This window comes from Loxodonta africana, chromosome 5, assembly GCF_030014295.1.
Source record: "Loxodonta africana isolate mLoxAfr1 chromosome 5, mLoxAfr1.hap2, whole genome shotgun sequence".
Lineage (NCBI taxonomy): Eukaryota > Metazoa > Chordata > Mammalia > Proboscidea > Elephantidae > Loxodonta > Loxodonta africana.
The window spans coordinates 155,553,220-155,616,223 of NC_087346.1; the positions used below are offsets into that span (position 1 = coordinate 155,553,220).

Consider the following 63,004-nt stretch of genomic DNA (forward strand, 5'->3'; position numbering starts at 1 on the left):
TGAAACCTCTACCAGAAGGTCGAAATCATGATTACAGCAGAGATTCAGACTTGAACGGTGCTCTGCAGAAAATCTTCCATAATAAACACACTGTGTGAAGCCCTGAAAGACGGCAGTGGTGCTTGGTTCAGGGGTAGAGTCCTCGCCTTCCACGCGGAAGACCTGGCTTTGATTCCTGGCCAACGTACCTCAAGCGCAGCCACCACCCGTCTGTTAGTGGAGGCTTGGGTGTTGCTATGATGCTGAACAGGTTTCAGCGGAGTTTCCAGACTAAAAAAGATTAGGAAGAAAGGTCTGGCAATCTACTTCAGATCAGCCAATAGAAACCCTATGGATCACAACAGTCTGATCTTCAACCGATCATGGGGATAGCTTGGGACCGAGCAGCATTTCCTCCTGTTCTGTGTCGCGTTGCCGTAAGTTGGGGCTGACTCAACGGCAGCTAACCACAGAGCTCTGAAACCTTACTGGCAGGATAGGCCTTAATGGTACCAAAAACCAAACCCATTGCTGTCAAGTCGCTTCTGACTCATAACGACCCTACAGGCGTAGAGTAGAACTGCCCCACAGGGTTTCCAAGGAGCGGCTGGTGGATTCGAACTCCTGACCTTTTGGTTAGCAGCCGAGCTCTTAACCACTGTACAGCGAAACCTTGAAATCTGTCCCAAATTCTCTTATGGCTGAATTGTTCCTTACAGCTATAGCTATAAGCTTCCTAAGAGAGAGTGGTTGGGTCATAAAGCCAAAGAGAAACATCGCTCCAGTCACTTGGAAATGGGTCTTCAATTATCTGGTAGAAATTAGATTATTAACTCGTGATGTGAGCTCCAAAGCACGTCTGCCTCAAGACCTAAAACCAAAAGCCAAACCGGTTGCCACTGGGTTGATTCCGACTCGTGGCAACCCCACGTGTCAGAGAAGTGTGCGCCAAAGCGTTTTCAATTGCCGTGATCGTCTGGAAGTAGGTCACCAGGCCCTTCCTCCAAGGCACATCTAGGTGGGTTCAAATCTGCAAACCTGGCCAGAAGCCGAGTGCTTAACCATCTGCACCACCCAGGGGCTCACTCCCAGCGGCCACTCCTCTCAGCAGCACACTTGGGCCAGCTGTTTTAATGCCACTCAGTGACTACTCAGGAGGTGGCCACATGGGTCCTCCCCCCAGGCTCCCAGCAGGAAGGAGCATGCCCCGCACAGCTACTCACTCACAGAAGACCTGCAGGAGGAGCCAGGTTTCATTTTCATCGGACAGGCTGTGATCCCTCATGACAAGGGCCTGTGACAAGGGCTGGGAGCCCCCCCAGGTTTCCGGAGGGAGACAGGCACCAGCCAGCCACCCCCTCCAGACCTACCTCTGAGGGCCTGGATCAGCTGCATGGCTCAGGGTTTGGGGGTCTAGCGGCTAAGTCAAACACACTCTCCTAGAGTTTATAATCCTGAGGTGAATCTAACACGCAAGCGTCTAAGAGGCGAGGTGGTGATGGGTGCCTTAGGGAAGGAGGAAGCAGGGGAGACAGTTCAGGGAATTCCAAGTAGGGCGCTCAGGTGTCATCTGAGATGACATCTGAGCAGACGGGAGGGGTGGGAGTCATGGTGCAGATCCAGGCTAATAGTACGCAGTCTGAGGAGACAGCCAGCAGTTGTTCAGGTGGGGCTCCGTGACCTACTAGGGAGCAGTCACAAGTCCAGTGAGGCTGGAGCAGAGTCCCCAGGTGAGGTGGGGACTTCTGGGGGTCCGAGGGGAGAAGTGGCACCACCTAACCTGCCTCAGGATGGACTGAGGCCAGCCGGACACAGAGAGGGCGGTGGATGCCAGCTGGGAAGCTACTGAGGTGACCCTACTACACCATCTTGTTCACCTCGCCTCACCAACAGGGCGTTAAATGCTTTTACACTGCTTCCCATTTGCAAATGACCTCATTTTACAATGAAACCATGACCCAGACTAGGGAAAGTGCTCAAGGCACATGGCTACAAAGCAGCAGAGATTATTCCTCCACCAGTGGTGACGCACAGAAGCCAGGAAGCCCAGCTGGGGAGTGGTGTCTGCTCCAGCACAGTAGGTCCAATCTCCGAGCCCACTTGTGGGACAGTGGTCCAGGACAGGGCCCGCAACACCCCAGGCTGATGCCCGAGAGGCCACGTCTCCTGTGCCTAATCCTGGGACCAAATTCCAGGCCCTTCCCCCAGGATACATACACTTGCTCAGGCCCTCCTGCCCACCAGAGGGTCTCAGCTGGCTGCAGAGAAGCTGCTAGAACTCAGAGTAAAGAAAGAGCACCCAAGCCATCCAGCACCTGCCGTGTCTCAGCTGTAAATGCAACCACTGGGGAGCCCCACCTGGATGCCTCAGAGCAAAGGGGCGAGAGAAGTTTCTGTATTTCCCACCATGTTTGAGTTGCATTTCAGGACTGCAATGGTGGCGCTGATTAGTTCTAAACTCCCTTCCCACGCCTCTCCTCCAAAAGCTGGGAGAAGTGACATACTTGAAATGAGAGCCAGAGAGAATGGCATAACACAGAAAGCTTTATTTATCCACTACCGCTCGGGAAGAAAAGTCAGCTCATACGAATCTCATTTGAATATGCTGTCTTCTTGGGCTAAAATGGTAAAAGAAAAACACACCCATTACTATATACTCAAAGAACCACTCAGGTTTTCAGTAATGAACTCAGCTGTGCACTAGTTAAATTGTCGCCCTCGGTTCTCCTTATCCCCAGACATTCCAATTTAAATCAGAGCAAGCTCATCCGGAGGCATCTCTTGCAGGGTGGTAAAGCCATTTCACGCCTCTGTCTGATCCCTGAGGCCTTGGGGCTGGAGAGCCTCTCCAAAACCAAACCCTCACCATTTCCCCCACCACCAACACTCGGGGTGACTCTGCTCCCCATCTCCTACCCCCCATAAAGAGGGTGGGCCCTCTCCTGGCAGGTCAGTCAGAGCAGGAAGAGAGGAGGGGCGGACCGGCCCCCCACCCAGGCGCTCACAAGGAGGCTGCACCTCATTGCTCTTTCTGCAAATCTGGGAGAACAGAACCTCTAAGTAAGATGAGTGAGGTGAGTACCTTCTGCCAGCTCCTTGGCAATCCGTTTCAGTTCATCCTGCTTCTTCTTCTCCTCAGCTGCTATCCTCCTTTCCTCTTCTGCCCGAGGTTTTAGGTAACCTGGTTTGTTTAGGGGCAGGGGGAGAAGATGCTTCCCCTTAGTTTCTTCATGGAAAAGGGAATTGAGCCCCCTACACTCTGGACACCCGGGCACTCTCCATTATCAGGTCAAGGCCGATCTTCATTCCTCAACCAAGAACCCAGTTCTGATGGCAGCTGCTACACGGTCCCTGCTGACCTCCCCGCCTGGCCTGGCCCCTTACACACACCCCCTCGAACCTCAGCGCTTCTCCAACGCCCACCCACTCAGCACCACGGTTTTCAACAAGAACCAACCATTGCCCAGTTCCATCTGCACTTGGGGACCTGGCAGCCTGAATTAAACTCAAGTCGACTTACGTTCCCGTAATGTTTCCGCGCCGGTGACACCCGTTAGGGCACCTTGCTACAGGCGTCGGGTGGAAGGTGTGTGTCCTGCCCCAGCCCCCAGCACCGTGGTTTAGACGCTTGTGGGCCGGGAGAAGAGACGCCCCGTCCTGGCTCATTGCTGCTCACTTCGCTGGGTTTATTAGCGGCACCAAGAGCCCTGAGAGCCAAAGCTGAACACCCTGTGCTTCGACAGGCCCCCAGCGCGGCCCCTTGGTGGGTAACGGCGGCCCGGTCCCCCCGGCCCCCCCGGCCCCCGGCGCCCGCCCGCGGTCACTCACTGTAGCGCTTGGCTCCGTAGACCATGCCAAGGACCAGGGCTGAATAGCGGCCGAGCTGCGGGGAAAGAGCGGTCAGCGCGGTGCGGGCTCGCGGCCTGGGAGAGCCGGAGCGGGGCTGTGCGAGTCCGGGGACCGGGGCGCGCGAGGGCCGGGGTGGCAGCCCGTCGGGTTCGGGGCGCCCGGGGACCCGGGGGGACCGGAGGGGCAGGAGCGGGGTGCAGGACCGGGACGCGGGGCTGCGTGGGGCCGGCCACGCCAAGGCCCACGCAGAGCCGAGAACCGGGGAGCGGCCGCGGAGCCTGGTTCACCTTGATGAGCGGAGAGACCTTCACGGGAGGCACCATCTTGTCCCTGACCCTCGCACCGGAAGCACAAGCCGGAGGCGAAGGAAGACGCCGCAAGAGCCCGGAACGCCGCGGAGAGACAAAAGCGTGACGCCACTGCCCGTTCGCCAACGCATGCGCCGTCGGTGAAGAGCTGGCGTGAGGCGATACCCCCTAGTGGCCGAAGAGGGAACGGCGCGTGCCCCGCTCAATGGGTGGCGCCACCGAGCGTGCACGGACCCGCGCGATAACCACGAGGGTTGCGCGTCTGCGGTGGGCGCTCCTGGGTGCGAGGGTTCCTTTCCCAGAAGAGGGCTGGACCTGGGGGACCCGTCTCCACCCGCGCTTCTCCTTCTGGATCCCCCACGGCCTCGCCCCCGGCCTCGGCTGTAGCGCGCCCACCGCTCCCCACCCGGGCTGCAGAGCGCCCCCACCTCCTACCACGCTCCCGCTGCGGGCCCACCCCCCACCCACGCCGCAGGGTGTCCGCTAACATTTTCGAGGCCAGGTTGAATACAAACCGAGGCCACACGCAGCATGTCAAAATATTTGACCAGCGTAAATTAAGACTACAATCTGCAGAGCAAAATTTCCGCTGGCCTCTCACTTTGGAGATATCCCATAACTGCCTGGAAGACCCGCTTGAAAGATTCCCGGACCCCTCCCAGAACTTCCCCCACCTCCTTTCCCCCTCCCCCTCCCTCCCTCCTTCTCCCCTCCCTTCCTCCCTCCCCTCTCTCTCCTTCCCCCCTCACATAGGACTTGGTGCTCAGGGAGACAGGTCTTCCACCCTCCACTCTGTCAATCAAGTGCGGACGCCCAGGCTGCACACAAGCTCTTGGCCAACCCTCCAGTCCAGCGGTGTGCTCACTTGAGCAAGTCTGCCATCGGGGAAGGGTGGTGAAGGGGTTGTGGGGGCCTGGAACTGGGCTCAAGTGAGGCAAAGATTAGCAGTTCGAATCCACGAGGTGCTCCTTGGAAACCCTGCGGGGCAGTTCCACTCCGTTCTATAGGGTCAATGTGAATCGGAATCCACTCAATGGCAACGGGTTTGGTTTTCTGGGTTTTTTTTTTTTTTTGGTTTTGAGGCCTTTGGGCAGGGAATTCCGGGGTCCCGGGTACAAAGTATGATCTCAGTACAGATGGTCTCCTACTGGAGAGGCGGTGGCCCCAGGGCAGTGAGTGACCCTCTGGCCCAGCCCCTCAGGAGTCACAGACAGACCAGGCTGGTCAGAGCCCCTCCCCACTCCAGGGACTGCTCTGCTGGGTGCACCTTCAGGCTACCTGCCCGCCCCCACCTCCTGTCCTAAACTCTGGGGGCTCTCCTCACTAACTCCACAGAGGGCTGGGGTCTTCCTGGAAGGACCACCCCTGGCAGAGACTGCTCTCTGGGCCCCCCTGACTGCCCTGTCCTCAGGACATGGGGACTCAAGCTCCCAGCCCACCCCAACTAGGCAGCTGGGCCCCAGGAACTGTCCCCGGTCTCTCCTCTCTGCTGTTCTCTGTTTCAGCAGGTAGCTCCATCCTCTCTCCCAAGCCCGGGTCAGGCCCCAGCCTGTGGTCAGCTCTGGCTGGGCCTGGACTGAGGGAAGGCATGGCCTGGGAGAGCCCCAGGTTTGCCCAGGGGCTGTCCCAGAGATGGAGGCAGTGTGGTCAGACAGGAGTACCCTGTGTGGACACAGCACGTCCATGGAGAATCTGGGCAGGAGAGCCCTGAGCCCGGAGGAGCACCCCGCCCACCTCCTGCCACCCAAACCCCACCCCGCTCCGGGCTGGAGTGCCTTGCAAACCAAGACTCGGGCCCCCAGCAAGGTCCTCACTATGCTGGAATGAGAAAGCCCACTTCTTAACCCCTCATCAAACCCACATGTCTCAAAAGAGACCTTGACTGTGAATCTAAAGTGAATCAAAGGCAGCGAGCAACCAAAAACCCCAGGACTGCCCAGGTGCTCAGTAAATCCTTGTCAAGGGGGCAGACCCGCATGCTGGCCTCAGGCCATTCTTACCCAAGCTGAGCCCTTCAGTTTGCACAGCCTGGAAGCAGAGCCTGCTCCCTCTCTGACACATTGTCAACGTCCTGACCCTGGGCAGGGTGGCACAGAGGCCGTCCTGTGGTTCTGACCGCTGGGTAGGACACAGTCTTGTGAATGCATTCCTGGCTCTGGACCTCCCTGCTTGGGGAACTCTTAAAAGAAACAACAAACAAACCCATTGCCAAAGAGTCAATTCTGACTCATAGCAACCCTACAGGACAGAGTAGAACTGCTCCATAGGGTTTCCCAGGAGCGCCTGGTGGATTGAAACTGCCGACCTTTTGGTTAGCAGCCATAACTCCTAACCAGTACACCACCAGGGTTTCCTGGGGAACTCTGGGAAGTGTTAAATGACAGGTTCTGGAGCAGAGTTATAGAAAAAATTAACAAAGGTTTTATTTGTGAATAAACCAAACTGCTGCAGTAGAGGAGACACCAAAGACTTCTGTTTGAGAAAGACTGCAGCCTCCATTTTAAGAAGCTTTGAGGAAATGTATTGGGAAAAAAAGGGACAGCGTCTGGAAAGTCATCACTGAAGCAAGAACGGGTCCTTTCGAGGGGTGGGGGAGGAGAAGTCTGTGACGGGGCCGTGTGTCCAGTCTGTGATGGGGCCGTGTGTTCAGTCTTTCATTTGCAGGAAGTGCAAGGGTTCTTAGCTTTACCATGAAGTCTCCAGAGAACGTGGGTTTGGAAAACACCAGTTAAGGAAGGTTTTTAGGTGGATGCACCTGGAGCAGGTGCAGACTAATTATGGTCATTTCCAGCTGACAGAAGCCACCTGCCCTCTTTGTTTCCCGGGCTGGGGGGTGGGAACACCAAGGCCAATCTACAGGACCACTGAGCCCTCCTGCCCACCCTCTGCTGCACTGTGAGGCTGACTTGGGGCCCAAGCACTGCCCCACCTTGGGCCATCTGCCCTCTGAGAATTCCAGTGGCTGCTCCTTCCCTGGCCTCTGAGGTGGCTCCAGAGCCTTCATGGGGATGTCCCCCTCCCCATGCCTTTCTGCCTGAACCCAAGCCCTAAGGGGTCCAGGAGCAGACCACGCCTAGCCTATGTGGCTCCAAAGACCCTGGGACCTGCCCCGAGCCTCCATCTGTCTGGGGACAGCGTAAGAGTGGACGAGGACGTTGGCCTGGGCTCAGCCGGGTCTCATGAGAGGGCAGAACCGCTCCACAGTCCTCACTGCTATTGAAGCTTATAACGCCTTTCCCAGGCATGAGATAAACTGCAGAGGGATGCCTGGCCTCCAGCACCCTCTTCCCTGCCCCCACCCAGTGGAGCCCAGGGTTCTTGCCCTTGAGAAGCTGGGCTGATGACCTCAGGTGACAAATGTGCCTTTCCTTCACTGGATTTTAAAATAAACCAGGCTCCTCAGCAGCTCCTGCTTCCAGAATCAAAATAAGTAAGTGTTTCTGGGGCCGAACGTGGGGGTGGAGTGTGGGAGGAGAAGGGGATCACATAGCTACCATAGCTCCCACAGGTGGGCGGGGGCGAGCAGAAGACCCTCCAACACACACTCACACCCCTGCCTTGGCTCAGGGCCCTTCCTGGGGTCCCAGCACCCGCCTGGCACAGGGCTCCGGGCTGCCTGTGATGTGGCTGCACCTGTCAGCTGTGCCGGCCAGGCGAATCCCAACATCCTCCCGGGGCTCCAGGCTATCTTTAGTGCTGGCTCAGGCTCCGCTGCCCCAGGAACCCTCCCCAGGGGGCTCTCTTGGCCCTTCTTGGCTTTCCCAGCATCAGGCCCTTCTGATCCCAGCCAGGAACAAGCCCACAAACCTTCCCATCCCCTTTGCTCCAGCCTCGCCACCCTTCCCCCTTCAGATAACTGTGTGTCCCTTTGGACATCCTCCCAGGCTGCAGCCCCCAAGGTCAGGAGGCCATCAGTGCCTCCCAGAGCTCCCCAGCCCTGGCCCTGTCTGTCTCTCTCATGCACGTGTGTGCGCGCACACACACGGTGAACTGTTCTGTAGCGTCCCCTGTCCCCGACACTGTCAGTGGGCAGCAAACACTGAGCCTGGGAACCTAGCGTGGTAGCACCTACCTACCAGGAAGCCACTGGTGCCCTCAAGGCTGTGTGTCCCCTGGGGAGCAGGACCCTGATACAGGGGAAACCATGGGGGCTGCTTTTGTAAACACAGACGTGGTTTAGGAAGAGAGCCCTCCTGGGGACCCAGGTCCTTTATCCCTGTTCCTAGCTGCTCCTGGTCCTGTTTCCTGCCACCTCCTGCCCAGACACGGGCCCTGGGGGCTCCGAGGGTGTTCTCCAGGCAGGGAGCTGTAGTGCAGGGAACAATGTGGGGTCCCCGCCACCACCTCTCTTTACCCAAAGCCTTTTCCTCTCTCCTGCTGGGCCTCCAGACTCCCTAACAGCCTCGCCTGGGTCTTCCCCTGCCCTGCTCCCACCCCACAGGCAGAGGGCTCCTGACTTTGGGGTGCATCTCTTATTTCTGCAGGCCTGCAGGCTCCCCCAGACACTGGCCAAGAGGCTGTATTTATCCTCATTGGCGGGGGGGTGCAGTGGGAACCCCATAGCCCAACAGCCTGGAGTTTGAGTGCCAACCTCTTGGCTCTACCAGCTCCCTTCCACCCAGGACATGTCATCTGTTCCCATCTGGCCGTGGGGATGGAGGAAGGCCTTGGGAGGAGGCCGTGGGATCTGCTGACTGCTCCTGGGGGACAAAGGCTCTTGGGTGGGGGCAGGGAGGGCCAAGACTGGGACAGCAGGCATGGCAGGGAGGGGCACCTGAGTCACCCCCAGGCTGTCCAGAGCTTGCTCTGCAGTTGTCTGGTCCCCTGGGGTGGCCAGGAGCCTGTCCTTGTAGGGAGCGGTGGCTGACATTGGAGCCCTCCTGGGGGCCTGGGCAGCAGCTTAAGAAGGGCAAGTCCAGGCAGGGGCACAGGTGGTACATCGGCAGAGAGGCATGGTGAGCGTGCATGCAAGAGGGTGGGCAGCTGGGGCTGGGAAGAGTGAGCGTGAGCTTGAGAGTCAGCGTCAGTGTGAACATCAGTGCTGGGGTGGGAGGCACACGCCCGACAGCCATCCTGCTGACAGACCCCCAAGAACAAACCCACCCACCTTCTGGCTACCCATGCTGATTGCTTGCCCCTTGAGCACCCAGAGGCCCAGCTGGCTCCTGGCTAGACCCCAGCCAAGTTCAGAAGCCCCAAGTCTGGGGGGCTGTGCTTTTCATGGGACTCCTGGGGCCACTGCCCTCCCCCTCCCTACACTGATCCCAAGACACCAAAGCCTGAAGCTGCTAGCCCCCCTCGGGCCCAAGTGCACGGCCCACCCACCTTCTGAGTTAAGTCTCACAAAACATCGGAGTGTTCGCTCCACCCCAGCTGCCTGGAGGACCCTCAGCCTCCATTCTCATTCCAGGCCAGCAGGAAGACCAGGAAGAAGGAAGGGGGGGCCCTCTGGGCCCAGAGGGCATCCTCCAATGTCTTCTCCAACTTTGAGCAGACCCAGATCCAGGAGTTCAAGGAGGTAAGACCCCTCCTTCAGGAGCCCCTGTTTCCAAAGGCTCGGCCCGAGGCCCCCAGAAAGCCTAATGTAGGGGCATGAAAGACCCTGGGAGCTTCACTTGGAGCAAGTGGCAGCGGGTCTGAGACCAGGTGCAGCTCAGAAGGGCAGAGCCGGGTGCAGCTCAGAAGGGCAGAACTGGGTGGCGGTGGCAGCAGCACCCTGGCTTGGCTTTGCAGGCGTTCACACTGATGGATCAAAACTGAGACGGGTTCATCGACAAGGAGGACCTGGATGACACCTACGCCTCCCTGGGTAGGTGGTCCTGGGAGAATGCCGTCAGCCCATGGACCCTGAGCCCCCTCCCCACACCCTTATTCTTCCTCTCTGAGTAAAGGCCAGGCACCCCGACCTCAAGTGTGATTCTGGGTTGAAAGCCAACCCCACGTTCCTGCTGGCTGTGGGGAGGTGGGGTCAGGGGCCTCCCCCAGGAGGGGAAATCCCCCGTGATGTAACCTGAGCTGGAAGAGGATGTCCCCAGGGTGAAGCAGGATGGGAGGGGGTTGGCACAGCTCTGGGGGCACCAGGCTGCTGGGGGGTGGGCCAGGAAGGGGCCGATGCCAGGCTTCCAGCCTATACGTTACCAGGATCATGGGCATTGACGGTTTGGACAGGAGAGACTCACCCCCTGCCCCAGGAGCCCTAGGAAAGCCAGAAACTCCACATAGCCCCTGTGGAACTGGGGAGGGGACATGCCCCGCTCACCTTTCCTTGGTTCTTCCTGTCCCCATTCCCCACCATCCTGAGCACAGCACAGTCTGGCACGCCTCCACCTCCATCCCCCATCATGGGGGCGTGCTCAGCAGCAGGCAGGTACACATTGACCCGCCTCCTCTCCCCTCTCGGACCCCCTTCTGTCCCGGTCAGCAATATGAACTGGTAGCTGTGTCCTCCCAGGCTCTGGGCTCAGCCTGCTTCTCCCCTCCCTCATCAATGGATCCTGCTGGGGCTCAGGGTTTGAGGTTCTGCTGACTCACCCAACCTGTACCTCATAGCACCTGAATGCCTCCTCCCTCCAAGTCCCCCAATTTGCTCGCCTCCCTCCGTCTCCCCTCCTTGTCTCCTGTGCCGGCACTGTTGTGGGGTCACCCTGGTGAACGGATAGAGGTGGAGCGAACCCCCAGGGCTCCTCTGCCAGTGGGGACAGCATAGGCAGCAATGACAATCACAATCACAACAGGGGAAGGACAGAGAGCAGGGCCAGGGACAGGCACAGAGGGCAGGGGCTTCCCCAGGAGGTGACATGTCTGCCCCACCTCCACTCCCGCCTCTGCCACAGGCAAAACCAACGTCAAGGACGACGAGCTAGGTGCCCTTCTCAAGGAGGCCTCAGGGCCCGTCAACTTCACCATGTTCCTCAACCTGTTTGGAGAGAAGCTGAATGGTGAGTGCCTGCAGACACCAGGTGTGGAGGTGCCAGGTGTGGGGGTACCAGGTGAGAGTCTGCTGAGGCCAGGTGTGTGAGCACCAGGGGTGGAGACACCAGGTGAGTGCTTGTGGCTTCCAGGTGTGTGGGCACCAGGCGTGGGGACACCAGGTGAGTGTCCTCAGGTGCCAGGTGTGCAGGCCCCAGGTGGAGTCAGGGCCAGCCCCCTTCTCCTTTAGTCGGGGGAAGCCCTCAGGCAAATGTTTAGCTAGTTCCTCACACAAATCCAAATGGTTAACAAACTCAGCTCCTACCGAAAGGCTGGAGGTTCAAGTCCACCCAGAGAGACCTTGGAAAAAAGGCCTGGTGATCTACTTCCAAAAACTCGTCCATTGCAAACCTTCTGGAACACAGTTCTACTCACACACATGGGGTCGCCATGAGTAGGAATCGGCTCCACGGCAACTGGTTTAATACAAACCGAGATATTTTACATAAAAATCGATATTTCCAGTTTTCCCGAAAAATCCTAACACATAGTATTTGGGGGCTTACATCTCTGGGGGCCCCTGACAGCCATCCTTGAAGTAAGATAGGACTCTCAAACCGAACCTGGGCTGTTCCGCCTCCTGACTTCCTGTCTGTCCCTTGGTCCCTTGATGCTGACAACAGTATTCTTCATCTCTCAGTCATGGAGCACTCGCCCCAACTCCAAGCCTGGGATGGACCCTGGGGCCCCCAAGAAGAGCCCCAGCCAGGCCCAGCGAGGTGACTGCAGGGCAGAAAGACAGGGTATCCCAGGTGGACAGGCATGGACAGGGCTGCTCAGGCAGAGGGCTCCATGTAGCAAAGGCCTGGTGTCGCAGAGGCAGGGCTGTCTCCCTCCTCCCTGCCCCTCCCCACTTGCCTACTGGCACCCTAAATGCCCAGGGCTCAAGGTGGCTTTGGGGACAGGTACAGACGCCAAGGAGACCATCCTAAACACCTTCAAGATGCTTGACCCCGAAGGCAAAGGCAGCATCAACGAATAGTGAGTGCAGCTGGCTGCTGGGTGGGGTACCAGGGCGGGGTCCCCAGCTCAGCTCCCAGGGTCTGAGGACACCCTGCCCCAGGGAGGGGGCGTCCAGCTGCCTGTCACCAAGCCCACCTCCCCCACCTCTCACCGGCTTCAGTCCCCTCCTGGATAACTGAGAGCTAACCAGTCCTGCTCTCTCAGGACCTAGCCAGGCAACTGGGGCGTCACTGTCACTGTGACTGAGTATATTAATTATTAATAATAGTTATTACATGACTATTGTTGTTTTGTTATTATTGTCTTTAGCAGCTTTTGTTGAGGGCTACCTTATGCCAAGAGCCCTGGTTGTGCAATGGTTAAGCGCCCAGCTGCTAACCAAAAGATTGGCGCTTTGAACCCACCAGCGGCTCCACAGGAGAAAGATGCGGCAGTCTGCTTCCAGAAAGATACAGCCTACAAAACTCTGTGGGGCAGCTCTACTCTGTCCTATAGGGCTACTATGAGTCAGAATCTACTCGATAGCAAAGGGTTTGGTTTTTTTGGTTTGACCTTATGCCAGGAGCCCTGGTGGTGCAATGGTTATGAGCTTAGTTGCTAACTGGAAAGGTTGGGGGCTCGAACCCACCTAGTGGCTCCGCATGAGAAAGACCTGGCAACCTGCTCCCGTAAAGATTGCAGTCTAGGAAACCCTATGGGGCAGTACTACTCTGTCACATGGGGGCGCTATGAGTCGGAATTGACTGGATGGCACCCAACAACAGCCTTGTGCCAGGCCCTGGGGAAAGGAACATTCTGGCAAAGCACCTCTGTGTACCCAGCATTTGCCTCTCATCACCCTTAGTCTCTGGCCTGTCAGATGCCCCCAACCCCTGGGGCAGTCCCCAGGATGATGACACCGTGAGTGTGTGTATGGGGAAAGGACGCCCACCTCATGCTGCCCCCAAGGTGCCTGTGCTGTCGGCAGGGCTTGGGGGGAGACATCAGAGCCGACCGCACCCTTGGGGTCTCCCCGAGAGTGCTGCCCCCGGCCCCTCTCCGTGGAGAAGCCCCAGGGGGTGAACTGCCAACATGTTGGTCACAGGCGCACACAGGGCAGCCCCTCCAGTTAGCTCCGACCCTTCTCATAACACCTTCCCTTCCTTTTCCTTAGCATCAAACATCTGCTGATGTCCCAGGCCGACAAGATGACCAAGGAAGAGGTTCGGCCCCTACCGCCCCTGCCCACCTCCCCTTGGCCTGTCAGCCTTCCCCTCTACCTCCCCCACATCCAGCGCCCATCACATGGGCTGGGGGCTCTGGGGGTCAGCTGTGGGACATGACAGCCCCCCAGTACAGGGCGCTCCCTCTCCCTAGGCACCCTACGCTGTCACCCTCAGAAAAGGCCCCAGGGTGGGGGAACAGGGCTCAGCAGGGTCGGGCCGGCAGCTGGAGGCCACAAGGTAGCCACTGCCAGGTCTGTCCGGGGTGGCTGTGGGTGCTCAAAGCAGGGCTCCCCACATCCCCTGCACCCCTAACCCCCCAGGCCAGCTCTGCACAACCCAAGCCCAGTGGGTGAGACTGCCGCCCTCCCCAGCTCCCTGCCACCCACCGCTACGTGCCAAGAGGCCCAGCACTGGGCGCCTGTGGTGTTCACTAACCTGCTAGGTGATTGAGAAGGGCAGAGTATGGGCTGGGGCCAGGCGGAAGGTCTTGGCCACAGTGGAGGCTGTCTGCACTGCCCCTCCCACCCCGACCCTGCATCGCAGCCCCTCACTCCTGTCTGCTCCTGGCCAGTCTAACCTCCCAGCCCCCCAACACCTCCCTTGCAGCAAAAAAGAGCCTCAGAGCTGGCAGCAGTTCAGTGCCTGTAATTCACCCACCTCCAGCTGCATTGGAGCCCTCAGGGACCCCTTCCGGTTCCTCCTCTCCCTCCTGGGCCTGACCCATCCCCGTCCCTGATGCCTGTCCACCCCACCTGGCTCATAGGTCGATCAGATGTTCCAGTTCGCTGCCATCGATGCCACAGGCAACTTGGACTACAAGGCCCTGAGTTACGTGATCACCCATGGGGAGGAGAAGGAGTGAGGCCCACACCCAGGGTCTCCTCAGCTGTGGCTACTCAATAAATGTGGACCCCCAAACCTGCGCCTGCAGTGTCTGCCTGGGGTGGAGGGAGTCTCCTGGTGCATGCCCCCTCACCACCTCCTCTGCACTCAGCCTGGCCCTACCACCCGGCCTGGGGTCTGGGGCAGGATTCCTCCAACTAGGCCCTTGAGATCCCTGCCCACTTCAGGCTTGGCCATAAAGGCACCCTCGACCCCCCCACCCACCCAGCACCCCCTCGGCCCTGCCCCCAGTCTGGCTCCCTACACCAACCCTCCCAGGGACTGGCCGTCCTGTGTCTAGGCACCAAGGTGTCCTGTGGCCACGTCCACACTGCAGTAGCTCCTCTTGCCGCAGCCACAGCATCTGCCTTGGGCTGAGGCCACGGGGCATGCACTGGGCATGCCGAGTCCCTGTGCATCTCTGGGTGCCAGCATCCGTGTGCCAGGCTCTTGGCATGACTGTCACAGGGCATCTCCCTGGCACAGCTGATGAGAGCCAGCCTCCTGTTCAGGAAAGGCCCTGGCCCACTTCTTGTCCTGAGAGATTAACACCCGGCCTTGCTCCCTTCGCCTGTGGACGTGATCTTGACATCTCCGGGGTCCTGGGGCTCTTCGGAGTCAGGGCTCCCCAGGGGCTGCAGAGCCAGAACAGCGTCTGGAAACACACTCTCCAACACCTCCGTGCAGAGCCGGCTGCCGATGCGGTGCTGGGGGCTCAGGGTGTGGCTCCCGTGGCGGGGCAGGGTCAGCGCCCCCCTGGACATAATCCTCCTGGATGGAGGGGTAGGCGCTGGCCTCCAGCTGTACGCGTCGGTACGGGGTGTGGAAGAAGAGCACAAACACGCAGCTGCATGCGGCGCACAGGCTGGCCATCAGCAACATGGACACTGGAGGAGCAGCACACGTCACACCTGCCCCCAGGGCTGACCGAGCCCGGTGACCCTGACTCCCTCTGGCCCCACTAACCAGGACCACAGCCACCCAGAAACAGATCCCCTTCTCAGTCGCCACAGGGCTCCAGAGCCCGTCACAAACTGAGCCCTGGGCTCCGAGGTTCCAAGCATGGGGTCTCCAGGTCATGAACCTGCAAAGACCCTCTCTCTCTGGGGTCTGTCCCCACTCCTGTCTCTGTCTCTGATCTCTGTCTCCACCTCAGTCTCTGTCTGATCCCCACCCCTGTCTCTCTCTGATCTAAAAACATCTCAAACTGGAGTTTTTAGAGGCAGGGCTCTCAGTGGGTCCTCGGGTCTGCTCCAGGAGCCCACAGTTCCCACCATGCTTCCCACAAGGGCTCTGCCTGTCGCCCTCTGACTGTCGCCCTCTGACTGCTCCCCCCACCATCTCATGCTATGCCCAAGGGTTCTGCCTGTCTCCCTCTGACTGCTCCCCTGCCCCCCGTCCTTCCACACCACGCCTCCCCCCCCCCCGCCCCAGGAGAGCGTAAGGCAGCCAAGAGAACAAAGCCAGCGAGGGAAGGTGTCCAGGGCCTGAGCCAGAGGAGGGCTAAGGGCGGGAGGGGACTTCTGTCCCCAGGCCAGGACCTCCCTGGCTCTGCTCTCTGGGGCTGGGCCTGGGCTGAGGGTCTTGGGGGCAGTGCCAGCCCCTGAGAATGGGGCTCCTGGGGTCCAAGTGTGGACTTACCCATCCAGTCCAGCAGGGCCTCCTCATGCTGGCAGGTGGAGAAGGACGGCTCAGCACGGCGCACAGTCAGCATGGTCAGCAGCACCATGATGAGCGCGCCTTCAATCTGCCTGGACACACACGTGGCCCTCAGTCACGGGGGGGGGGGCTGGACTCCACCACAGCGTGGCGGGGGTGGGGAACAGCAATGCAGCCAGCAGGCAGGGGCAGGGATGAGTGGTTGTTCTCAGGGGAGGGGCTGGGTCACGCTGCCTGCAGGGGGGGAGGGTGGTGGGGAAGGGTCTCCAGGTGCTTAGTGCATATGGGGACCCAAGGGCGCCAAGCGCCACATGGGTCACTGGGGTGGGGGACACTTACCCCAGCACAAAGAGCAGGCCTGTGGCAGCGCCCTCACCCACAGGGAAGGAGCACTCTACAGCCAGCTCCATGGCAATGGGTGCGAGGGACAGGCCAAATAATCCGAACAGGGAGCAGATGATGGCCAGCCAGATGGTCTGTCCCGGTAGCTGGGACACCTGGAGCAAGCGCAGGCTCACAGAGGGCAAGGCTGCCGGACACACCCCAACACCCCAGACCTGGACTGGTCCTGGATGAAGCCCACCCCTACTGGCTGTGCAGGGTGTGGGGCTAGGAGGGCAGGGTGCTGGGCTCAGGGAAGCCCTCATCTGGGACCAGACAAGCAGTCAGAGGCCTGACTTAGCTGAGCTGCAGCTCCCCGTCTGGTTCTCACCCTCCCTCCTGGCCTTGGCCCACAGCACCCTGAGCCCACAGCCCTGCCCTCCTGCCCACCTGGTACCCACCCCAGCTCCCACCGCTGCAGGGATGGTCTCAGCACGCAGGGGCTCTCACCACAGCGAAGGCCACACAGGCCATGGAGGTCAGGCAAAAGCCAATCTTGGTGACCTCGGTGAAGTGCTTGGTCCGGTCCACGTACCGGCCAAGACACAGCGCCCCCAGGAACCCAAACGTGATGAAGAGGGCCCCACAGAGGCCTGCAAAATCCTGGAGGAGGAGGAGAAGCCAGGGGCATCCTGTCTTCAGAGGATCAGCTTAGCACTGATCCTTAGGACGTACACTGTCACCAGGGGCCCATGGCAGGGCAACTGTGCAGTTCCCAAGGGCCAGGGATGACACCAAGGCAGATCACGTCTGTACCATGCACCTCCACACGGGGCATCTCCCTCAAGGTGCTTCACTGTATCATCTCCCACCCAGAGACTCAACAACTGCTGAGGAGAGATGGTCCTCCAGCTAAGGGAAGGGCATGGTCACTGCAGACGCCCTCGTGCCCTCAGGCCTGTGCATCCGGGTAGGGGTGAGAGTGTGCATGTGGGGATCAGCGATGATGCCAGATAGCAGAAGGGTCGTGAGCCGAGCTAGTGCCTCCCTTCTGCAGGACCTCAATGTCCTTATCTCCAGCTATCAGAGGAGGGCCTCTCCCCAGAGACCCACCAGGGTGGACACTAACAGGGAAAGATGCTTAAACGCACCACATATAAAATCCCAATACCACCATCTCCTCCTCCAATCACACCATCAGCACCACCATCCTCACCACCACTAGCAGTCTATCCCCACAGCTACCACCACTACCGCCTCCACATCATTACCCCCGCCACCAGGACCATCGCCTGGACCATCTCCTCCATTCCATCTCCATGGCTACAACCACCACCACCACCACCATTACCCCTGCCACCAGGACCATCACCTCCTCCATTCCATCTCCATGGCTACAACCACCACCACCACCACCATTACCCCTGCCACCAGGACATCACCTTCACTGCCTCCGTCCCATCTCCATCACCACCAGGACCTCCACCTCATCCCCACAGCTACCACCGCCACCACCTCCACCACCATTACCCCTGCCATCAGGACCATCGTTTCCTCCACCTCCTCCATCCCATCTCCATGGCTACTAGGACCTCCACTTACCCCCATGGCCACCACTGCCACCATTTCCACCATTATAACCCCTGCCACCAGGACCATCACCTCCCCCACCTCTGCCATCCTATCCTGAGGCCCACCATCGCCACCACCTCCTCCACCACCTAGAGATGGTGCTTGGCATTTGACATCACTTTCATACTTAGTATCTCAATAACGCCCACAACAGCCAAAGGGCATCGACGTTGTCCCCGTTTGTGATATGGACAGTGAGCATTTCGGGAGGTTGTGGGTGACTCCACAGCCACAGCAGAGGTGGGTGGCAGAGCCTAGGAGCCTCTCTCCCTGCACAGGCAGCCCTGGAGGGCGGGAGGGGTGGGCAGACACTCACATTGGAGTAGCCTTTCACACAAAGGATCTGTTCCAGGAGGGCAGAGAAGCTGGAGAAGATCCCGATGCCGGCCCCAAAGCACAGCGCCAAGATGAGGTAAGCCTTGTTCCGCACCAGCTAGAGGGGAAGGGGCTACTCAGCCTGGGAGCCACCAATGGGGGCACCAGTCCAATGTGCTCAGGGAGTCAGGTTCCCGAGGGACAATTTGTGGGCTCTGACACTGGTGTGAGGACAAGCAATCATACAATCTGTAGGGGTTCTGACCAGCTTTCCAGACCTCCTTCTCCTCCTCAGCTCCTCCCCCCGCCAGGGCAAATCTACCTCGGCCCCCAGGAGCAGGCAGCACTGACCAGCTTCAGCCCGTCAAGGAACTTCTCTGAGGTGGAGCTGGCAGCGGCGGCCGAGGGAGGGGTGGGAGGCACGTTCTCCCAGAGGCACGCGGTGGCCAGCAGGCAGGCGATGCCAGCAGGTATCACATAGGCGCCGAGCTGGGGGAGGTATGCATACGTGAACACGTATGCATGCATGCACACACACGCACACATGTGCACAAAGGTACGGATGCACACGGGTACACAGGCTTATGCAAACACACACGCAGACTCACACGCACAGTCACCTTGAAGCCCCTGCCCTGGGTTTCCATGATGGCGCACTGCCCCATCCCCTCCTTCCTCCCCAGCTGCGCCTGCTCCAGACCTTCGATCTGTGGGTTTCCAACCAACTGGGAGCTCAGGGCTGGCTACAAACTCTACTCTGCTTTTTCCACCCCTGTTCCCCCGTAGATGCTTTCATTTGGAGCCATGGCTTTCAAAATATCTCACAAAGATGACTCCCACACTTATAACTTTAGCTTGACCTTCTCCAGAACTCCAACTCACCCATCCGACGGTCTGGTGCAATGAAATCCTTTATCAGCCTTTTGCCTCGGTTCTTTGGAAAAACAGCTTGGGAGATTTTCCCCCTAAGCCCTGAGGAGTTACCTTTGCCCTAGTTCTTGGGAGAAGCACCGGGGAAGGAGGAGGACCTCCTAGGCTGCTTTCTACCCCAGAGTTGTTATTTTTGCCTAGGGGAGGAGCTGGTCTCTACAGGCAGAAAATGTCACTTTTGTACTAGACCTGAATTGTTTTGACACCTTATGGGTAATTGAGGACTGGTTGAACTCTGGTCTGGTGAGGGAGGTACCACCTTGTAACTGATGAGGATCGGGATATATAAATGTCTGAATGCAAAGATTTGCTAGTCCTCCTGGTTGAGAGAGATAGTGTCTGACAGCTGAGCAGGCAGAGAAGCAGAGTGGTCCCGAAGCTGCTGCACTGGCTATGAGCTGTGACAGAGAGGCCAACAATGGAGAGGCCTGACAGCAGAGAGCCCTGATGGCAGAGAGCATAAGAGAGGTGAGCAAGCTGCTACACTGGCTGTGAGCTGGGCCAGTTAGCAGCAGAGAGGATGATGATGGAGAGCCAGTGTCAAAGAAGCCTGATGGCAGAGAGCAGCTAAGAGAGCTGAGCAAGTTGCTACACTCGCTGTAAGTTGGGCTGGTTAGCAACAGAGAGGCAGATGGCAGAGAGGCTGACAGCAGAGCACCCAACAGCAGAGAGGCCTGATGGCGGGCTCCTAACTAGGAGAGAAGCAGCTGAGAGAGATGAGTAAGCTGCTACCCTGGCTATGAGCTGGGCCAGTTAGCGGTAGAGAGGCCAATGGCAGAGAGGCCTGCATGGCAGAAAAGGCAGCTGCCCAGCAGAGAAGCCACACTCACTGATCACTGGAAGAGGGCAATGGTGCTGGCTGAGAACAGTCTTCGAGCTGCTCCAGTGGAAAGCTTATCTGCTCCATGAGCCTTTTCGGTCTGAGAGCTGTCCTGGTCAAAAGAGGCCTTGCTTGTGTGCTCCCTGATCCTGAATTGTTCCTATTACTTGCAAGTTGATCCTGATCCTGACTTGTAGCCTGTTACTTTCCTAATAAGCCACATAGCTGTATGTATGGTCTGTGAGTTCTGTGCGGCTATTGCAACAAATTATCAAACCCTACAGAGAAGTAGAGAGTGCTGTGGCAGGAGTGGCTGGTGTCAGAAATAATGGAGAAGTAGAAAGGCAGAGATACCTGACCTCTACCTTATAGTGGAGCCCTGGTGGTGCAGTGGTTAAGCAGTTGGCTGCTAACCAAAAGTCAGCAGTTCAAACCCACTAGCCGCTCTGTGGGAGAAAGATGTGGCAGTCTGCTCCCATAAAGATTACAGCCTTGGAAACCCTATGGAGTAGTTCTCCTCTGTCCTATAGGGTTGCTATGAGTCATACTCAACTGAAGGGCAATGGGTTTGTTTTTTGCTTTTTTCCGCCTCATAGGAACCAGCTTTGTGCTGATCTTGATTCTTATCCATCATGAATTTAGATGATACTTTACACTGTGTTACAAATGGCTAACTGGACATCCCATATAATGAGCAGGTCACACCTAACACACCCCAAAGAGGGCATCTGAGTCCCTCCCAAACTCCTCTCCAGCCTGCTCCTGTCCCTCCTCTTGTCTCTGTTCATGGCACTTCCTCCACTCACCTAGCTGCTCAGGCAGAAAGCCCAGTCCTCCAATTCCCTCACTGAACCTCCAAGCCATTGGCAGGTTCTGCCAGCTTTACTCCACAGTATATCCCTATCCGCCCACACAGTGTATCCCTATCCGCCCACACAGTGTATCCCTATCTGCCCACTGCACCCTGACCACTATCCCTGTATCTCTCCTTGGATCTATACCTCCCCGTCGGCTCACCCAGCCCATACCCCTGGCTCCAAGTCTGTGCTTGGATCAGACCCAATCACCTTTCTGCTTACACTCTCCCCCAGTGGAGTAAAATATCCACTCGTGACACCTGCTGCCTTTTCTGACCTGGCTTTCCTTGCCCTTACTTTGCTCAACGGTCTCCAGCCACACTGGGCTTTAGTTTGAACTTCTAGCTTCTCGAGCTCACTCCTGTCTCAGGGCCTTGGCTTCTGCTGGTCCCTCTTCTTAGACACCTCAGAGCCCCCCCACCCCCTCTCTGCATGAATGCCTCCTCCTCCCTGACCCTGGCCACCAGTGCCCTCCCTGACTGCCGCTCAGCTCTCCTGTGGCCTAGGGTTCCCAGTGGAATGTAACTACCCACCTGGCATCCCGCCCCTAGAACAGCACCCGACACAACACCAACACTTGCACAGACACAGAGGGTCCCGTGGACATCATGTCACCCACCCCAGTGTCTGGTGTCTGCACAGATGGGCAGGTGCCTGCTCACACGGATAGGTGTGGATGTGTGAGTGCACGCCCACTGACACACATACACACACTCAGGACCTCGCTCACCATCCAGGGGATGTCGCCCTCCTCCTTGACCAGAGCAGGTGACAGCACATTGGCCAGCAGGACACCCAGGGGGTTTGCTGGATGGACAGAGAAACATCAGGTCTGCCTGCTCCCAGCAGGACCCTCCCAGCTCTGGTGCCATCACCCCCTGCTGGAAAGCACTGGTAGTGTGGAGGGGAGAGGCACCCAGACCCTGGAAGCAAAGCCAGAGGGGGCAGAGGAGCCTCAGGGAGGGGCTGGGAGGTGGCCTCCACTCCCACCTGCACTCACACATGGTGGCGATCATGTTGGCTGTGGCTCGCTGGTGCTCAGGGAACCACAGGGCAGCCAGCTTGGCCGGAGAGAAGACAACCAAGGTCTGGGCCAGGGCACAGAGGCTCTGCCCCGCCAGGAGGAAGGAAAACGGAGTCTGGATCGAAAGGTCCATGCAGGGCAAAGCGCGGAGCACACTTCCGAGGAAGTTCAGCCACGCACCCAGGACAGTCTGCAGGGACGGGACAGAAGCACTGCTCAGACTGCTCCTGCCTCCCTCGGCTTCCTCCCTTCCTGGCATTTACTTCCAGGATAGACAGAGCGCTCTGACCAAGCGCGTGGCTGGGAAGACAGGCCTGGGCAGTGTCCACATCATCAGGGCACCCTTCCCCGGGACGCGTGATGGTCCCTCCTGGTCTCCATGGAGGATGGGCAGACAGGGGAGTGAAGGGAGGGTGGTGGGGAGCCAGGGTGGACAGTGTGCCGTTGACCCACCCAGGCACCGTTGACCCGCCCAGGCACCGGGGCGAGGTGTTCTGGAGGAGGGCAAAACCCAACCCTGAATCTGCCTTTCGCCTTTGTACTTTGTTGCTTCACAGCCGAGGGGGAGGGACCGTAGGCTGGGAACATTCACTCAGCTGAGGGTCAAGGGCAGCACCCCTTTCACCTTGGAGCCTCTGCCTCTCCCAACCAACCCCGATATCCAGCTTCTCCACCCCGTGCTATACTGAAAATCAGTCCCTTGCCTGCCAGCTCACAGGGTCTGTCCCCTTCTCAGCACAGCCCCCACCCACCTGCTCTGAGAATCCCCTTCATCTTCAGCCTCCCTCTCCCTACTGGCATGTCCCCTTCCCCCATCAGGCACACCCCCGAGTCTCATGCCTTTAGAACCTTCCCCAGTCACATTTCTCTGGGAACCACCCCTCAGGTCCCTTCCTTCCCCACAAGCTTCTGAGACATTTCTGCCACGTGCTGCCCTGCAGGCTGGTGTGGGTGACGGGGAATGCTCCTCCCAGCCCCCTTGCTTCTCTCCAGACACTGCCCTGACAGGGTGGGCTGAGGTCCTGAGGGTCTCTGCCCACACGGCCCCCCACACTCAGGCCCTGCAGCCCAGATCTCCCTGGGTCAGTTCCTAGGTCCCTCTTTCTCCTCCCTCTCGCAGCTCCCCTCCCTTGTTGACCCCAGTCCACCCTTAAGTCCTGGGGTCCTCGAGGCATCCCTGGTGTTCCTTTTTCCACGGTCCTGTGAGATTTCCCCCCAACGGCCAAGGCTGCAGCTGCAGCCCTCACCTCGCCCCACATCCAACCTCTGGGCAGAACCTCCCGCTGTGGATAATGAATGGGAGCTGTGGGCTCAAGGCCTTGCCCATGCTGTCCAAGGCATCACCCAGACGTTTTGTGCTACCCTTTAAAACTCCCTAAAGTAGGCTCCTCTTACCACGTGGTGCAGAGCAGAAATGGGGCCCAGAAAACCTCTCCAGGGGGCTGCAGACCCTGAAGGTCAGCCCTGCACCTTCTTGAAGAGCCCTCCACCCTAGATTCCCTGCAACTGCAGGCTTGCCTCCACTCCCCTCCAGACACCTCTCCTCCCCCCATGCTGTACCCACATCCTGACCGTCCTCACTCACCGCCAGTCTGAACCTACCCAGCACCCTGAGCCCCTGGGCCCTGCACCCCACTCACAGATGCCCTCACTTCCCACCACCCCGACTGTCCTGTGGCCCTGCTGGGGAGCGGCCCATCTTGAGGACGGGGTTGGGGAGATTGGGCCTTGCAGACACCCTGTCAGGGAAGGTGATGACAGCCGGAGCTCCAATGGGGCAGACCCCACCCATCCCAGGTCCGGCCTTGGTGTGGTGTTGGAGACTCACCGCACTGCGGAGCCCGACAGAGTCCAGAACCCAGATGGCTGCCATGCCGAATGGGATGGACACCACAAAGTAGACCAGTGAGAGCCAGTTGATCTGCTCTAAGGACAGGGAGAAGTGCTTGGCAACAGTGTCGGCTATGGGCGCAAAGCTGAGCCACAGCTGTGGGGACACAAGACAGTGGGGTTAGCCCGGGGCAGAGGGCTGCAGACGCTGTCAATGGGCTCTGTGGGGCACAGGGTGGCAGTCAGGTGGCATGCCCATGATGGAATCACAGCTGTCCCTGGAGTGGCCCTGGGGTCCTAGCGTGAACCTCGAGGTCCTGCGGACTGGACTTAATCCTCCAGTGAGGTGACATGTCCACCTTGTCTAATAGAAGACAGACAGGAAGGGACAGGCTGGGCAGTCAGGAGGCTCTGCCCAGGCGAAGGATGGTGAACTTGGGTGTTATGAATGAAACTGTGTCCCCCAAAATATATGCTGGAATCCTAACCCCTATTCCTGTGGCTGTGATCCCATTTGGGAATAGGTTTTCATTATTATGTTAATGAGGCCACGTTAGTGTAGGGTGGGTCCTAAACCCAATCACTTCTGAGGTATGAAAAGAGCAGACTAAACACAGAAGCAAGCACAGAAGGAAGACAGATGCCCCACCAAGACTGCCGGGGAACTGAGGAACCCCAGAGCTACAGAAGCTAAAAAGAGACGAGGAACCTGTGCCCTGAATTCTGACCTCTAGCCTCCTGAACTGTGAGAAAATACATGTCTGTTCTTTAAAGCCACCCACTTGTGGTATTTCTGCTACAGGAGCACTAGGGACCTAAGATGGCAGAGATGAAGGAGCTGACCCAGACCTAGCCGGGAGGGAGGTATCTGGAGCTGGGCTGGGACCTGGAGGGCAGAAGAGGGAACAGGCATGGCATTGGCCCTGGTTCCTGATCACATAGCCATGCTGAGCCGGGTGGGGCAGAGGAACACATTGGAGAGAGTGCCAGGCCTGGCTGGGCAGTGGATACTTAATGCCTGTGGACGAACGTCCAGAGGACTGGAGTGTGAGAAAGGGTGCTGGGCAGCACAGCCTGGGAGAGTCGTGGAGGTGCCAAGCAGAGGCCCAGAACGGAGTCAGAGGGGCTGCTGAGGGCAGGGGAGACATAGGCATCAAGGCAGGGGCAGAGGGGCTTTTCACCAGGGAACAGAGGTTGGGAGATACACAAGGCAGCACCACCTGTCTGCAAACTTGGTGACCGGATCTGACGTGTTGTTTTTGTTGTTAGGTGCCATCGAGTCAATTCCTACTTACGGTGACCCTATGCACAACAGAATGAAACACTGCCTGGTCCTGTATCATCTCACAGTCGTTGTTACGCTTGAGCCCGCTGTTGCAGCCATTAAGTCAATCCATCTCGTTGAGGGTCTTCCTCCTTTTCAATGACCCTCTACTTTACCAAGCATGACGTCCTTCTCCAGGGACTGACGTAGAAACATCTAACCGTGGGGAGCCCTGCCCAAGTGGCTCCATCCTCCCCTCCAGGAAACCCTGTGCTTTTGGGCAGGTGAGACTCACCTGGGGACAGGTGACATCCCCCTCCCCCACATGCATCATCAGGAGCTGAAACTCACAGGAGTTCAGCCAGTGGGCCAGTGTAGCTGGGTCAGAAGGGAAGGCTTCCTGGCAGAGATGCCATCACTCATCCCTGAAGTTTGGGTGGGGGAGGAGAGGAGTGGGGCTCTTTACAGGAGGCGGGGAGGGAAGCCACACAGGGACCACGGATAAGTGCGTGTCACAAATCAAAGCCTGTGAAGAACCCAGCTGTGCCTGGAGAAGAGGCCACCCAGGCCCGCAGGGACTCAGGATGCTTGCCAGAGACCGCAGACTGCCAGAGGCGCGAGGTCCAGCTTCCTGACCCACACAGAGCGCTGGCCACAGACCCCGGGCCCTCAAGTGACATGAGGTGGGGAAACAGCTGCCCCTTCTTCCTTCTTTTCTCCTGACAGAGCAGCAGCACATCTCCAGGCTGAGGGGCATCCTCTAGCAGGCCCTGCTGCTTCCTGCCCAGCCAGCCAGTGGACGGGGAACGTGGCTTCTTAAAGAGCCCTGTCTCCCGGCCGGACTGGGAGAGGGGTTGGGCGAGGTGGTGAGAGGGCCCTGATTTGCCTGGCTCATGCTTCGTGCAAGAACGTCCTTTATCTGCCCCCAGTCCTGCCAAGCGCCAGTGCAGAGGACCCCAAGCTCGCCCTCCGTGGCCCCTTGGGCGTGCCGGTGGCTCTCTTCTGGAATGTTGGGCTCCCCAGGGCTGCAGGCTGTCTGCTGGGACCCAGACCTCACTCCCAGCACTGCCCCATCCTGTCCCTCACACTGCCGCTCTCCGAATCTGGAAGCCCTAGGTACTTGGGGCTGCAGGGAGCTAGGGCTTGTGGTAGAGCTTATTGTTGTGAGCTGTTGCTGAGTTGGCCCTGAATCATGGTGACCCATGGCGACCCATGTACACTGCCCACCTGCCCTGCGCCATCCTCATGACTGGTTGTGGATCAGACCTTGTAATCCACTGGGTTTTCACTGACCGAGTTTTGGAAGAAGATCACCAGGCCTTTCTTCCCAGTGCATCTTAGTCTGGAAGCTCCGCTGAAGTCTGTTCAGCATCACAGCAACACAAAAGCCTCCACCAACAGACAGGTGGCGGCTGTGCCTGAGGTGTGTTGGCTGGGACTCAAACCCGGGTCTCCCACATAGGAGAGAATTCTACCCCTGGACCACTACTGTCTCATCAGGAAAAACAATTTTCACTGCTCACCAGGGTGACTAGGCCAGGGATTGTACAATTCTTGGTTGTCAGAGATAGGTTATTGTTTGTTCTATAATGATTTGTGGATTTAAAAAAAAAAAAAACTCGCACAGTGGATGCACTTCAGAGGCCAAGGAATTTCTTGAGGCCCCAGCTCCCCAGGACTGTGAGAACTGTCGAAGGAATCCAGGGGCCGAGGGCAGCCCCTGCTCCAGGGCAGTCCTATGACCTGAGACCACTCCACTCTGAGCCAGTTACGCTAGGCTGTTGGCACAGGTGGCCTGGGAGCCAGACCACAGTGAGGAAGTCATGACTGGTCCAAGCAGCCACAGGAGGTCTCTGGAGCTGCTGCACAGCAGACGTCAGGCTCTGCGGTGATCCACCTGAACCACCCAGGGCTGGCCCGCTAACTCAGGCCGCGCAGAGGGCCCCCAGGAACCAGCCCGCAGATTCTCTTGTTGAGTCAAGACTGGGCTTCCTGAGCCCAGAGACAGTCTCAGGCTCTGTCCCACACCTGTCCTGCATGATCCCTGGTCACAGGACTGCCTTCCCTGACTATCCAGCAGAGGCTCAACACCTCTGCAAGTTGTGGGTCCTGCTGCCAATTTCGGCTTTTCATGACACGGCTGTCCCATGCTGCCCTCCCGTCCTGAGGTCTCTGCAAGGTGAATTAATTGCACAGTCCCTTCTTTCCTGCATGGAGGTGGTCACAGTAGGGAGGGAGGGAGACTCAGGAGTGGCCTCAGGCAGGGAGGATGGCCAGTCCCCACCACAGCCAGTGAGCAGGAGGCCACCTTGGAGGTCAGCGGGCTCGGAGCAGCCACCCAGGTGCACATGGATGCTTGTCCAAGGTGCATGGGCCGCCTGGCTGCCAGAGGCTGGCACAAAGCTCTTCCAAGGAGGCCCCAGTGGAAGGGGGTGGGCAATTAGGACCCAGCTTGGACAGGTGGGCAGAGTAGAAGACCACAGGGATCATGGGATGCCAATCTCCAGGGGGGTCCAGGCATCCCTTTCAGTCACATGCTCATTCAGCAACAACACACGTTGAGTGTCTCCCAATTCAGGAGCCGTGTGAATGAGAAGCCCAAACACACAGATGCCCACTGTGTGAAAGGGGGCAGGGCTAAACCTCTCCCCTCCCCCTCCACAACACGCCCCCTCCTGGTTTCACAGACAGGCTCTACCCACCCTGCCCACCCACACGTGGAGCCCTGGTTAAGAGCTCCGCTGCTAACTAAAAAGTTGGCAGTTTCAATCCACCAGCTGCTTCTTGGAAACCCTACGGGGCAGTCCTACTCTGTCGTATAGGGTCGCTGTGAATCAGAATTGACTTGATGGCAACGGGCTCGTGCACACCTGGCTCCAGGGAAAGGAACTGCCATTGGCCTTGGCCCCTCTCCCACTCTGCCCTAAACAGCCCGTGGACAACGCTGTCCTCTCCTCCCGGAATATGTCCCCCGTGCGCCCCCCGCACTCTTACTGTGTCTCATCAGCTCACACAGCCCCTTCTCCAGCTTCCCTCCTCCCCTCCCCCAATCACTGTCCCCACTCGTGGCTGAGACCATCACACTCAGAATAAAATCCCTTCTCCCTCTGGGGTCCCCAAAGGCCCCTGGGCCACCTCTCAGCCCCTTTCTCCTCCCCCACTCTGCTCTGGCCTCCCCACCCAGCTTCTAGTTCCTTAAACAGCCTCTTTCAATTCTATTTCCCTTGTGAAAAAGATTAGTCCTGCAGCTGTGTAGGGGGAACACACCACAGAGCCAGTGAGGGTTGCCAGTCACCTGGTGGGCTCCAGGGCATGGCCAGGACCCCGACGGGGGACAGGGAGAGATGCTCACCTGCCAAGTCCACCTGCCTGTGGTGGGCTGGGTGACAGAGAGAGCCAGCCTGTGGCCAGAGGGGCGGAAGCGAGTCTGGGAATGGGGCACTAAGACCCTCTTAATCATCCAACCTGGTTCTCACGGGCTGACCCGCTTGGTCCAGGAAGCCCTGCTGTTCTGCCGTTAGGATGAAGGAGAGCCCCTGGCCCAGCTCAGGGCAGTCCCAGGAGTAGGTCTGCAGGACCCCAGCTGGGGGCTATGGAAACACTGGGGTGGGATGCGGGGGGCGGTGAGGAAGGCATCCCGTAAGAGCCCAGAGTCAGAATCCCAGGGAACGGTGTCCTGACACAGGTAAGTCAAGGCTGAGCGTGGACCTATACCCTACAGGGACCCATGGCCTTTGGGGTGGGGCCTGAGAAGGGGTGGGGGAGGGCTGGCCAGGGAGGGCAGCAACCAGGTCCTGAATCACCAGTCCAAAAGGCTAGGCGGCTGGAGGAACCCCTTCCCGCTCTCGGCAGTGCCTCCCACCCCCACCCCAGGGCCCTGCTGCAGGAGCGCGATCCCCGGGAACCACTCTAGGTTACCGGCCCGGAGGCCTGCCAGGCCGCCGCAGCTGCCAGCCACCGTCGGGGAGAGGGCGCTGTCTGCCCCGAAGCCTCCGCCTCGCTTGTCCCGGGCCACAGGCCGGCTTGGCGCCGCGCGGGCGCCCGGGAAGGAAGTTTGGTGCCGGGCGGGGCGGCGGGCACTTCGGCAGCAGGAAAATGAAACCCGGGCCGGTCCCGAGGCCAGGGCACAGAGCCAGGCTGGACCACCTGGCTGAGGTCGCGCCCGCCCCGGCGTCCTACGGTGCAGTCGCGGTCCCCGCGCCCCCGAGCCGGGACCAGACGACGCCCTGGGCTCGGGACGCACCGAGAGTGTGCGGGGCGGACAGAGTGGGGAGCTAGGTTGGCGGGGCCTGGGGCTCCCTCGGCTCGACCGCGGCACCGCGGCCGCACCCCGGCACCCGGACCCCCACGCGGGACCCTCGCCCCGGACCCCGCGCCCCTACCGTGGCGTTGGAGCAGCTGAGCAGGCTGAGCACCAGCAGGAAGACCCAGCGGCGAGCGTAGACGCGGTACCCCCCCAGCGCGCTCAGGACTTGGGCCAGCTCGGCCCCCGATCGGTCATCCCCAGTTCCCGGCCCGTCCGCCGTCGCCGCCGCCATCGGTTCCAGCCCCAGGCCAGCCACACGGGCTTAAAGATCGAGAGGCGAGGGCCGGAACAGCCCCAGGAGGTGGGGCGGGGCCCAGAGGAGCAGCCGGCAGGGCGGGGCGCTGGGGTGTCCGGTTCCACCCCCATAATACAGGGTGAGGTCACCACGACCAGCCACGGGGTGGTCAGGAGTGGGGAGATGGCCGCCGAGGCCACGTGGTCCCAGATGGGAAGAGGTCAAGTCGGTGAAGTGGGACCCTCCTCTCTCAGCTTCAGGGGTGTGTGTGGGGGAGGCAGGATAGAAGTTCCTGTCATAAACAGACCCCACACACAAGCATGTCCCCCCATCCCTGCCCGGAAGCGCGCTGTCCCACTGTGGGCATGCTCATGTGATAGAGCAGGAGAGGGGGCCAGCCTCTGTGGGGTCCCCACATTGGGCACCTCCACTCTATGGAGGCAGGAGAGGGGGCCAGCCTCTGTGGGGCCCCCACAGTGGGCACCTCCACTCTATGGAGGCAGGAGAGGGGGCCAGCCTCTGTGGGGTCCCCACAGTGGGCACCTCCACTCTATGGAGGCAGGAGAGGGGGCCAGCCTCTGTGGGGCCCCCACAGTGGGCACCTCCACTCTATGGAGGCAGGAGAGGGGGCCAGCCTCTGTGGGGCCCCCACAGTGGGCACCTCCACTCCATGGAGGCAGGAGAGGGGGCCAGCCTCTGTGGGGTCCCCACAGTGGGCACCTCCACTCCATGGAGGCAGGAGAAGGAGCCAGTGCTTTGCCTTCTAGAAATTCAGTGGTAAGATCACTCTGCTCTGGGCAGCATTTCCTGAAAGGGGCTGTGGAAATGCCCCCCACCCCACCTCCAGGCTGGACAGCAATTCCCAAACTCCAATCAGGTCACTGGGACTGGGCACAGGCCAGCCCGAAAGAGGAGGCTGGAATCAATTGGCCAAGATCATTGAATTCCAGACCAGCCCTGACCTGCCCTCCAACGGAGGTGAGGATTAGGGGGCAGGTAGTCCAGGAGCCAAGATGGTGCTGGCAGCAGAGGAAGAAGGCCAGCGAGGAGGAGGAGGCCAGAGGAGCTGGCCGAGGCCACAGAAGACAGGTTGTGGCAGCTCCCACCCTGGCCATTTGTAGGGTTGTGATCTGAGGAAAACAGCTGGGTGGAACAGAGGAGGAGTTTGTTTGGGATGGAGACACCTGATTTGTTTAGGATGGAGTTGTTAAGTGCTGTCAAGTTGGTTCCAACTCATAGTGACCGAACCGGATGTACGACAGAAGGAAACGTTGCCAGGTCCTGCATCATCCTCACAGTAGTAGGTTGTTTGAGCTCATTGCTGCAGCCACTGTGTCAATCCATCTCACTGAGGGGCTTCCTGTTCTTCGAAGACCCTCTACCAAGCATGATGTCCTTCTCCAGGGACTGGTCCCTCCTGATAACATGTCCAAAGTAAGCAAGATGGAGCCGTACCATCTTCACTTCTAAGGAGCATTCTGGTTGTACTTCTTCCGATACAGATTTTATCTTTCTTCTGGCAGTCCATGGTGTATTCAATATTCTTCTCCGACACCATAATTCAAATCCATCTATTGTTTTTTTGGTCTTCCTTTTTCATTGTCCAGCTTTGGCAACCATGTGAGACGACTGAAAATAAACACCATGGCTTGTGTAGGCAAAGTGACATATTGGGTTTTTGAGATTTTAAGGAAGTCTTGGTTTAGGAGGGTGAGACCTGTGGGCTGGAAAGCAGGGTGGACAGAGGTCTGGGTTTGCTCTCTCTTCCAAAGGGGCCACCAGGGTGTGAGCGGGGGAGGGGGATACCTGGCCAGAGGCCAGTGGTATTCCTCCCAAGCAAGCAAGCCTTCTCGTTCCTCAAATGCATGCTGTCTAAAGTGTCTCAAAGCTATTTATGCTTTTGTCCTGTCTGTCCACTTTGAGTGGCCCCATCCTTCATCCACACCTAAGTCTCAACAAGCTGATTGTGAGGGTCCAGCCTTTAGTGTGGGTTTTTACTGGGGTGGGGAGGGTGCCGAACAGAGTGGCAATAGGGCGTTTGATGGAGCTGCCCACTCTGGGATTGCTTTTGTGGAGGCCCATCCAGAAACAAAGAGGTTCCTGGCTGGTGCAAATGGTTTATACTCAACTACTAATCTAAAGGTTGGTGGTTCAAACCCACCCAGTGGTACTCTGCAAGAAAGACACGGCCAGCTGCTTCCATAAAGACTACAGCCAAGAAAACTACGGAGCAGTTCTGCTCGGCTACACCTGGGGTTGCCATGAGTTGGAATCGACTAGATGGCAAGAAAACAAACAAAAAATGTTGCCATCACATTGATTCCAACTCATAGCAACCCTGTAGGACAGAGTAGAACTGCTTGGTAGGGTTTCCAAGCAGCGGCTGACTTTTTGGTTTGCTGACCTCTTAAGCAATACACCACCAGGGTTTGGTTTTTGTTTGGTTTTGGGTTTTTGGTCCAGTAACAAAGAGAAAACGGGGCTCTCTGTGGACGCGCTCCTGCGGGTAGTACACCATTCAATGAAACCACAGGTGACCCTGCGGTCCTCCCCCTCCTCCTTTCTGTCCCCTGGCCCCACCCCACCCTGTTCAGAGCCACATCCCGTCTCAGTTACAAGGGCCTGGCCGGCTCCCAGACTCCTCCACTGCCTGCATAGCCTGGGGCTTCCGCTGCCTGCCAGGCCCTTAGCCCAGAGCTTCCACATCCCCTGGAGGGAACTTGGCTTGGACTGGATTTTATGATGACCAGCCTCAGGACCTGGGGCAGCGTCTGTGAACCCAGCTCCTCAACCAGGAGATATATAAGTGACCCCAGGGAGTACCTCCTCCATCTGCAAATTTCTGCTGAGTGTCTACAGTGTCCCAGGGGCTAGGTGGGGAGCCCTGAACCACACAGACAAGGCCCTTAGACTGCTGTGTGATGGCGCTGGAGCTGTACAGTTGAATGGGGAGAAATGACAAGGGAACATCAGCAAACAGACAAGAACACAGAGAGTCTTAGGGTAACAGATGGGCACAGGTTGTTCTTGGCAGCTGTTATTAGGCCCCTCCCCTGGGCCTTGCACTCTCCTCAGCATCCCTGAAGCACACCCACTTCCCACATCACCAGTTCTGATGCCCACTGGCCCAGGTCACCTCCTCTTCCTCCTCACAGGATCGGCTTCCCTCTCCGTCCATCAGCGCCCATCCTCCCAGAGGGTCTTTCCCTCCAGCCAGTCTGCTCACTGCCTTGGCCACTGGGCTCCCGCTCAATCAACAAACACGCATCAAGTCCTACTATGTGCCAGGTTGGGGCCCAGTAGGCAAAGGTCACTGCCCCAGAGTGAACACCCCTGGGGATCATAGTATAAGCTTGTGAGACAGGCCAGTCCCTGGCCCGACATGTGCAGCCCATCCAGTCAGCCCTCACAGCCTCCCTGGGGAGAGGCTGATCATTACCCCCATTTTATAAACCAGGAAACTGAGACTGATCAACCTGCCCAAAGCTCACCCTGGGGCTGGGATCTGGCAGATTACAACCAAGGGAGCTGCTGCCTGGCCACCGCCCATCTGCCTGGCCTCTGCATACATGTGTGGCCTCTGCATACCTGCCCAGCCTGTGCACACCTGCATAGCCTCTGCACACTTGTGTGGCCTCTGCACACCTGCCCAGCTTCTGCGCACCTGCATAGCTTCTGCACACTTGCATCGCCTCTGCACACCTGTATGGCCTCTCCCAATCTGCCTGGCCTCTGTACACCTGCATGTCTTCTGCCCACCTGTCTGGCCTCTGCATACTTGTATAGCCTCTGCACACTTGCATGGCCACTACACACCTGCCTGGCTTCTGTACACCTACCCAGCCTCTGCAAACCTACCTGGCTTCTGTACGACTACCCAGCCTCTGCACACCTGCATGCCTTCTGCATACTTGCCCAGCCTCTGCACATCTGCATAGCCTCTCTCAATCTGCCTGGCCTCCGCACACCTGCACATTTGGCCTGTCAGTGTCACTCCACAGAGCCTGGGCATCCTGCCATGTTCCTACTTGACCAACTCCCTCTCTCACCTCCCCTGCTTGACTGTTTTCCCTCTCTTCAACCCTCTGATCATTCTCCTGCCATCTCCAATGGGAAACAGCCCTGCCCACCACAGCACATGCACCTGCCCAATTCTCCTGAACTCCTGCCCACCTTTCAGTCCTGTCTCATTGCTCCCCCTGTTCCCACATCCTGTCCTTTTCCTGTTCCTGGAATCTTCTTAGGGCTATAGTGCAGCCACAGTGACATTAGCCAGGTTCTTTGGGCCCATCCTGGAGGCAGTGATTCCGGGGCACTGGATGGGGCCCAAGAATCTGTATTGGTAGACAGCTTGTGAATTGGATGCAGAACCAGACTTGACCATACTCCTTTGCCCAGTACAGTCTGACTTGTCTACTCCAAGTCTCCACCAATAGTCCCCTTCCCAAGGCCACCTGTGATCTGCATGGTTAATGTAAATGTAAGCAAGGCTAGGCTCTTGACCTTGTTCCTCCTCCTGCATGGGGCTCCTCCCCATTCCTCAGGACTCTTTGTTGAGTAGGTGTGTTCAGTAAGGTTGCAGGATGCAACATCAACAAACAACAATCAATCGCATTTCCACATACTAACAATGAATATATGGCAACCTAAATAAAAACCATAATCCCGTTTACAATCATGCCAAAGAAAAGGAAATACATACAAACGTAACAAGATCTGTTTAGAACAGTATGCTAACAGTTACACAACACCAATGAAAGAAATCAACCAAAAAACCCATTGTCCCTGAGTCGATTCCGACTCATAGTGACCCTCTGGGATAAATTAGAACTGCCCCATGGGGTTTCCAAAGCTGTAAATCTTTACAGGAGTAGACAGTCACATCTTTCTCCCATGGAGCAGCTAGCGAGTTTGAACCACTGACCTTTCAGTTAGCAGCCAAGCACTTTAAGCACTGTGCCATTGGAGCTCCAAGAAATCAAAGAGGACCTAAATAAATGGAGATACTACATAGTTAAAGAAGCAAATTCTCCCCAAATTGATCTACATGTTTAACACAATTCCTACCAAAAGGTTTTTGTAGACATAGACTGGGACAAAATATTTGCAAACCACATATGCAACAAAAGAATATCTAAAGAACCCTCAAAACTCCATGGTCAAAAAACAAACAATTCAATTAGAAAATGGGCAAAAGATCTGGAGGGACATTTCACTGAAGAGGATATGCAGATGGCAAATAATAATGAATTTTAATGAAATTCAACATAATTAGCTATTAAGAAAATGCATATTAAAGCCATCACCAGTCTGACACAAAGGGTCTTCTTTTCCCGAGTAAGACGCAAAAGACAAACTTTATCTTCAGTAAGCTTTATTTTTCTTGAGCCAAGTAAAAGGAGTCAGTGGAAGACTAAGCCTCTCCAAAAGACCAACTTAAAAGGGAAGCAAGATTAGGGCCTATATGGGTTCGGTGGAGACAATAGAGTAATGAATATTTAGTGAGCTTCTTTCAAGGGGTGGGTACTTCTCAGAATGGCTTGTTGTTGTTAGGTGCCGTCAAGTCAGTTCCGACTCATAGCGACCCTATGCACAACAGAACGAAACAGTGCCTGGTCCTGAGCCATCCTTACAATTGTTGTTATGCTTGAGCTCATTGTTGCAGCCACTGTGTCAATCCACCTCTTTGAGGGTCTTCCTCTTTCCTGCTGACCCTGTGCTCTGCCAAGCCTCAGAATGGCACTGCATGTTAATTAGGTTGCACTCACATCTGGAATCCAAGTTGGAACCTGCTGATATTCAAGATGGAGTCCTCTTGGCAGCCCTTGGCATCACTTATTATGGGATATAGCACAACCACATTGATCTTTGGGGCTAAATTACCATCTTCAGAGGGCTAAGGAAGGTTAAACAGGTTATTGTTCTGTGCATGCGGAGCCTGTAAAGGCAGAAGGGACTAGAAAAACACTAGAAGGAGATAATAATTCATGGTTGTTTCAACCTTATCTCATGTTGATGGGGTGTGGTTCTTGTTTACCCAACTCCTAGATGGTAATCTTTTAGCAGTTCTTTTGTTCTGCCAGCACAGTTAACCGTATCTGTCTCAAAACCACGATGAGACCTCTACATAGCTGAGACCTCTACATAGCTAATAGAATAGCTAAAAAAAAAAAAAAGGTGACAACATGAAATAGTGGCAAGGTTGTGGGGAAACTGACCTCTACCTCATAGAAATCAGCTCTGGGCTGATGCGGATGCTGATGTTGATTCTCTCTCCTCCCCCTGGGTCCCGACATCGACATTTTACAGAGTTCTAACTCTTATACCAGGGGGTGTACCTGTCTGCAAATAAGGTGTTCTTCATCATGTTAATGAGGCCATATCAGTGCGGGATGGATCCTAAACCTAATCACCTCTGAGTTATAAAAAGAGAAGATCAAACACAGGAGCAAGCATGAATAGGGAGTAGGAGAGGGGAGCTAGATGCCACTCGAAGATTACCAAGAAAACAAGGAACACTGGGGCTACGGAAGCTGAGACAAGGGTGGAAGCCAAGGGAGAGAGAGCTTCCCCTAGAGCCAGTGCCCTGAATTCAGACTTCTAGCCTCCGGAACTGTGAAGAAATAAATTCCCGCTCGTGGTATTTCTGTTACAGCAGCACTAGGTAACTAAGACAGTGTCTAAGTTGCTTGTGTTTTAGATTCTGGTATGACACCACCACAGGAGTTTCATCTGCACACCTTTAGGACAGTTATATTTTTTGGATGTCTTTGGTGTACACTGGGGATCTATACACAAAACCATACATGGTTTTGCTTTTCAAAATGATCCTTAAAACCAAAGACACAACCTCAACAAGACTGAACCCAGAACAACTAAATGGTCCCCAGTTATCTACCACCAACTGCTCTGGTAGGGATCAGAATACAGGCTCTTTGACAGAGTGGGAGAAAAATGTAGAACGAAATTCAAATTCACACACACACACACACACACACACACAGAAAGACCAGGCTTGCTGGTCTGACAAAGATAGGAGAAACGCCGAGAGTATGGCCCCTGGACACCCTTTAACTCAGTACTGCAATTATTCCTGAGGTTCACCCTTCAGCCAAAGATTAGGCAGGTCTATAGGGCCAATAGCCCTGGTGACACAGTGGTTTAGAGCTAGGGTGCTAGCCAAAAGGTTGGCAGTTCAAACTCACCAGCCACTCCTTGGAAAACCTATGGGACTGTCCTCTAGGGTCGTTATGCATAGGAATCGACTCTACGGCAACAGGTTTGGTTTTCGATTTACACGTGATTTACACGTGAAGGAAGTGATTCATAGTTCAGTCGTGCATAGGAGACTAATAGGCACACCAGCCAAAAAGCAAAGATGAGAAGGTAGGAAGGGACAGGAAACTGGACAAATGGAAACAGGAAGCCTGGGGTGGAGACGGGGAGATCGTTGACGTATCATGGTTAGCAACCAATGTCACAAAACAATTTGTGTATTAAGTGTTTAATGAGAAACTAATTTGCTTTTTAAACTTTCACCTAAATTGCAATAAAAAAAGAAAGAAAATGATCCTTAAAGGTTGTTTAAAGCAACGTTCAACATACACGATTATGACTAATGACTAAATCTCTGTTCAATTTTTTTTTTTTTGACCACATAAAGACCTCTCTAAGCATCCCAAAGGAGCCCTGATGGTGCAGTGGTTAAGTGCTCTGCTGCTAACAGAAAGGTCATAGGTTCAAACCTACCAGCCCACTCCACAGGAGAAAGCTGTGGCAGTCTGCTTCCATAAAGATTACTGGTCGATTACACCTAGGAAACCCTATGAGGCAGTTCTACTCTTGTCCTATAGGGTCACTGTGAGTCGGAATCAACTCAACACCAACGAGTTTAAGCATGCCAAACTAACATTAATTCAGGTTTTTTCAGGCTACCGTGTCTTCCTTTTTTTTCCCCAGTCGCAGTCCAAAAGACTCCGGCTCATGGTGACCCCATGTGTGTCAGAGTAGTACTGTGCTCCATAGGGTTTTCAAATGGCTGATTTTTCGGGAGCAGATTGCTAGGACTTTCTTCTGAGTCCTTCAATTGAAAGCAGTCCATGTAAATCGGAGACTTTGTCAAAGCTGGAGTGTAAGGCAACTCCCTCTGTGCCGAAGCAGAAGTCTCACTTGTGGCTAGTCACTGGCCCATCTTGTTTATTTACCGTGTTGTTATCTGCTCCTCCCAAGAGGAGGGTAAGATAATATATGAGGGCAAGAGCCATGTCTGTCCACACCTACATCCCTGGCGTTAGGATGGAACCCAGGCTGAGTTTAGGGATAAAAATAGAAATATGTTGGGTTAGTGTCCTTCCATTCTTTGGCTACTCCACGGAAGCCCTTGTGTCTCCACTACCCCTGGTCTGTCTGGCAGGTTCTTCCTTGCGTAGCCCACGTCTTACCCGTGCATATTCTATGTAGTAGTCTTCCAGACATTCTTTGACTCCAGAGACAGCCCCCTCCCAATAGGTGCCTAGGCTCATGCCCATCCCTTTGTTATCCTTCCAGTTCACATCCACTGAAAGTCCACCCACATGGCCATTGCCCAATGGTAGGGAACTGAGTAAGCAAATCAAGAGGGACAATCATGTTGCCCTGAAAAATGATGATATGACTTCATTCTTACTCATCTGGAGGGTCAATCAGGAATCCTATAAACTGAAAACAGTTTGCAAATCAGCACTGGAATGTGAGCCTGCTTAATTTCAACAAAGAAAGGCTCTGGTCACTGTTGCCTATGCTCCTATTGACACACACCACCAGATGGAAGAGTCTGCCTCCTCCCTGTCTTCTCTAGCTCATTCCACATGTAGGCTGGCAGAAGGCTGGCATGGTGGGCTCGCATATTCCCCAAAGGCAAGGTAACAAGTGTCTGGGAACACAGCTTGCTGGCTTCCTTCCATTGGGCACTCTCTTTGGCCCTATGCTCCCCTTGCAATGCTTCCCAGACTTAGTCTGTAAAGAGGTTAAAGGAATTGTTCTTAAGCCACTGTCGAGTCATCCCTTGATTCACGGCAACCCCATGCACAATAAAACAGTTTCATATATATGTGTGTGAGCTGACTTGATGGCAGCTGATTTGGTTTTTGGTTCTATATGATGTGAAGTAGTATTTAATTTGTGTGTGTGTGAGAGAGAAACAGTGAATATATGTATATATGTAATATATGGTTCCATCTTGCGAGGTCCATGTGTATAACCGCCATTTATGTAGGTGAAAGAAGGTATTTACCTGTGTTTTATTGACCATGCAAAGGCATTCAACTGTGTGGATCATGACAAATTATGGATAACATTGTGAAGAATGGGAATTCCAGAACACTTGATTGTTCTCGTGAGGAACCTTTACGTAGATCAAAAGGCAGTTGTTCAGACAGAACAAGGGGACACTGATTGGTTTAAAGTCAAGAAAGGTGTGCATGAGGGTTGTATTCTTTCACCATACCTATTCAATCTGTATGCTGAGCAAATAATACGAGAAGCTGGACTATATGAAGAAGAACGGGACATCAGGATTGGAGGAAGACTCATTAACAACCTGGGTTATGCAGATGACACAACCTTGCTTGCTAAAAGTGAAAAGGACTTGAAGCACTTACTAATAAAGATCAAAGACCACAGCCTTCAGTATGGATTGCACCTCAACATAAAACCCAAAAACCCACTGCCATCGAGTCGATTCTGACTCATAGTGACCCTATAGGACAGAGTAGAACTGCCCCATAGAGTTTCCAAGGAGTGCCTGGCGGATTCAAACTGCCAACCTTTTGGTTAGCAGCCATAGCACTTAGCCACTACGCCACCAGTGTTCCTCAACATAAAGAAAACAAAAATCCTCACAACTGGACCAATGAGCAACATCATGATAAATGGAGAAAAGATTGAAGTTGTCAAGGATTTCATTTTACTTGGATTCACAATCAACAGCCATGGAAGCAGCAGTTGAGAAATCAAAAGACGCATTGCACTGGGTAAATCTGCTCCAAAACACCTCTTTAAGGTATTGAAGAGCAAAGATGTCACCTTGAAGACTAAGGTGCACCTGACCCAAGCCATGGTATCTTCAATCGCATCATATGCATGTGAAAGCTGGACAATGAATAAGGAAGACTGAAGAAGACTTGATGCCTTTGAACTGTGGTGTTGGTGAAGAATATTGAATATACCACGGACTGCCAAAATAACGAACAAATCTGTCTTGGAAGAAGTACAACCAGAACGCTCCTTAGAAGCAAGGATGGCAAGACTACGTCTTACATACTTTGGACATGTTGTCAGGAGGGATCAGTCCTGGAGAAGGACATCATACTTGGCAAAGTACAGGGTCAGTGGAACAGAGGCAGACCCTCAACGAGGTGGATTGACACAGTGGCTGCAACAATGAGCTCAAGCATAACAATGATTGTAAGGATGGCGCAGGACCAGGCAGTGTATTTTTCTGTTGTGCATAGGGTCACTATGAGTTGGAACCGACTCGACGGCACCTAACAACAACAACATGTAATACATGGAGCCCTGGTGGCACAGTGGTTGAGAGCTACGTCGAGCTATGGCTATTAACCAAAAGGTAGGCAGTTTGAAACTACCAGCCCTCCTTGGAAGTCTTAGGGTGCAGTTTTACCCTGTCCTATAGGGTTGCTATGTGTTGGAATCAACTCAATGGCAGCAGCTTTTTTAAAAAATATATATATATTTTATGTATATATTTATATATACACACACACACAGGAAACATAAGACGTGAGACACCTGGGTCAAAGACAAAGACTGTTTATGACTCTTAGAAAAAGCAGCAGCCAGAGCAACATCTTGCATTGATTTTCCCAGACCTGATCTTCATGGGGTGGTGCAATGAGAACCAAATGTTACCTACACACACAGTGTGGTGCATTTCAGGAAAAGAACCCTAAATTTGAAAACTCTGATCTTATATAAGGCTGCTGATTACCTGCTCTTCACTCCTTCCCTTGAGATAAATTTTACCTTTAGACTGCAAGAGAATCATCTCTGGGGAGGGGAAGGGGGAGGTATTTACTCTTAGTGCCCTGGAATGTCACTGGGAGGAAGACAGCTTCTTTTGTTACATTTATTTGTAATTTTCTTTTAATTCACAAGTAATTTTAAAATGTATTTCTAATTTTCAAAATGTATGAATTTTAAAATTCTGTCTAGAATGATGTCATGGAAAATGATGGACTAGGAAGCTTCAGGGCTAGGTCCCTCCACCAAAACAACCATTAAACTGGAAAAAAAAAATACGAGAAGCAACTATTTCAGAACTCTGGAACCTGATCAGATACTTACACAAAAAGGGGAATGTTTGATGAAGAGGGAAGCTGCTGAAATTTAGAAGAGTACAGCATGCATGAATCAGCTACCATCCCCAACTCCTCAGCCCTGCCACAGCCGTGGGCTGTGGAGTGGCTGGCTTGTGTCAGAATGGGCACTAAGAAGTATGCCCTCCAAAAATTTGGTGTGATCCACTTTGGTCAGTCTGGTGATTCCCTGAAGGACTGGCACAAATTCTTGCCTTTGTTTCAGTCCCCTTGGATTGTAGCGGCTTCCCTGGCAATGACTATTGGAAGACTTAAAAAAAATAATAACCCGTCACTTTTTTTGGATGCAGACATTTAAGAAAATCTATGTTCGGTCATTGGCTAACCACAGAGATAACAGAACAGGAACCTCAGTAACTACAAAAAACAAGCAATACAGACTTTGCAAAAACAGCCTGGAAAAGTTACTACACAAACATGACTACAGCTCTCAACAGGTAAATCAGCAGTCCCTGAGGAGGGAAGAATCTGATTTCCAGAGTTACCACACTATAATACACAAAATGTCTAGCCCTAAACAAAAAAATTATCAAGCATTCAAAGAAATAGACAAGTATGACCCACTCACCAGGAAAAAAAAAAAGATTTTTTTTTTTTTTTGACAGAAACCATCTCTGAGGAAGCCTAGATATTGGAATTACTATTCAAAAACATTAAATCAACTGTCTTAAACATGATAAATGACCTAAAAGAAATCAAGGATCAATAATCCGGATAACAATGTATGTACAAATAGGAAATGTCAATAAAGAGATAGAACTTATAAAAAGGAATCAAATGGAAATTTTGAAGATGAGAGTACAATAGGTGAAATGAAAAATTCACTACAGGATGTTAATCCTCTCTGAGCAGGCAAAAGAAAAATTCGGTAAACTTAAAAACAAGGCAATTGAAATTATATAATCTGAGAAGCAGAAAGAAAAAAGAATGAAGAAACATGAACAGAGTCTGAGGAACCTGTGGGACACCATTGAGTGTACCAACTTATGGACCATGACAGCCTCAGAAGGAGAAGGAAGATAAAAGGGGGCAGAAAAAAACATTTGAAGAAATAATGATCAAAATTTCCTAACTTCGATGAAAGGCCTGAATGGGCATATCCAAGAAGACCAACAAACTCCAAACTTGCATTTATCAAAGAGATACACACTGAGACATATTATGGTCAAATAACTGAAAGGTAAAGAGAATCTTCAAAGCAGCAAGAGAGAAACAACTTGTCACATACAAGGGATCCTCAATAAGATTAACAGCCAATTGCTCATTAGAATCCATGAAGTCCAGAAGACAGTGGTAGGACATACTGAAAGTTCTGAAAGAAAAACACTGTCAACCAATGTTATGGATTGAATGTTTTTCCCTTAGACTTATGTGTGGGAAGCCTAACCGCTACTCCCGTGGATGTGATTCCATTTGGGAATAGAGTTTTCTTTGTTATGTTAATGAGGCCATGTCAGTGCAGGTTGTGTTTTAAACCTACTCACATTTGAGGCATAAAAAGAGCAGATTGGACACAGGGAAGCTAGAACAAATGCAATAAAGATAAATGCAATGTACAGATCTCTAAGGAAGAACACTAGAGAAGCAGAGGCAAGAATTTTCCCCCAGGGAGTAAAGACAAAGCCTTTCCCTTGAGCCAGCATCCTGAATTCAGACTTCTAGCCTCCTAAATTTTGAGGAAATAAATTTCTGTTCTTTGAAACCACCCACTTGTGGTATTTTGTTATAGCAGCACGAAGAAACTAAGATGAGCAAAATTTCTATGCCTAACAAAATTGTCCTTTAAAATGAAAGATAAGACATTTCCAGGGAAACAAAAGCTGAGGTGGTTTTTACTAGTAGTGCTGCACTACAGTAAATGTTAAATGGAGTCTTTCAGGCTGAAATGAAAGAACACTAGTCAGTAACTCTAAACCATATGAAGAAATAAAAAAGCAGTGGCAAAGGTAACGTCACGGATAATTATAAAAGTCAGTATTATTGTGTATTTGGTTTGCGTATACATTTTTGGCTTACATTCTCTTACTTTTCCTACACCATTTAAAAGGTAAATGCATAAAAACATCACATTTATTCTGTGGTAGAGAAAAAGTCAAAAAACTAAAATAAAAGTTCAAGAGATTTATTGAAAGCCAATGCCATTTGAATGGGGTTGACGTGGATCCCACAAAGTGGAACCAATGAATCCTGCAAGCTGCAGTCACACGGACAGAGTCATAGAGTTGAACCAGGAACTTGGCTTACCAATGCTCTGATTGGTAGGCAAGCAATCAGTAAAGTGGACGCTGGGATATATTGAAGTGGGGATTTGATTGGGATTAGTTAACAGGGTATGGGTGGGTTAAGGGGATTGGGTACACTCACGTGGTTGTGGAAATATGTGCTCAAAAGGGGGTCACAAGATGATTGATAGGGAGCCAGGATCTGCCGGTTCCGACCACCCAGAGGCCCAAGGCCATATGCGTATGAAGATGTCAAGGCTACATTCTCAGGGATGCAGAAGAAGAAGTCACAAAATGGAGTTGGGGCTACACCTGGGCCAGGCACCCTAGGCATGCCAAGCACCTCAGTTTTGGAGCCCTTGCACAATTTAAAGAATTGAATAGATCTGAATTGCTTCTAGCCAAAACAATTAGGCAAGAAAAAGAAATAGAGGACATCCAAATCAGAAAGGAAGAAATAAAATTCTCTCTTCATAGCTGACATGATATTGTATGTATCAAATTCTAAAGAATCCACATACACACAAACCTACTAAAGCTAATAAATTCAGCAAAGACGTAGGATATAAAATCAACACACAAAAATCAGTTGTATACATTGACAGTGAACAATCCAAAAATGAAACTAAGAAAATAATTCCCTTTACAAGAACATCAAAAAAAAATTAAAATGCTACCGGTTTGCGGCCAGCTGCTAAACTAAATGTTGGAGGTTTGAACCCACCCAGCAGCTTCTCAGAAGGAAAGGCCTAACAGTCACTTCCATAAATCTCTCTAGACCATTCGATGGGGGGAAAAAGTCTTTTCAGGAAATGGTTCTGGGAAAACTGAATACCCACATGCAAAACAGTGAAGGTAGACTCCTACCATATACTGTATATAAAAATTAATTCAAAATGGATCACAGACCTAAATTTCAGAAAGAAAATCATAATACTCTGAAAAAAAGGAGGGGCAAATATTCATAATTGGACAATGGTTTCTTAAATACACTAAAAGCACAGACAAAAAGGGAAAAAAATAGATTAATTAGGCTTCGTGAAAATTAAAAAGTTTTGTGCTTCAAAGGGCATCATAGGGAGCTCACAATGTGGGGAGAAAAATATTTGGAAATCATATACATGCTAAGGACTTATACCTAGACTCATGTAAAGAACTTTCTCAAGTCAACAATAAAAAGACAAATAAGCCATTTGAAAATGGGCAAAGGACTTGACTAAACGTTTCTCCAAAGAAGATATCCAAATGGCCAATAAGCACGTGAAAAGATGCTCAACATTGTGACCCTAATACCTCGCAACATGTTTTCTCCTATTCAAGATGGCTGACTGAGAGCCTGACATAAGTAACGCCATAATGATGCTCTGAGTAATCTATAAGCATTTTTTATTACACCGGCTGTACTGGCCTTTTTCCAAAGGCGTGTGGAGCCCTCTCAACTCCTGTGGCCTTGGTCTCTCTCCTCTTCTTCATTCTCTTGAGAAATGGCCTTCGGCCTGCAAGACGGCAGCTAGGAAGGCTGCCTTGTGCTTTTGGTCTGCAACTTTCTTTCTTGCTCGTTATCTCAGTCAGAGTGGACTTGGCAGGCCAGTTCCACTAGCCGAAAGATTCTTATGTAAATTTTTTTTAGCCTGTAACAAGCATACAGATTAGAGTCCAGATGTCCAACACGCATCTTTAGTTTAATAAAGAGTTTCTGATAGTTGTTTTATGATGTATACCACCATTTGTGGGCTACGTGCTTAAAAACATTAGGTAATCCTTTCCAAAATGACACGTAAGCTCTGATGTAAAAATTGCTTTTGGGGGACTCCATAAAGGACAGCCTGCGTTGCTGTCGGGGCCCCTCTGTTGGTGTCACGTCCTAATAAACTTTCTCCCTCTTTCTGACATGGAGTATCTTTCATTGTCTCGACTGCTCCAGGGCACAGACCCCCATTGGGTAATAACATCACTAGCCCTCAGGGAAATGCAAATCAAAACCACAATGAGATACTATTTCACACCCTTTAGGATGACTATTATTTTAAAAAAAGAAGAAGAAAGGAAAATAACAAATGTTGGCGAGGATGTCGAGAAACTGGAGCCCTCACGCGCTGTTGATGGGAATATAAAAGGGTGCACCCTCTGTGGAAAACCGTTTGGCAGTTCCTCAAAAAGTTAAACATAGAATTACCATATAACCCAGCAATTCTACACCTAGATATACAGCCAACAGAATCGAGATCAAGGACTCAAACAGATACCTGTACACCAATGTTCATCACAGCACTATTCACAATAGCCAAAAGGTGGAAACAACCTAACTGCCCAGCAACAGACGAACAGGTAAACAAAACGTGGTATATGCATGCAATGGAATATATTCAGCCAGGAAGAGAAAGAAAGTCCTGCTCCATGCTACGACATGGATGAACCTTGAAAACTTTACACTAAATAAAATAAGTCAAACACAAAAGGACAAATATCGTATGCCCCTACTTATGGAAATATCTAGAATAGCCAAATGCATAGAGCTAAAAGTAGATCAGCTGTTACTGGGGGCTAGAGGAAGGGAAAATGGGAAGTTATTGCTTAATGGGTGTAGAGTTTCTGTTTGTGTCAATGAAAAATTTCTGGAAACAGTGATGATGGTTGCCTAACACTGTGAATATATACGTAATGCCATTTCATTGCACACTTAAAAATGGTTACAATGATCAATTTTATTTTCATCAGGAGGAACCAATCACTGGAGAGCATGATGCTTAATAGAGGGTCAGCAAAAAAAGAGGAAGACCCTCCGTGAGACGGATTGATGCTGTAGCTGCGACAATGGACTCAGACATAGCAATGATTGAGGATGGCACAGGACTGGGCAGTGTTTCGTTCTGTTGTGCAATCGCAAGGGCACTTAAAAACAACAATATATTTTACCACCTGAAGAAAAAAAAAAAAACCTTTGCCATCTAGTCAATTCCAACTCATAGCAACCCCATAAGGTGAAGGAGAACTACCCCACACGGTTTCCAAGGAGTGGCTGGTAGATTTGAACTGCTGATCTTTTGATTAGTAGCCGACCTCTTAACCACTATGCCACCAGGGCTCCTGTTTTACCACACACACACACAAATTCAAACCTCTCGTTGAATTCTAATTTATTTGCAAAGAAGTCACAAAAGGTCATTTGTACAAAATAATTTCTTTGAAATTGGCTGAGACTTTCTTTGTAACTAAATACCTGGTTAATATTTATACATATTCTCTCTTTCTCTCCCCTTCTCCCTCTCTCTCTGTTTATGTACACATACGTATATAGATATATATCATTAAGTTTTTAACATACACATGTTCTGTTTCCTGCAGTACTCTATACTATTAAAGCTCTTTGCTTTTGATGCGCAAGTATGTGATAGTCTTACTTTTTGTCTACGCTGGTCTGTCATTTCTGATCCAGAATTCAAATCCATTGCCGTCGAGTCAGTTCCAACTGTTAGCGACCCCATAAGACAGAGTAGAACTGCTCCATAGGGTTTCCAAGGAGCGGCTGGTGGGTTCGAACCGTTAACCTTTTGGTTAGCAGTCGAACTCTTAACCACCGCGCTACCAGGGCTCCACTCAGTTTCTGACAGACATTAGTCAATATCTACCATGATTTTGCTTCTTCCGTTTCTCTTATAATTTTGTTATTATGATTTTCTTGATGGATTGTTCTTTTATTGTTTCTTATTATACTGTAACCCTCCTTCTCCCTAGGAATGCTCTTCCCCCTTACATTCTGTTTTGTGTGATACGAGTACAGCAACGAGAGCTTTCTTTTGGAGTGTAACTTTTTAGTGTATTTTTTTCTACCGTTGTTTCAGACTTTCAAGCTTGTTTGTTTGTTTTCGACGTGACTCTCCGCAAACAGCATTAATCTGGGTTTTGTTTTCTTATCTAATCTGATTCTCTCACCTAACAGGCGACTTTCTCTCTTTTCAGTGATGATTTATCATGCAGATTTCTACCACTTAATCCCCCCCCCCTCCGCCCGGTCTGCTGTGTTCTGTTGAATTGGCAGCGTTTTCTCCATTCCTTTCTTTTCTCCCTGGTCTATCACACTTATTCGCTCTTCTCTCGGTTCTTTCAGGATTTGCCATTAAGTTTTTAACATATACAATTAGTAACTGTAGATTTTCCCAACAACCTCTAAAGTTATCTGGTATTTCCAGGCTCTTCCTCAAGAGGTCAGGCGTCTTAGAATGTGTTGCCTCTTCATTGAGCCCACGTACTTCCTTTTTGCGGTTATTGTTGAGAGTTTTCGTTTTGTGTTGAAAAAACACCCAAACTTGCTACTGTCATTGTTGCAGTGAATGTTGTCGTTGTTGGCTGCCGTCGCGGAGACACCGAGTCACGGCCACCTTATGTACAACAGAATGAAACATTGCCTGGTCCTGTGCCATCATCATCATCCCCGGCATGTTCAGTCCATCACTGTGGCCATTGTGCCAGTCCATCTCACCAGGGCTCTCCCTCACCCTCCTCGGCCCTCTACTTCACTAGACGTGATGTCCTCCTCCAGCAATTGGTCCTTCCTAATGACACATCCAAAGTAAGTGAGTCGGACAATGTACTGTTGTGATCCATAAGGTTTTCATCGGATAATTTTCAAGAGTAGGTTGCCAGGCCTTTCTTCCTAGTCTGTCTTAGTCTGGAAGCTCCACTGAAACCTGTCCACCATTGATAACCCTGCTGGTATTGAAATAGTGGTGGCATAGCTTCCAACATCATAGCAACACACAAGCCACCACAGGACAGAACACTGTCAGATGGGTGGTGCTCACAACCAATAGTTGTTATAACTGGGCTTCGGCTGCTGCTGTTGTATCTGCTGATGGTCTGTCATTCTTTTCTGCCTTATAGGATGGAATGGCCCGTTTTTCCCCCTCCTTCTATAGCTCCACCAGGGGTCTGTGCGTGCTTTTATTTTTGCATCTCTGTCTGCAGAGTCAGGATGGTCTGCAAAGATGAAACGTCTCAGGTACCATCTTGTCAATGGTTGCCTTTCTGTCATCCCACTTTCCTTTTCTCCTGGAATCCCTGCGACTTAAAATCTGCCCTGCGTGGCCCTTAACCATCCTTCAGTTATTTATTTGTTTGCCCTCTTCTGCTGCATCCAGCGTGAGCCTCAGGCCCATCATGTATCTATCATTGGTGTCTCTTCAACTGTGTTCTGGGAAGTTCACCCCATTTATTGGTCTTTTTTTTTTTTTATGTCAGTGACTATAAATTTCACTTCCAAAATCTACCTGGTTGGTTTAAGCACTCACCTGTTTGATTTCAGTTCTTCTTGCTTCATTCATTGATTGATGCATTAAATCAGCAAACATTCATGGAGCACTGCTCTGTGCTCCCGGAGCTGGGGATGTCACTGTGAAGGAAACTAACAAAAGACACCCAGCCTTCCAGTGAAGCCTGATGTCTGAAGAGGTTGTTGTTGTTAGTTGCTGTCCAGCTGAACCCTGACTCATGATGACCCTACACACAGTGGAACAAAACCCTGCCTAGTCCTGAGCCACTCTAATAATTGGTTATGATCATTCTGTGCTGATCCATAGGATTTTCATTGGCTGATTTTTGGAATAAGACAACCAGGCCTTTCTTCTTAGTCTCTGTTAGTCTGGAAGACCCACTGAAACCTGTTCAGCATCATAGCTACATGGCAGCCTCCAATGACAGATGGGTGGTGGTTACACTTGAGGTTCGCTGGCTGAGAATCAAACCTGAGTCTCCCAGATGGAAGGTGAGAATTCTACCACTGAATCACCAATCCCCCCTTCCGGAAAGGAGAGATGGGCAAAAATGTAAAACGTACAGAATCAATACTATGCCAGACAGTGGTGTGTACTATGGAATAAGTAAAGAAGGGGGTCAGGGAGTACAGGTGGGAGGCAGATAGCAATTTCAAAGTTTCAATTATGGGAAATTTCAAACAAAGAGAGAGAAAGAATTGTGTAATAAATACCCATGAATCTATCACCCAGCCTCAATCATTATCACCTTACGTCCAATATTGTTTTGTCTAGGTTTCTCTCACCTCCGCTCCTTAGCTCCACTCCTCTGGATTATTTTAAGAAAATCTCAGACATCGTATCATTTTTTTTTTTTGTGTATTTTAGATGAAGGTTTACAGAACAAACTAGCTTCTCATTAAACAGTTACTACACATATTATTTTATGACATTGGTTAACAACCCCACAACATGTCAACACGCTCCCCTTTCAACCATGGGTCCACTGTTACCAGTTTTCCTGTCCCCTCCTGCCTTCTAATCTTTGCCCCTGGGCTGGTGTGCCCCTTTAGCCTCGTTTTGTTTTACGGGCCTGTCTAATCTTTGGCTGAAGGGTGAACCTCAGGAGCGACTTCATTACTGAGCTAAAAGGGTGTCCGAGGGCCATACCCTAGGGGTTTCTCCAGTGTCTGTCAGGGCAGTAAGTCTGGTCTTTTGTGTGTGTGTGTGTGAGTTAGAATTTTGTTCTACGTTTTTCTCCAGCTCTGTCTGGGACCCTCTATTGTGATCCCTGTCAAAGTAGTTAGTCAGTGGTGGTAGCTGGGCACCATCTAGCTGCACTGGACTCAACCTGGTGGAGGCTGTGGTAGATGTGATCCATTAGTCCTTTGGACTAATCTTTCCTTTGTATCTTTAGTTTTCTTCATTCTTCCTTGCTGCTGAAGGGGTGAGACCATGGAGTATTTTATATGGCTGCTCACAGGCTTTTAAGACCCCAGACACTACTCACCAAAGTAGAATGTAGACTATTTTCTTTATAAACTATGTTATCAGCTATATCATTTCATCTGTAAATATTTTAGCATCTATCTCTAAAAAATCAGGAGTCCCTGGTGGCACAAATGATTAAGTACTTGACTATTGACAAAAAGGTTGACAGTTTGAATCCACCCAGAGGTGTCTGGGAAGAAAGACCCGTCGATCTACTTCTAAAAAATCAACCATCGAAAACCTTGTGGAGCATAGTGCTACTATGACACACACGGGGTTACCACGAGTTGGAACTGACCGAACAGCAACTGGTTACACATTAAAAAAAAAACTCAGATACCATTATTACACCTTAAAATCTTTAATATAATTAAATATCTAGTCAGAGTTTGATTGCCCTAATTAATTTGTATATGTGTTTTATGTGCTTTATAGTTTGTTTGACTTAGGATTCAAATAAAGTCATGGGTCTACACTCCTCTTCTTTTTAATGTATAGGTTCTCTATACCTTCTTTAATCCCTTGGAGATTATTTGTGGAAGAACCCGAGTTGTTTCCAGTTGCATTCCATGGTGTTAAACAGGGTGTCCCCTTCATTTCCTGGACTGTACTCTGGTACTCCATCCAGACGTTTGACCAGAGGCTTAGTTTGGGTCCCTCCGAAGCAGAGCCTGAGGTAAGACTTGACTCAGGTGCTTTATTTAGGAGGTGATTTTAGGAAGTAAAAAGAAGCAGGGAGTGAGAGACAGGAAAGGAGGAAACGCCACCCACAGCTGAGCCTCCCGCCGTGAGAGGGTTATCTGGGGGGCATCAACTCCCTGGCATTTTGGGTTTCCCTTGCCAGTGGCCTCTGGGATTCTCCTCACCTTTGTCAGAGATGGCCCTGGACAGAAAGTAGACAGATTGCAGTGAGGGAGAACTTGCAGGAACCTCAAGTCAAGGAATGGCAGCTGAAGTCAGAGGTGGGTGTGGGGATGTGGGGCCGGGCCTGAAAGTCTCTGCTACGTTTGGAATCAGGCTGGATTTTTTTGACAAGACCTCATCATGGATGGTGTTGCACTTCCAACAGAAGGCACTTCATATCTGATCACCTCTCTTTTGGTGATGCTAGTAGCATTGATGATGGTTATCTATATCCACTAGTTCATTAGGAGTTGTGGAATGGCGATATTTCAATTCTATAACTAATTCTTCACTTATTAGTTGGAAGATTTCATAAAGAGAAGCTATCACTCGTCAACTCTTTGGTTGCCCTGAGGTGCAGTTTGTATATGTTGTTGCTGTTAGTCACCATCGAGTTGGGTCTGACTCATGGCAAACTCACATATAACAGAATGAAAAGTTGCCAGGTCCCTGCCATCATCATGTTCATTGCTATGTTTGCGTCCATTGTTACGGCTACCGTGTCAATCCATCTCATTGAGGGGCTCCCTATTTTCACTGACCCTCTACCAAACATGATCTCATTTTCTAAGACTGCTCTTTCCTGATGACATAGCCAAACTAAGCAAGACAAGTGTCACTGTTCTCTCTTCTAAGAGCATTCCGGTTATATTTCTTCTAAGATTGATTGATTTGTTCTTCTGACAGTCCATGGTATCTTTCAATATTCTTTGCCAACCCCACAACTCAAATGCATCAGTTCTTCTTTGCTCTTTCTTTTTTCACTGTCCAACTTTAGACCATGGCTTGAGTTAGGCCTTAGTCATCAAAGTTGTATTTTTGCTTTTTGAGGTTTTAAAGAAGTCTTTTGTGGCAGATGGGCCCAATGCAATCTTGATTTCTTGACTGCTGCTTCCATGACCGTTGATTGTTGATCCAAGGTGAATGAAATCCTTGACAACTTCAATTTTTTCTCCATTTATCATGATGTTGTTTATGGGTCCATTTGTGAGGGTTTCACGTTTTTTACGTACAGGTATACGAACTGTTGCAGTCAGAAACTGATCAAAAGTGCAGTCAAGATGCAGTGATAATTGCTGGTGATTTGAATGCAAAATTTGTATGTAAGGGGAAATGAATGGCTGATTCTGAAGGACCCCTGGTAGTGCAGCGATTAAAGCACTTGGCTGCTAACCAAAAGGTTGACAGTTCGAACCCGCCAGCCTCTCCATGGGAGAAAGATATGGCAGTCTGCTTCTCTAAAGATTACAGCCTTGAAAACCCTATGGGGCAGTTCTACTCTGTTCTATAGGATCACTGTGAGTTGGAATCGACTCAATGGCAACGGGTTTTTATGTAAACGATTGGCTCCATTATTTACCAGTTTTCAAAATAATGAGTTGGTTCTTTATGTCCTTCAACACCAACTTTTTTTTCCCCAAATAGCATCATAAATTTATGGTTTAAATATATTTGATATGTTTTAATCTATTTCCATTATTATTCTTTTAGGTGATCAATTGTCTCGTTTTTTACCAATGGGTGCCTCTTTGGTTTGGCTCCTGAGTCGTTTTTAACTCGGCTCCAGTGGTCTTTGTGGCTTATTCGCTTTCTAGTATGAAAGACCTTCAGGGCTCTATTTCCAAGCATGTTCAATCTTTCTTCCAGCCTCTTGAACATATGGAATATTGTTATAGGAACTGTTTTAATGGCCTTGTCTCCTAGTTCTATCATCAGTGTCATTTCTCAGTCTGTTCCAATTGACCATTTTTGTTATATTTTATTTTTCCCTCATTATAGCTTGTATTTTCCTTCATCTTTGCATGCCTCATAATTTTTTATTGAGTATCAGATATTGCTAATTTTCCCTTGTTGGTCCTGGATTTTTTTTTTTCCTATAAATATTCTTGTGCTTTATTCCCTGGGTAAAATTACTTGGAAACAGTTTGATCTGCCTAGGCTTTTCAACTTTGTTAGGCCAGACCAGAGGAGTCTTTTAGCCCATTTTTCCTACTGCTGAAGAAGCGATTCTTCTACGTGATGCTTCTTTGATTACGAGGGTTTCCTGTGGCTGGTGTCCCTGGGTGATACAAATGGCTACCATGCCCAACTTCGAACTGAAAGGTTGCAATGCACTCATAGGCACCTTGGAAGAAAAGTCTGGTGATCTACCTCCAAAATACCCACCACTGAAAACCATACTCTGACACACGTGGGGTCACCATGAATCCAAATCAATTCGACTATTTCTCCCACCCTGTGGTGGTGGCTGGTGGGGACACAAGTTACTTCCAGCCCTGTATAAGCTCCCAGAAGTGCTCCCTCTGCCCCTCCCAGGTGGTTCTTTCCTGGACTTGGGCAGTTTTCTCCCATGCATGCCTCCACCGTGCTTGACTCAAGACTCAAGAACTGTCTACAGATGTCTGGAGCTCTCTTTCTGTGCAGCCCCCTCCTCTCTGTACTCTGTCCTGCAGACTCTAGCGGTCTCTTGGCCTCCCCGACGCCCAGCTCCTCTATCATCTGAGTTATAGCCTGAAGTCTCTACTCGCAAACCAAAAACCCATTTCCTTGGAGTCAATCTGACTCATAGTGACTCGAAACGACAGAGTAGAACTGCCTCATAGGGTTTCCAAGGCTTTAATCTTTCCAGAAGCAGACTGCAACATCTTTCTCCTGAGGAGCAGCTTTGGGCTTGAAACGCTGACCTTTCAGTTTGCAACCATGTGCTTTAACCACTGAGCCACTAGGGCTCCTTAGTCTCTCCTTTGTTGTTGTTGTTGTTAAGTCCTGTTGAGTTGGTTCTGACTCATTAGCAACCCTATATACAACACTGCTTGGACCTGTGCCATCTTCCTAACTGTTGCTATGATTGAGGCTGTCGTTGCAGCCATTGTGTCAATCCATCTCATTGAGGGTCTTCCTCTTTTTTGCTGTCCTTCTGCTTTACCAAACATGATGTCCTTCTCCAGGGACTGGTCCCTCCTAATAACTCATCCAAAGCACGTGAGACAGAGTCTCACCATCCTCACTTCCAAGAAGCATTCTGGCTGTACTTCTGCCAAAATAGATTTGTTCATTCTTCTGCCACTCTATGGTATATTCAATATTCTTTGCCAACACCATAATTCAAAGGCATCAATTCTTCTCTGATCTTCCTTATTCAATGTCCAGCTTTCACATGTACGTAAGGCGACTGAAAATATCATGGCTTGGGTTAGGCATACCTTAGTCCTTAAACTGACATCTTTGCTTTTCAACACTTTAAAGAGGTCTTCTGCAACAGATTTTCTCAACGGAATACGTTGTTTGATTTCTTGACTGCTGCTTCCATGGGCTTTGTTTGTGGATCCAAGTAAAATGAAATCCTTGACAACTTCATTCTTCTCTCCATTTATCATGATGTTGCTCATTGGTCCAGCTGTGAGGATTTTTACTTTCTTTACGTTGAAGTGCAATCCATATTGAACTGTGTAGCTTTTGATCTTCATCAGTAAGTGCTTCAAGTTCTCTTCACTTTCAGCAAGCAGAGTTGTGTCATCTGCACATTATAGATTGTTAATGAGTCTTCCTCCAATCCTGATGCCCCGTTCTTCTTCATATAGTCCAGCTTCTCGAATTATTTGCTCAGCATACAGATTGAATGAGTATGGTTAAAGGACACAACCCTAAGGTACACCTTTCTTGACTTTAAACCACACAGTATCCCCTTGTTCTTTTCGAACAACTGCCTCTTGGTCTAAGTACAGGTTCTTCATAGCATAATTCTGTGTTCCGGAATTCCCATTCTTCCCAATGTTATCCATAATTTGTTATGACCCAACACAATCAAGTGTCTTTGCATAGTCAATAAAACACAGTTAAACATCTTTCTGATATTCTCAGCTTTCAGCCATGATCCATCTGACATCAGCAATGAAATCCCTCATTCCACATCCTCTTCTGAATCTGGCTTGAATTTCTGCAATTCCCTGCCAATGCACTGCTACAACCACTTTTGAATGATTCTCAGCCTAATTTTACTTGCAGGTGATATTAATGATATTGTTCAACAATTTCCACATTCCATTGGAACACCTTTCGTTGAAATGGGCACAAATATGGATCTCTTCCTTTAGTCTCTCCTTTGTTGTTGTTGTTCTTAGGTGCCATTGAGTTGGTTCCAACTCATAGCAACCCTATGAACAGAATGAAACACGGCCCAGTCCTGTGCCATCCTCACAATTGTTGCTAGGCTTGAGCTCATTGTTGCAGCCAGTGTCAATCCCTTTGGTTGAGGGTCTTCCTCTTTTTCGCTGACCCTCTACTTTACCAAGCATGATGTCCTTCTCCAGGGACTGATCCCTTCCAATAACATGTCCGAGGTATGTGAAACGTAGTCTTGCTTATGAGGAGCATTCTAGTTGTACTTCTTCCAAGACAGATTTGTTCTTTTGGCAGTCCATGGTACAGTCAATATTCTTTGCCAACACCACAATTCAAAGGTGTCAGTGCTTCTTTCTTCTTCCTAATTCATTGTTCAGCTTTTGCATGCACATGAGGTGATTTAAAACACCATGGCTTGGGTCAGGTACACCTTAGTCCTCAAGGTGACATCTTTGCTTTTCAACACTTTAAAGAGTTTTTTTTGCAGTAGATTCGACCAATGCGATGCATTTTTTGATTTCTTGACAGCTGCTTCCATGGATGTTGATTGTGGATCCAAGTAAAATGAGACTTGACAACCTCAATATTTTCTCCATCATCATGATGTTGCTTATTGATCCAGTTGTGAGGATTTTTATTTTCTTTATGTTGAGGTAATCCATACTGAAGGTTGTGGTCTTTGATATTCATCAGCAAGTGCTTCAAATCCTCTTCCCTTGCAGCAAGCAAGGTTGTGTCATCTGCATAACGCAGATTGTTAATGAGACTTCCTCCAATCCTGATGCCCCATTCTTCTTCATATACCCCAGCTTCTCAGATTATTTGCTCAGCATACAGATTGAATAAGTGTGGTGAAAGGATACAACCCTGATGCACACCCTTCCTGACTTAAACTGTTATACCGTGGCAGTATAAAAGTTTCTAAAATCAGGTAGTATGAGGCCTCCCACTTTGTTCTTCTTCTTCAGTAATGCTTTACTTATCTGGGGCCTCCTCCCTTTCCATATAAAGTTGGTGATTTATTTCTCCATCTCATTAAAAAATGCCATTGGAATTTGGATCAGGATCTGTAGATCCCTTTGGGCAGAACTGACATTTTCACAATGTTGAGTCTTCCTATCCATAAGCATTGTCATGGATTGAATTATGTCCCCCGCAAAAAGGTGTGTTATCAATTTGGCTGGGCCATGATTCCCGGCATTGCCTGATTTTCCTATATGTTGTAAATCCTGCCTCTATGATGTTAATGAGGGAGGATGGGCAGGACTCAATCTACAAAATTGGATTGTGTCTTGAGGCAATCTCTTGATACGTGAAAAAAAGAAGCAAGTGGAGAGACAGGGTCGATCTCATACCACCAAGAAAGCAGTGCCAAGGGCAGAGCACATCCTTTGGACCCGGGGTCCCTGTGCAGAGAGTTCCTAGTCCGGAGAAAGATTGATGAGAAGGACGACAGAAAGAGAAAGCCTTGCCCTGGAGCTGACACCATGAATTTGGACTTTTAGCCAACTTTACTATAAGAAAATAAACTTCTCTTTGTTAAAGCCCCCCTACTTGTGGTAATTCTGTTATAGCAGCACTAGATAACTAAGACAAGCATGGTATGTTTTTCCACTTATACAGGTGTCCTTTGGTGCCTTGCAGTAGTGTTTTATAGTTTTCTTTGTATACGTCTTTTACATCTCTGGTTAGATTTACTCCTAATTACTTTATCTTCTTGGGGGGCTATTGTAAATGTACTGATTTGATGATTTCCTCTTCTAAGTTCTCTTTGTTGGTGTAGAGGAATCCAACTGATTTTTGTATATTTATCTTGTATCCTGATACTTTGCCGAAATCTTCATTTAGTTCCAGGAGTTTTCTTGTGGGTTCTTTAGGGTTTTCTGTGTTTAAGATCATATCATCTGGAAATAGGGATACTTTTGCTTCTGCCTTACCAATTTGGATGCCCTTTATTCATTTTTCTAGCCTAATTGCTCTGGCTAGGACCTCCAGTACAATGTCGAATAAGAGTGGTGATAAAGGACATCCTTGTCTGGCTCCCATTTTCAGGGCGAATGCTTTCAGTCTCTCTTGTTTTAGAACGATGTTGACTGCTTTATATAAATGCCCTCTATTATAATGAGGAATTTCCCTTCTATTCCTATTTGCTGAGAGTTTTTATCAGGAACGGGTGTTGGACTTTGTCAAATGCCTTATCTGCATCGATTAATAAGATTGTGTGGTTCTTTTTCTTTTGTTTTATTTATGCAGTGGATTATGTTGATTGATTTTCTAATGTTGAACCATCCTTGCATACCTGGTATGAATCCCACTTGATCACAGTGTATCACTGTTGATACACTGTTGAATTCTATTGGCTAGAAGTTTGTTGAGGATTTTTGCATCTATGTTCATGAGGGATATTGGTCTGTAATTTTCTTTTTTTGTAGTGTCTTTGTCTGCCTTTGCAATCAGGGTTAGGCTGGCTTCATAGAATGAGTTCGGGGGGTATTCCTTCCATTTCTATGCTCTGAAATATCTTTAGTAGTACTGGTGCTAACTCTTCTCTGAAAGTTTGGTAGAATTCTCCAGTGAAGCCATCTGGGCCAGGGTTTTTTTTGTTGAAAGTTTTTTTTTTTTTTTTTTAACTTCTTCAGTCTCTTGTCATGGATTTATTTAGTTTTTCTACCTTGGTTTGTGTTAGTTTAGTTAGGTAGTGTGTTTCTAGATATTTGTCCATTTCCTCTAGGTTTTCAATTTTGTTGAGTACAGTTTTTCAGAGTATTTTGTTATGATCCTTTTTATTTCATTTGGGTCTATTGCATTATTACCTACCTCATTTCTTATTCTGGTAATTTGCTGCCTCTCCTGCTTTTCTTTTGTCAGTTTGGCCAATGGTTTGTCAAATTTGTTGATCTTCTCCAAGAACCAACTTTTGGTCTTGTTGGCTATTTCAATTGTTTTTCTGTTCTCCATTTCATTTATTTCTGTTCTAATCTTTATTATTTCCTTTCTTCTGGTGCTTGAGGGCTCCTTTTGTCCCTCTCTTTCTTTTTTTTTTTCTATGTGTTGGAGTTGTACGGTTAATGTTTTGATTTTGGTCCTTTCTTCTTTTTGAATGTGTGCATTTATTGCTATAAATTGATCTTTAAGCACTGCTTTTGCTGTTCCAAAGGTTTTGGTTAAGATGTGTTTTCATTCTCATTTGATTCTGTGAATTCCTTTATTCTATCCTTGATTTCTTCTATAACCCAGTAGTTTTCAAGCAAAGATGTTGTTCAGTTTTCTTGTATTTGAATTTTTTTTCCTTGCTGTTTCTGTCATTGATTTCTACTTTTTTGGCATTATGATCAAAAAGATGCTTTGTATTATTTCGATGTTTTGGATTTTGCGAATGCTTGCTTTGTGGCCTAAAATGTGATCTATTCCAGAGAATGTTCCATGTGCATTGGAAAAGAATGTATAACTTTGCTGCTGTTGGGTGGAGTGTTCTGTGTATGTCTATGAGGTCAAGTTGATTAATTGTGGCATTTAGATCTTCTGTATCTTTATTGAGTTTTTTATAGGTTCTCTGTCCTTCACTGAAAGTGGTGAGTTGAAGTCTCCTACTATTACTGTTGAACTATTTCTCTTTTCAATGCTGTTAGATTTTGTTTTATATATTTTGGAGCCCTGTCATTGGGTGTGTATATATTTATCGTGGTTATGTCCTCCTGGTTACTGACCCTTTAATCATTATATAGTGTCCTTCTTTACCTTTGTCATGGATTTTGCTTTAAAGTCTATTTTGTTGGAGATTAATATTGCCACTCCTGCTCTCTTTTGGTTGTTGTTTGCTTAATACATTTTTTTCCATTCTTTGAGTTTTAGTTTGTTTATGTTTTTGTGTCTAAGGTGTGTCTCTTGTAGACAGCATATAGACAGATGGAGTTTTTTTAAATCCATTCTACCAATCTCTGTCTCTTTACTGATGCTTTTAGACCATTTACATTCAGTGTAATTATTGATTGGTATGAGTTTACTGATGTCATTTTGATTTTTGTGTGCATGTGTGTGGTGTTGAGTTTCTTTGTTCCAATTAATTTTCTGTGCTGTTCTTTTTTCTTTATGTATTTTATTTTCATCTTTTTCATTATTGTTGATTTTGCTTGCTGAGTCTTTATGTTTTTCTTCTTTTTTATTTGGATGGATAGGTTTCTTAGCTTGCTTTGTGGTTACCTTGAAATTTATCTTTGTTTTTCTAAGTTTAAACCAATCTTTTATTTCTTGATATCACCTTAACTTCCTGTCCATATGAAAGTTGTATGACTACATTTTTTATTCCTTCTTCTTGGTTTTTACTTTGTCATTGTTTACCTAGTGACACCTCTGGTTCCTTGTTTTCAGTCTTTTAGCTTTGATTTGTTTTTGTGAATTCCCTATCTGGGTTAATAACTGGTTGATCTGTCCAGTGTACTAGTCTTGGATTGTTGTCTGATATTGTTGGTTCTCTAACCAGAGAATTCTCTTTAATATTTCTTGTAATTTTGTTTTGGTTTTTACAAATTCTCTTAACTTCTGTTTATCTGGAAATGACCTAATTTCATCATCATATTTGAGAGACAGTTTTGCTGGATATACAATTCTTGGCTGGCAATTTTTTTCCTTCAATGCTTTTTATATGTCAAGGCCTTATAATGGGATCATTGCTTCTTGCCTGCATGGTTTCCACTGAGTAGTCAGAGCTTAGGCTTATTGGTTCTCCTTTGTAGGTGACTGTTCGTTTAACCCTAGCTGCTGTCAAGATTCTATCTTTGTCTTTAGTTTTGGCAAGTTTGATTATTGTATGTCTTGGCAACTTTCTTTCGGGGTCTACCCCGAATAGGGTTCGTTGAGATTCTTGGATAGATATCTTCTCATATTTCATGATATCAGGGAAGTTTTCTGCCAGCATATGTTCAACAATTTTGTCTGTATTTTCTGTTATCCCCTCCATTCTGGCACTCAGATCGCTTGTAGATTTTTCCTCTTCATAGTGTCCCACATAATTCTTAGGACTTCTTTATTTTTTAAATTCTTTCTTATGCTTTTTTCTCAAATAAATTGGTCTCAAGAGATTCCTCTTCAGTCTCCCTAATCCTGACTTCCATTGTCTCAATACTGCTCCTATGACCTTCTACTGAGTTGTCTAATTCTGAAATTTTATGTTAATCTTTTGGATTTCTAGTTGCTGTTTCTGTATGGTTTCTAGTAGCCTGTTAATTTTGTCATTTTGTTCTTGTGTTGTTTTCCTGAATTCCTCTATTGTTTTGTCTGTATGTTTCTTGGTGTGGCTTTAGTTTTGCCTGATTGCCTTCCTGATCTCTTGGAGGGCTCTGTATATTAGTCTTCTGAATTCTTTCTCAGGTAGTTCCATTGCCTTGTCTTCCTCTGGAAGGCTTCCGGATTCTTTATTGTGGTCACTTGCTGGAGCCATCTTGACCTGCTTCTTTATGTGATTTGATATTGACTGTTGTCTCCAAGGCATCAATAAGTTATTATATTTACTTATTTATTTATCATGTATTTGTTTACTGTGACTTTTTTTATTTTGTTTTGTTATGCCCAAGTAGGCTTGGTGTATGAGCTACTTTGGTTGTTAGCATTTTTGAAGCTCTCGTGTCCTGTCTCCAGGTGCTCAGAGTGGCTACTAGGTGTGTGAACCCAGGAGTCTGTACACTTTTCTTGTGGTGGTGTGGCACAGGTGTCCAGGTCGTCAGTCACTGAATGTGTGGTGCAGACTCTCACCTACAGTCCTAGGTGGGCAGGGCTGTGTAGAGGTGTTTGGAGCAGGCACAGGTATCTAGCTGCCATGGTGGGCTACGTGTGAAGCAAGGCAGGGGGCTGACAGCTGCCCCCCAGGTGACTCAGTGGAGGGCGTGTCCCTGTCCCCTAAAATGCTTAGTGGGGGGTAATGCAGCTCATCCTTGGGCACCCGGTGCTGTTGGCTGGAGGGACTGGGAGGCACCACTAATTCTCAGACCCCCGTCATGGGTGGCTAGATGAAGTGGATGGTACTGCCAGCCCTCAGGCTCTGGTGCAGGTGGGTGAGGCCCCTGCTTTGGTGACAGGGCAATGTCAAATGTCACAAATCTGCGGCTCCCCCTTGGCTGCTGCAGTTGAAAATGTGCTTCAGTTGTGTGCATGCTGTTTTATGCTATTGAGTGCCTGCATTGTTGAATTGGGGCACAGATCTGGGCAGGGGTGAGGGGCACAGTAAGTCCACAGACCCCTTATGCCAGTGGCTGGGTGAAGCAGCAATGCCTACCAATTAGTTCTGAGTTTCCAGCTTAGGAGGCATGGCGTTTTCAAAAGCTGTGAGACTGGTGTAGGTAGGGAGAGCCCTGAGTTCCCGGCTTAGGGGGCATGGCAGTCATGAATACTGCGGGACTGGTGTCGGAGTGGAACACGGTGAGGGGTGGCTGAAGGGAAGGAAGTACTTCTCCGCTGTGAAACTCTACGGGTAGAGATTATTTTGCCCCCGCACAGTAGGTTAGAAGCTTGCACTTAACTTTCGCAGGTCTGGTGTCACTCCTACTTGGTTCTGGAGGTACATGCAGATTCGCTGCTGCTTGGCTCATCTTTGAATGATCCTGTTTGCCTAGGGCTGCCTGCACCACATAGCATCATCTAGCAGAGTGCTGGCGATCTCGTAGTCTGTACTCCTCCACTGCTTTTGAACTGTTCTCCTTCCGTCTGCCACTGAGTCTGGTTCTTCAGCTTTGTCTCTGATAATTAGTGTTCCTAGAGTGTCATATATAATTGATTCACTTGTTTTTCTTGGTCTTTGTTTTAAGAGATATGACAGGAAGCATCTGACAATTCCACCATCTTCGCCCCACCTCCTAAATTTCTTGGCATAGATGAGTGAGTACTTCCCAGGCTGCATCCATTTGTTGAAACATCTCAATTGGTATTCTGTCAATTCCTGGAGCCTTGTTTTTTGCCAAGGCCTTCAGTACCATCAGTTCTTGATCATACACTACCTCCTGAAATGGTTGAATATCTACCCATTCTTTTTTGTACAGTGACTCTGTATTCCCTCCATCTTCTTTTGATGCTTTCTGTGTCAATCAGTATTTTGCCCATAAAATCCTTCACTATCGCAACTTGAGGCTTGAATTTACTAATCAGTTCTTTAAGCTTGAGAAACGCCAAGCATGTTCTTCCCTTTTGGTTTTCTAACTCCAGGTCTTTGTACATGTCATTATAATACTTTGTTTTCTTGAGCTGCCCTTTAAAATATTCTGTTCAGCTCTTTTACTTCATCATTTCTTCCTTTTGCTTTAGCTACTCAACGTTCAAGAGCAAGTTTCAGAGTCTCTTCTGACATCCATTTTGGTCTTTTCTTTCTTTCTTGTCTTTTTAATGACCTTTTGCTTTCTTCATGTATGATGTCCTTGATGTCATTCCACAAGTCATCTGGGTCTTCGGTCATTGGTGTTTGATGCATCAAGCCTATTCTCGAGATGGTCTGTAAATTCAGGTGGCTTATACTCAAGGTTATATTTTGGCTTTCTCGGACTTGCTCTAATTTTCTTCAGCTTCAACTTGAACTTGCATGCAAGCAATTGATGATCTGTCCCCCGTCAGCCACTGGCTTTGTTCTGAATGATGATGTTGAGCTTCTCCATAGTCTCTTTTCACAGATGTAGTCATTTTGATTCTTGTGTATTTCATCTGGCAAAGTTCACATGTACAGTTGCCATTTATGTTGTTGAAAAAATTTCATCTGTATCTCCCCATGTCTCCATCTGTCTTAGGCTGGGTTTTCTATAGAGGCAAAACCAGTAAAGCATATAAATATAGAGAGATTTTTATCAATTTGTAGAGGGTGTGGATCAGGATAGAGGCTTCTCTTGGTTCACATAGCTGCAGGGGCTGGCGAATCCAAGATCAGCAGGTCAGAGAGCAGGGCTTCTGCTCACAGGCTGTGAAGATCAATGAATCTCAAGATTGGCAGGTAAGCTGATAGCTCAGGTCCCTAGAGCTGGAAGTCAGATGAACAGGAGACAGCTGCAGGATCAAAAGTGAGCAAAAAATGCCAGAACATCTGCTTATACTCAGATGCAGGCCACAACTCCAAGGAAACTCCCTTTCAACTGGTTGGCTACTCACAGCAGATTCATTCATGAGAGTGATCACGTAAAAACACCGAGAATCATGGCCCAGCCAAGCTGACACACAATCTTAACTATCGTACCATCCTAATTTTCAGGATCACTTGTCTTCCCAGTCAATGCCCTCACTTTAATTTTTGAGATTGGTAATTCAGTTGGTTTTGTAATTCAGCC

General features: G+C 50.5%; 3 protein-coding genes across 14 annotated transcripts; 1 reads left to right on the forward strand and 2 right to left on the reverse strand.

Annotated features, from left to right (window-relative positions):
- Window positions 1–2,504: 2,504 nt before the first annotated feature.
- ATP5ME (ATP synthase membrane subunit e) lies at window positions 2,505–4,228 on the reverse strand. The gene is made up of 4 exons (XM_010591357.3): window positions 4,116–4,228; window positions 3,808–3,862; window positions 3,062–3,160; window positions 2,505–2,597 (listed from the first exon to the last, which is right to left on the reverse strand). The coding sequence occupies exons 1-4, from the start codon at window positions 4,149–4,151 to the stop codon at window positions 2,572–2,574; spliced, it is 216 nt and encodes a 71-aa protein (XP_010589659.2). The 5' UTR covers window positions 4,152–4,228; the 3' UTR covers window positions 2,505–2,571.
- A 4,873-nt stretch (window positions 4,229–9,101) lies between these two features.
- Window positions 9,102–14,242, forward strand: MYL5 (myosin light chain 5). Its single transcript, XM_064286327.1, is given in 7 exon segments — window positions 9,102–9,182; window positions 9,547–9,654; window positions 9,870–9,945; window positions 10,970–11,074; window positions 12,011–12,086; window positions 13,222–13,270; window positions 14,037–14,242. Coding segments are annotated over 7 exon segments (594 nt in total). The 3' UTR covers window positions 14,136–14,242.
- A 132-nt stretch (window positions 14,243–14,374) lies between these two features.
- Window positions 14,375–29,413, reverse strand: SLC49A3 (solute carrier family 49 member 3). Of its 12 annotated transcripts, none has more exons than XM_064286091.1 (10): window positions 29,190–29,413; window positions 23,542–23,700; window positions 21,690–21,903; window positions 21,420–21,496; window positions 18,434–18,571; window positions 18,084–18,200; window positions 16,646–16,798; window positions 16,154–16,461; window positions 15,797–15,824; window positions 14,375–14,956 (listed from the first exon to the last, which is right to left on the reverse strand). In XM_064286091.1, exons 1-10 carry the CDS (start codon window positions 29,343–29,345, stop codon window positions 14,774–14,776), a joined length of 1,533 nt encoding a protein of 510 aa, XP_064142161.1. In that variant the 5' UTR covers window positions 29,346–29,413; the 3' UTR covers window positions 14,375–14,773. The 12 variants fall into 12 exon arrangements, 9 of the variants coding, with proteins under 9 accessions (XP_064142161.1, XP_064142158.1, XP_064142160.1 ...); XM_064286088.1 differs by having other exon boundaries at window positions 14,375–15,042; window positions 15,797–15,906; window positions 29,190–29,412; XM_064286090.1 differs by having other exon boundaries at window positions 14,375–15,042; window positions 15,797–15,906; window positions 16,154–16,311; window positions 29,190–29,411.
- Window positions 29,414–63,004: the final 33,591 nt, after the last annotated feature.

Excerpts from the sequence above, each read along its gene's own strand:
- SLC49A3 (XM_064286088.1), bottom strand. The coding sequence starts at position 29,345 with ATGGCGGCGGCGACGGCGGACGGGCCGGGAACTGGGGATGACCGATCG. Across the intron at positions 21,497-21,689 it reads CAACATGATCGCCACCATGT|CAAACCCCCTGGGTGTCCTG; the intron begins GTGAGTGCAGGT and ends CTGTCCATCCAG. Across the intron at positions 18,201-18,433 it reads TCCTTGACGGGCTGAAGCTG|CTGGTGCGGAACAAGGCTTA; the intron begins GTCAGTGCTGCC and ends CTTCCCCTCTAG.
- ATP5ME (XM_010591357.3), bottom strand. The coding sequence starts at position 4,151 with ATGGTGCCTCCCGTGAAGGTCTCTCCGCTCATCAAG. Across the intron at positions 3,161-3,807 it reads CTACGGAGCCAAGCGCTACA|GTTACCTAAAACCTCGGGCA; the intron begins GTGAGTGACCGC and ends TAAACAAACCAG. Across the intron at positions 2,598-3,061 it reads TGCCAAGGAGCTGGCAGAAG|CCCAAGAAGACAGCATATTC; the intron begins GTACTCACCTCA and ends TTACCATTTTAG.